Here is a 70,969-nt window from a genome sequence, read left to right as displayed (position 1 = left end):
TGGAAGAAATAACCTCAGGACCAGTCACTGAACACAGCAGAAGAAGGGTCTGATGGGGGTGTACAGAGTTGGAGCCCAGGGATGAGGGCGGTTAGGCCTCTTCGGAAGAGGGAGGAAGGCTTCCCAGATGAGGCAGCCTTCTGAGCACAGCCTGGGGAGTACCTGGAAAGCCTCACCCCTGTCCCCACATGTCAATCCAGGTGGCTGATCCAACTCTTCCACAAAAGAATCGAGTCTTCGCTCCAAAAGTCCATGACCAGCAAGGTAGGAGGGGCTTAGAGTTTCAGCCCGCCCCCGTCAGAGTGGGTGGGGCCCGCGGTGTCCACAAAAGGCACGCATCGCTGGACACTTCCGCTCTCACCTAGACCTCTTCAGCAGTTCCCTGCAGCCCTTAGGGAGCACGAGTCCAGCTCTACAATGTGTCATGTCAATTTTCCTGGGAATCTAGCAAGAGACTAAGGTTCATGTCACGCACCCTCAGCAAACTCCCCCACGCTTGAGCCACCTCTGCCCTCCCCCACGTCGTCCCTCCCTGCAGAGAAACTACTGTTCTTTCCTGCTGAGCCCTCATATCCCTCCGGCCTCCTTCCTCATCCACCACCCCCAGAACCCCCTTGGTGGTGGTGCTGCTGCTGCTAAGTCGCTTCAGTCGTGTTCAACTCTGTGCGACCCCATAGACGGCAGCCCACCAGGCTCCTCCATCCATGGGATTCTCCGGGCAAGAGTACTGGAGTGGGTTGCCATTGCCTTCTCCAATGCATGAAAGTGAAAGTGAAGTCGCTCAGTCGTGTCCCACTCTTAGCGACCCCATAGACTGCAGCCTACCAGGCTCCTCTGTCCATGGGATTTTCCAGGCAAGAGTACTGGAGTGGGTTGCCATTGCCTTCTCCACCTTGGTGGTGAGCCCCACCCAGAAAACATCCAGCTGATGAAGCTGCTAGACTAGAGTGTAGCCAAGCTATGTCCTGAGGCTGGAACTGGTATGAAGGACAGACACAGATCAGTGTGTCCCCCCAACCCTGCTTTCACTCTAACCCCCATCCCCTACAAGCCAACTTCTTCAGCTGAGAAAAGGGGTGGTTTCCTGGGCTTGCTTCCCATTAATAAACCATCAGCTTCCAGGAAACCCCAGAGCCTGTCTTCCAAGCCAAGTGAGCTTGGGTTTTCTCCAGAGGGCAGTGGGAGCCATTGAAGGTTTTAGGCAAGGAGATGACCTAGCCAGATCTATGCTTTAGAACAATTAGTCTGGCTGTCGTGAGAATGGCTGGAGGGGCCAAGAGCAGGGGCAGGAGTCTTGGGGAAACCAAGGAGGCTTGTGCAGTCTTCCAGATGGGAGACCTTGGTCTTCCAGTCAAAGACACTGACAAATGTGGGTAAGGAGGTATTAACCATCTATCTGAAAGCACTCTGGCAAACATTAAAAGAAAAAAATACCCATGCATGGTGGTCAAAATGCACAGCGGAGTAGATTATAAAATGGGTTTTAGAGTCTGAGTAGGAAGTAAAATGCAGATTGCATCTCATACAGTCATATGTGTGCTCAGTTGTTCAGGCATGTCCGACTCTTTGTGACCCCATGGACTGTGACCCACCAGGCTCCTCTGTCCATGAGGTTTTCCAGGCAAGATAACTGGAGTGGGTTGCTATTTCCTTCTCCAGGGGATCTTCCCGACCCAGGGATAGAACCCGCGTCTCTTGCACCTCCTGCTTTGGTAGGCAGGTTCTTTGTCACTAGCACCACCTGGGAAGCCCCCATACAGTCATATACAACTACTATTTCCAAGCTATATGTTGGACTCTGAGCTTCCTGGTGGCCAAAGAGAAAAGGGGAGGTTGAGTAGCTACATGATTTTCAAGGAAACATTCAAGACAAGCAAAACCTGTCCAGATAATTATTCCCAAAGGACATTGTCCACTATAGGAAGCCTTCGCTGATCTTTTCTTTTATTCTCCCAAGATCTGCGAGGTGGTGACTAGTACTGTGTCCTCCAAGCTGCAGCCTTATTTCCAGACACTGCCAGGTAAGAAATGGGCAGGGCTAAGAAGGCTGAGGTGGAAGGGAGAGGGGGAAGTTGGGGTAGAAGGGGGAGGGGAAAGTTGGGATAGAAGGGAGACAGGGAGAGTGTGATGGAGCCAGCAAGTTTCCTAGGCAGGCCTGGGCTTGGGTGAGAATAAGTAGAGCAGGTTATTTTCAAATGGTAATTAGCATCAGATCCCTTGGGGCCAGGTCCTTGTAGCCGGTCCAGGAGTTAAATGGAAGAGAAACCCTACAAGGTTTCCCTACAAACAACAAGTACCCACAGCTCCCTGAAGCCAGAGATACATAGCTGATCTGAGATCTGAGGCTGGTCACTTCCCCTCTCAAGGACTCAGTTTCCATATCTTTGAAATGGACACAATCTTCTCTCTCCCCACGTGCGTGGTAAACTGTGAAGGGTTGCAGAAGGTGCAGGAAGACCCATCTGGCCAACTGTGTCATGTACCCATGACGTATGTCACGTACCCAGCAGTAATGTTTCCTGTTGGCCTTCCAATGCCGCACTGAGATCACTGTTTTCTGCCAAATTTACACCAGGAAACAGGAGCCATGACTTGCCCAAATTCACAAGGCCAGTAAGAAGCAGAAATATGATCCAAATTCAGGTTTTCCTACTCCAGAGCCTGTGCCCCAAACTTCTACCAGGGCTGCCTCCCCACAGAGCCTAGTGTGGCCTGCACTTGGTACTTGTCCATTTCAGATACATTTCCTTCTTCCGGGCACTGCCCCAGCCCCTCCAGGTGCAGAGCTCATCCTGGGTGTATTCAAAGCAGTTGCAGGGTCCTGGGTTTAGCCTCAGCGGGCAGGAAGAAGATTTTGGTTTGAGTCCCAGCCTTGTCACTCACGAGCTTTGCCATCCAGGACTAATTATGTATTCTGAGACTCAGTTTATTCCCTCTAACATGGGAAAGCAGGGCTAAAGGAAAAACCAATATTCATTTAATCCTCATTGATTAATGCTGGAAACAGAGAAACCAATCAGACTTGAAGCCAGTTTGGGCTCAGCCTGGGATGTTATCACTGCAATAATGACCCCTTCTGGCTTTTGAACCTCTACCACGGACAGGGCATCTGCAAAGTCATTCGTAGTACCCCATCCTACAAATGAAAACAAGTGGCTCAGAGGAAGTGAAAGGACTTGTCCAAGGTTGCACAGAGTTCAATTTAAGCCCAAGTCATTCTGTTCCTTGACTCTCCTTTAGCCATGGGAGGGAGTTGATGTTTCTGTGAGTGTGGGGTGTGGGCTCGTTTTCCTCTGAAGGGCGCTCAGGGAGGAGGGCTCCTTGGAGGCAGTGGGAATGGAATTAGCACTGCCCGTCTGTATTTAACTTTAGGAGATGCGGACTGCATCCCAGGCTCCAAAGATGCTGCCATGGGGAGCCAGCTCACGGTCCATCTTCTTTCCCCCTAGTGACAACCAAACTAGACAAAGTGGCTGGGGTCGATTACTCGCTAGTGGCACCTCCAAGAGTCACAGCCGTTAACCTGGATGGGCTGCTGAAGGTGAGACTCATATCGAGAATCATACACCCTCATGCGTTTGCCTCAGGACCCCCACACCTGGGGGCTTCCCATCATCCTTGGAAACAAATCTTACAATGACCCCACCCCCTTCCTATCCATCCTCACCACTCTCCCCAGTCCACCTGCCATGCCTTCTCCTGGCTCCAATCACACTGACCTTCCTGCAGTTCCTGAAATGCACTATGACTGATCCCTCCCCAGGACTTTTGCACTTGTCGCTCCTTCTAGCCATGAGGCTCTCACCCAGATATTGACAGCAGCTCTCTCTTCCCTCCTTCAAGTCTTTGCTCAAGTATCCTCTCCCTAGAGAAGCCCTCCCAGACCACCATTGCTAAAACAGTACCCTCCTCTTCCCCTATATCCTGCTTTATTTTTCTCAGCAGCACTTATTACTCATGTATACAGACCACAGTCACAAGCCTGTCTCACTCAATATGATGAAAGAGAAGGGGCTGTGATTGCTTTGTTCTTTACCATACACAGCACCTAGAACTATGCTTGGCATGTAATGTGTCCTGTAAATGTGTGTTGGATGGATGGGTAGTTAGATGGTTGGATGGATGGATGGTTGATGAGTGGATGGTTGGATGAGTGGATGGATGGATGGATGGATGGAGTGAGTTAGTTTCATTTCATGCCACTTTCCCCCTCACTCTCTACCCTCCAACCAGGCTCACTGGCCTTGCACTTCCTCAACACTTCAGCTAATTTCCGCCTCAGGGCCTTCATCCTGTCCATTCCCTCTGCCTGGACTCCCCTCTCCTCCTTCCCCTCCTCTTCCTAGCCATCTTCTTCTTATCCTCCAGGATAAGGGTCTGGGCTGGGATGCCCCAAGCAGCCTTCCCCCATCTCAGCTAGAATATGTCCCACTTTCTGAATCCCCTCCAGATGTACCTCAGTCCCTCCACAACTGGTGTGTCTGTTTACTATTTGCTTGTTTTCTCTAAAACACATTTAATGTCCAAAAGAAAATGTAGAAACCACATAGGAGCAGAAGAAATAAATAGGAGGGAAAGAAGGGGGGAAGAAAAGAGAAATTACCCTAATAATATGACTGAGACCTGTATGTTGGCACACAAATTACACTTCTCCAACCCGCCAATCCTTTCCTCTGCTTAGACACAGAAAATTACACACACACATCCACACATGTAAAAGAGGCAGGAACAAAAATACACACATGTAGGCCTGGAAACAAATACACACAAAAACAACATATGTAAACATATATATATATACAAGTCATGTTTTACAACTTTTAAAGCCACAACGGTGCAAGGTATACGTCTATCATAAATGTCCTCCCCTAGTCCTTTAACTGGCTCTTGGGTCTTTCAGTGGACAGCTTGTGATAAGTTACGCAGACAGTGCCCCCTCCTGGGATGTCTGAGCTCTTTCCATTTTTTCCACAAGTGTAACCAGAGCTGCCATGAATATCCTTGTAAGCTGGGTCTCTGCCCATCTTTGATTATTTTCTGGAAGTGAAATGGCTGGACCAAATAGTATACTTGTAACAAAATTTAAGTGATAAGATGGAACAAAGGATTAAAACAATACCTGATTATCCCTAGCGAATGAGGATGTCCTGTTTACTGCCCCCCCACCCCCACTCGGGGCTCCTGCCCAGAGGTGATAGCTGTCAGCCATGGCGGGTATTAATCCGGTCCTGAGCATTCGTATCGGAAAAGGCAATGGCACCCCACTCCAGTACTCTTGCCTGGAAAATCCCATGGACGGAGGAGCCTGGAAGGTTGCAGTCCATGGGGTCACTAGGAGTCGGACACGACTGAGCGACTTCACTTTCACTTTTCACTTTCATGCACTGCAGAAGGAAATGGTGACCCATTCCAGTGTTCTTGCCTGGAGAATCCCAGGGACAGGGGAGCCTAGTGGGCTGCCATCTCTGGGGCTGCACAGAGTCGGACACGACTGAAGCGACTTAGCAGCAGCAGCAGCAGAGCGTTCATATACACTTACATGAAAGCCCATCTAGTTTTACTGAGAATCTGTTTGCATTGTTCTTCACTTGCTTTCTCACCTCAGTTCAGTTCAGTTGCTCAGCCGTGTCTTACTCTTTGTGACCCCATGAATCGCAGCACACCAGGCCTTCCTGTCCATCGCCAACTCCTGGAGCTCACTCAAACTCACGTCCATCGAGTCGGTGATGCCATCCAGCCATCTCATCCTCTGTCATCCCCTTCTCATCCTGCCCCCAATCCCTCCCAGCATCAGAGACTAGTGATATATATTAGAGATGGTTCCTGGTTGGTACAAAAGTCCACCCGTTATTTTTATTTTTTATCTTTTTTGCACCTATTTTTAAGAGTTGCTCATGATATTTACTCTATAAGATGGGTGTCATGATCATTAACCGCAAATAATGATCCAAAAGTACGGAGAATATTACACATTGTCACATACCCACTACCCAGGTTTTAGAAGTGTTACTATTTTGTCATATTTACCTTTAATATTTTTTGAGATGAAATATTGTAGAAGTAAATAGCTGAGGCCCCCTTGGGGACCCTCTACCCCTCAGGGTATCACGCCGATGACGTCCCTATGTGTCCTTCTCGCCTGAGATTTTATACTTTTGCTCTCTATCTCTGGTGTCAATAATTCTTATATAGTATGTTTTCTAGGCCTTTAATTTTACATAAATGGCTTCCCTCATAGCTAAGTTGGTAAAGAATCTGCGTGCAATGCAGGAGACCTGTGTTCAATCCCTGGGTCGGGAAGATTCCCTGGAGAAGGAAATGGCAACCTACTCCGGTATTCTTGCCTGGAAAATCCCATGGACAGAGAAGCCTGGGGTCGAAAAGAGCCTGGTTGCAAAGCCCACGACTTAGTAACTAAAGCACAATTTTACATAAATGGTATTCTAACATATGTATCCATCGACAATTTGCTATTTTATAACTCAACATTATTGTTTTTCAGCTAAGTGAATGATCTGTTTTTTGCAATGCGTAGCCAAATTGCTCTTCAGAAATGTAAACATATTCCCCCGGAGCCCATGAATACTCTCACCAAAAACTGGATAGTATCAGTTTAAAATACACACACATTTAAAACAATTTACCTCTCTCTTGAATATTTTGCTAATTTGATAAGTGAAAACAAACAAACAGAATTCTCCTTGTTCTGTTAGGAGAATTTCTGCACTTATTTGCAAGGTTGAGGCAGAGACCATGGCATGGTTAGGAATGTGCTTGCCGGAATCCAGATGTCTGGGTTCAATCACTGACTCTGGCACTCATCCTTTTAAGTGAGCTTGGGCAAGCCACTTCACCTCCCCAAGCCTCAGTGTGTGTTTGTGTGCTCAGACACTCGGTCGTGTCTGATTCTTTGTGACCCCGTGGACTGTAGCTCACCAGACTCCTCTGTGGAATTTTCTGGGCAAGAATACTGGAGTGGGTTGCCATTTCCTTCTGCAGGGGAATCGTCCCCACCCAGGGATCAAACCTGGGTGTCCTCCATTGGCAGGCAGATTCTTTACCACTGAGCCACCTGGGAAACTTCAGCATCCTCTCTTGTAAAATGCAGGCGATCTCATCTACCACACAGCCTTGGTGGGGAAACACTTAGAAATTAGCACAAGGAGGCATGCTATGCTATTGTTAGTTTCAGGCCATGGCTTTCTCCTCTGTGAACCTGGGATTCGTATCCTTAGCCCATTTTTTCCTGGAAGGGAGACATCGAATTGTAATTCTTGAAGGATGCTCAGGCTCACTCTGCTGCCTCTGCCCACAGGGTGAGTTTTTCAGTCTGGCCCACCGCAGCCCCCCGCCCTTTGCCCCGCCAGTACTGGCCTTTCCCTCTGACCACGACCGCATGGTGTACCTGGGCATCTCTGAGTATTTTTTCAACACGGCTGGGTTCGTGTATCAGGAGGCTGGAGCCCTGAATCTGACCGTCAGAGACGACATGGTAAGGCCAAATGGGAGTGAATTTGGGAAGAGGGTGCAGTAGATGGTCTGGATCTGAGTCTTGGTTCACAGCCAGGAACATCGAGGTCTGAACTCTGGAGTCAGCCAGACCTGAGTTCAAACCCCAGCTCCCCTCTTTTCCATCCTGGTGACCTTAGGTTGGTTATTCAGCCTCTAAGAACCTCATCTGTAAAACACCAATAATAGTATCTTCCTCCAAAGGGTGTAAGGAAGGTTGAATGAGATATGATTACTTGGGCAGCCCCAGCACAGGCTTATGAGTGTGGAGGAAGTCCCCTGAGTCCTAATGATAACAGCTGACATTGACTGAGTCCCTGCTGTGTGTCGGTCTGTAATCCAGTCTTAGCATCGTATCACCATTATGGTGCTCATCCTCCAGGTCTTTGTCTCCGTATCTGTGGCTGAGTCCTGCTCTGGGCCTCGGTTTGCCCATCTATAGAATGAGGAAATGACCATCTTCCCCAGAGTCTAGGGGCAACGGGACCCCCCACCAGCCACACGGGGTTCCTTCTCTGCTGCTCTCAGAAGAGATGCCAGATCCTTCCCCTCTGTAGAGGCATCAAAGGGATGCTGAGCCCTGACTTGTCCTCCTGTGGAGATAAACAAAGACTATCCCAATGAGAACTCTTGCCTTTGGCAGACTCAATGGCACACGGGGGGCGGGGGGTGGAGGGGGTGGTGGTGGTGGGAACGCTTCATGTTAAATAAAGGGAGGGCGCTGGGTAGGCTCTTACAGACGTTGTCGATATGGGCAAGCTGGAGGTGGGGCTAACAGAAGCCAGACATCTTATGTGATCGGTTTGAAAAGCATATCTGATTTTTCCGGTGCAAAAGTTAGGGAAGCTGGCAGTCACTGACCATTCTGGGTCAGCATTCTTCGGTCATACGTGATCCGGCCACGGTTTGTTTATGTATTCATTCTCTCACCCCTCATATAGAATTTGCCCCCCAATCTATAACATAATCTTCCAAGATCCTTTTCTCTTCCTCCCTCGCTACAGATTCCAAAGGAATCCATGTTCCGCCTGACAACCAAATTCTTTGGAACCCTGATACCCCAGGTGAGAAACGACTTGTCCCCCTTTAGTCATCTCACGAGGAGGCCTGGGGGGGAGCTGAGAACAGCTCTGCCGAGAGCTGCCCCCGTCCAGATCAAGAGGCAACCCAGCCTGAGCCTGTGGACATAGCTTTGTGCAGCTCATCCCCAGTGCAGAGAAAGGCCCCAAGCACTCATGTGACCAGGTGTGAGAGTAGATCCTGAGGGCTTATCCATTCAACAGAGTTTCTGAGTGCCCACTGCATTTCTGGGGCCCTGTGCAGGGCATCCGGCAAAACAGACCGTATCCCAGCCCTCCTGGAGCTCCCGTCCAGTGGAGAGAGAGAAAATTATTGTTCAGACACCCGAAACAATAGAGAAAAAAAACTCAGACTGTGGTAAGTGAAAAAGTGAAAGTGTTAGTCATTCAGTCACGTCCTATTCTTTACAACTCCATGGATTGTAGCCCGCCAGGCTCCTCCGTCCGTGAGATTTCCCAGGCAAGACTACTGGAGTGGGGTGCCATTTCCTCCTCCAGGGGATCTTCCCGACCCTGGGATCGAATCTGTGTCTTCTCTGTCTCCTGCATTGGCAGACAGATTCTTTACCATGGAGCCACCTGGAAAGCCCACACTGGGGGTCAGGGCTTAAGTATAAGAGTTTGCTGAGCAGGCTGGACACAAACATTCAGTCCATAATAGCCTCTTTAATGGTGACACTTCCAGAAATTTCTATATAGACCGTACTGGTGTGGAGGAGCTGCAACTCATAGGGGGGTCAGGAAGAGGGAAAGGGAAACTTCATTTGCATAGCAATTGCATTCTTTTCACTCAGACTCTGAGTTTACCTGGAGGAGGACTGGAGGCCAGCCAGATGGGGGTGTTGTCAAAGCTCTCCTTTGTTCCTCCTTGAACCCTCCACTGCGCTCTAGGCTTGAAGGAAGGGAAAGAGCCAAGCTAAGGAGGAACACAGGATAAACACTCAGGGAGAGAGAACAGAGTGCAAAGAGTTTTAGACAGAAAGAGAGCAGAGCGCAATTTTTTTTAGTTAATTTCAGGATACTTTTATTCCATCCAAAAAGATGTTTTGAATTATAAATCTCTTCCTGGGATCTATCTGGGTTTGAACTCTGGCCCTTACTTACTAGTTTTATGTTCCTGAGCATGTTCTGCCTGCATCTCAGTATTCTCACACTTAAAATGCAGTAATAACAACTTCACCTCATAAAGCTGTGATTGATTAATTGAGTTGACGTATGTTGGAGAAGACTCTTTGAGAGTCCCTTGGACTGCAAGGAGATCCAACCAGTCCATCCTAAAGGAGACCAGTCCTGGGTATTCTTTGGGAGGACTGATGCTAAAGCTGAAACTCCAATACTTTGGCCACCTCATGCGAAGAGTTGACTCATTGGAAAAGACCCTGATGCTGGGAGGGATTGGGGCAAGAGGAGAAGGGGACGACAGGGGATGAGATGGCTGGATGGCATCACCGACTCGATGGACATGAGTTTGGGTGAACTCCAAGAGTTGGTGATGGACAGGGAGGCCTGGCGTGCTGCGATTCATGGGGTCCCAAAGTTGGACACGACTGAGCGACTGAACTGAACTGAAATGAATACAAAGACAGCGAGTCAGATTTGAGGAAAAGAAGTCCCTTGTGGGTGGAGTTAGAGGGCAAGTGGTAGAAGCGGTGGAGGGGGTCGGCATGAGGTGAGGCTGGCAGGGTGCCAGGTGCTGAGTTATACAGTCTTTACAATTTATTCCGAAAGCAATGGGAAGGCTTCCTGGGTGGCTCAGTGGCAAAGAATCTGCCTGTCAATGCAAAAGACACAGGTTCAGTGATCCCTGATCTGGGAAGATCCTATATGCCATGGAGCAGCTAAGTCCGTGCGCCACAGCTATTGAGGCTTCCCTTCTCCTCCTGCCCCTAATCCCTCCCAGCATCAGAGTCTTTTCCAGTGAATCAACTCTTTGCATGAGGTGGCCAAAGTACTGGAGTTTCAGCTTTACCATCATTCCTTCCAAAGAACACTCAGCGCTGATCTCCTTTAGAATGGACTGGTTGGATCTCCTTGCAGTCCCAGGGACTCTCAAGAGTCTTCTCCAACACCACAGTTCAAAAGCATCAGTTCTTCAGCGCCCAGCATTTAGACCCTTTTTAATCAGTGGCCTCTCCTGTCGGTCACCCCCTGTGGGTTGCAGGTGGCCAAGATGTTCCCTGACACGCAGATGCAACTCTTCATCTGGGCCTCTTTGCCTCCAAAACTTACCGTGAAGCCCAGCGGCCTTAACCTCGTCTTTGTCCTGGACACCCAGGCCTTTGCCATCCTCCCAAACTCCTCCTTGGACCCCCTCTTCCTGCTTGAGATGGTAAGCTGATCCCGGGTCTGAGCAGACAGGCAGCCCTGGACAGGGCTCAGAGCACTGCCCCGAGAGCCAGGGGGACTGGTGTAAAGCCTACCCAGACTCAAACCTGCATTGTGTGTCCAGAGCCACTGTCTTCTGACTTCTTCATTCCATTATTCATTCTGTGGTTGGCTTGAAATAGGTGTACTATTTCCAATCTGTTCATGCATATCGTTGGCCATTCAATTATGCACTTGTGGGTTTGTTCATTCATTTATTTAGTCATTCAATTATTCATTCAACTGCTAACTTGAAACCTACTGTATCTTTGCTGGTTCATACATGCATTTATTCCATTATTCATTTATTATATCTTTGTTCAATGGATCATTCCTTTGTGTATTTGTTCTTTCATTCATTAATCACTTATTCATCCATGCCTATCTTTATTTATTCCTTCCTTTGTGCATTTAATCCTTCACTTATTTAAGTTTTCATCCCATGGTTGACTTGTACATTCATTCATTTGATCACTCTGTCACTCCACAAACATTTGGTGGCACCTACTCTGGCCACTGGAGATGAAGGCCAAACTGTCCCCAAAAGCAGGTACTCAGGTCTGTCCAACCTCAAGTTGAGACCCATTTTCCTCACTTTGCAGATTCAGTGGGTTCTGAGGGGGTCACCCAAGGTCACACAGACAGTGGACAGGAAAGCTGAGGTTGGGAACCTTGGTTTTCTGAGTAAACATTTGTTGAATGACTAAATGAATGAATGTGAAATAGAGCTGGCCTGGACTCCTACCTCACAGCCTGTCTCCTACAGCCCATGGGAGTGGCCTGGGAATCTGAACTGGTCCCAGAAGCAGGGGGAGAAAAATAATAATTGTTTGACAGTCCAGGACTCATAACAAGCACAAAGTTGGCGAAAGGAAGACTCCTCCCTTCCGTGGGTTCTATGGGTCTGACCAGCAATGTGGGCCCTTCTGCTGGGTCTTCGTGAAGCAGACCTTCTGGTCTTGGAGGCTTTGCGGAGCCCCAGGATTCTGGGTCAGTGGACTTCACTCCCTGCCTTGTTGCTTTGCAGAACTTGAACCTTTCGGTGGTTGTTGGTGCCAAGTCCGACAGACTTACTGGAGAGCTCAGATTGGACAAGTAAGTGGGCCGGTGGGCATGGGAGGAGGGGACTGCCCATCCATTCTTTTTTTGGCTTTGTTGCTGCGAGTGTGTTTTCTCTAATCGCGGCAAGCATGGGCCACTCTCTAGTTGTGGTGTTCGGGCTTCTCTTGTCGGGGAGCACAGACTCTAGGGCATGTGAATCAGTAGCTGTGGCTCGAGCACAGGCTCAGTAATTGTCTCATGGCATGTGGAATCTCCCTGGACCAGGGATCGAACTCATGTCCCCTGCATTGGCAGGCAGATTCTTATCCACTGGACCACTGGGGAAGTCCTGCCCATCCAATCTTGGTGCCTGTGAGTTCACTATGACCTTACAAAGTTCCAAGCTTTTGTGTTCATTCATCCCATTTAAACCTCAAATAGGGCACAGTAAGTACAATATCCCCATTTTGCAGATAGTGAAACTGGTGCTCAGAGATGAAGTGACCCACCCAAGACCACACGTCATAGGGTGATCAACCATCTCGGCTTGTCTGCAGTGACCCAGCTTTAGCACTGAAACCCCTGCATCCCAGGTCACTCCTCTATCCTAGTCCATTCATGACTGGGCAGTGCCAGTTGACAAATCTGCTCCAGCCTCCAGCCACCCCACGTCCCTGGCCTTCCTTGACACTTGGAAACCCACTTCAACTTCTTCACACCCCATCCTTGGGGCTTCATCAGCCACTTCCTGCCAGGAGACTCTGGAATCCGTGCCTGGGTTTGAATCCCAGCAGAGGAGGTGGGGGTTAGGAACATGGGCTCGGAGGCTGAGGCGGCTGCCTTTTAAGTGCAGCTCACCTTTGGCAAGCATAGAACTCTTCAGACTTCAGCCGTTTTCCCTGGCTGATAAAATAAGTCCAATTACTATTCTTTGCCAGCCACATCATTGTATTAATATGTGTTGTGATGTTTAGAACGCTTTGAAGGATATAATAAGTGCTCAACAAGCAAGAGGAAGAAAGACAGAGGGGCACACAGAAGAAGAGCAATACAGAAATGGGGGAAGAGACAGAAAGAGATAGGGAAACACAGAGAGACACAGTAAGGGAGGGAGAGACTGAGAAAGAACGTAGAGCAAGACAGACAGATGGATGCAGAGACACAGTAACAGGGAGACTGTCAGAGAGACAAAAAGACACCAAAGGAAGCAAGAGGGAGAGAGAGACGCACACACAGAGATCAAGAGTGAGGGAGATGAGCAGAGCAGACGTGATGACCCCCGAATTCTGACCTGGCATCTATCGCTTCTTCACTTTCGCTCTGCTTAAATTGAGTCTTGACCCACGTTCCTGCCTGTTTCTGCCTTCTCTCTGGCACAGAGCTGTCCTTCTTAACCTTGAGGTTGGCTCCTGAGGTTTGCATGCTGCTTTTTTCTCCTGGCATCATTTTGACAAGTGTTACTGCTTTGGAAACGTGGATTTCATTTTCCTGGAAACACCTGTGGGCCTCTCAAGTAGAGGAGCTGGAGAAAATACAGCTGGGTGATGGCTGAGCACAGACTTTCTAAAATATGCAGGAATGGGGGGTGGTGAGACTCCACAGGGCAAGAGTTTCCAAGCTTTGTAGGGTACCGGAGACAACAGAAGCTTTGGCATCAGGGAGACCTGGCTGAAATTCTACTTGGTTGATTGTTAACTGCGTGCCCTTGGGCAGATTGCTTGTCTTCTCTGATTGTCAAGGACATCATCTGTAAAATGGGAGTGTGATGGCCCTTGCCTCTTGGGTGTTACAGGAATTCAGTGGGATATAGCATCCAACATAGTGAATAAAAGGGATTCATTGAATAGCCATTTATTTACCTTCCTCCTGGATCATTGTTAAGATGTCATAAAGTTCATAAATAGGGGATTGTTCCTGGGCTCAAATTATTCAAAAGTCTGGGGGTTTCAGACACAGGTAGATCCAGGTGCTCAAATGATATCCTTAGGACTCTCTCTTCTTGGCTCTGCTGTCCCCCATACTGGCTTCATTTCCCAGCAGGCTGTCACCGAGTGGTGGCAAAAATGGTCACCAGCTAATTTTGCTGGAGAAAAGAGAATACCTCACTCCCAATATTTCCAGCAGAAGTCCTTGGACCAGCATGGGTTAGTGGTCAGTTCTCAAAGCAATCACTGTGCAGTGGAGGTAGACTCTGCCCTTTGGCCAGCCCACCCCAGAACCCAGTATTAACATTGCAGGGAACAGATGACTGTCCCAAAGAAAAAAATCAGGGAGCTGTCACCAGAGGAAGGAGGACTGGATACAGGATGGGAAGAGCAGACAACACCCACTAGAGAGTGTCCCTTCTCAGTGCTGTGCCAAGTTGTTTCAGCTGTGTCTGACTCTGTCAACCCAGGGTCCTCTGTCAGGAGATTCTCCAGGCAAGAATCCTGGAGTGGGTTGCCATGCCCTCCTCCAGGGGATCTTCCCAACCCAGGGATCAAACCCGTCTCTTATGTCTCCTGCACTGGCACACACGTTCTTTACCACTAGCGCCATCTGGGAAGCCCTTCTCCCCAGTAACTGAATTCTAATATGGGTCAGGCAAATGGTGGTCTCAACTTTCCCCTCCCCTTCTCACAGGCTGCTCTTGGAACTGAAGCACTCAGACATCGGCCCCTTCTCGGTGAGTCTGAGGCCCTTGGTGGCTCCTTCCTTCCTCTGATCTTGAGATAACTGTCCTGAGGGCCACCTGGGCTCATAGCATCATTTCAACAGACCACTGGTTAGTTTGCATATAATTTGCATGTGAAATAATGAGGGGAGGAGCATTGTGGGTTTTGTGTACAACTGCCTTCCATGTCTCTACGACCAAGTAGAGACAAGTACATTTGGAGACATAGCATCATAAAAGATATATACTGTCATATTACCTTTGAGCAAAGTGGGATAGTGTAGGTTTTTGTCACAATGAATTGTGTAATGAAATCTTTATTTCCTCTTGAACAGCTTAACTGAATACAGTAGTCCCCCTTATTCACAGCAGATATATTCCAAGACCTTGGGGTTGCTTGAAACCACAGATAGAAGGGAACTCTACATATACTATGCTTTTTCCTATACTAAGGAAACATAGGAGATAGGGTGCTGACCTCTGGGTCGGGAAGATCCCCTGGAAGAGGAAATGGCAACCCATTCCAGTATTCTTGCCTGGGAAATTCCATGGACAGAGGAGCAGGTGGGTTACAGTCCATAGGGTCACAAAGAATCGGACATGACTGAGCGTGTGTGCACGTGCACACACACACACACACACACACACACAATTGCTGGCACAGAGACCTGAGCTGGTATTGCAGCTCCAAACCTACTAACTATGGGCCCTGAGCAAGTCACTTCCACTCAACAAATTTCATACCTTCCCTACAAATCAAGGATAATAATTTCTGCCTGAGTTAGTGCAGTGAGTTTTAAATGGGATTAATTGTACACAATCAGGTACAGAGAATCTGCTCAACAGATGTGTGTTGAATAAACAAGTGAATTACCTTCCTGAGTACCTACTATGTGGCAGGCCCTGTTCCACAGATGGGGATGTGCTAATGAGTTAGACAAGAAAACAACTCCTTTTAGAACTTCCATTGTAGGGGAGAAACAGACAATGAGAAAGGAAGATCATTTCAGTCATGATCAATGCTTTGAAAAACTAAGTGGAGGTGGGGTAGAAAGTGATGAGGGAGGTTAAGGGTTAGAGCCTGTGATCAGGAAAAGCCTCTCTGGGGAGGTGATATTTGGGCTGAAGCAGTCCACAAGGTGAAGATGTTGCAGGCAGAGGGAAGAGCAGGAGCAAAGGCCCTGTGGTGAAACAGCTTGGCTTGTTCGGTCAATGGGGGCAAGCAGTGTGGCTGGAGAAACAAGATGAGAAGTAGAGGGCAGAGAGAGGCAGGCAGGCAGGCAGGGGTGGGCCCACCCTGAGCCTTCTAGGCTAGAGTAGCTTGTGTTCAGAGGGCAGTGAGAAGCCAGTGAACTGTTGCATGCAGGGAGGGACATGATCCCATTTCCAGTTTATAAAAGATGCCCCTGCAGAAATGAGGGGAATGAACTATGGGGGATGAGTCAGAGCATAAGGACCCTTGCCTTGGGGAGGCTGGTGCGTCTGTCCACGTGAGAGATGATGGAGGCTGGGACAAGGCCAGGAAGGAAGAGAAAGATGGCAGATGGGAAACATACTTTGGAAGCAGAATAAGAACTTGGTGAGAGATTTTCTGTGCATGGTAGGGGGGGAAGGCAATGAAGAATGATTCCCAGATTTTTGACTTGAGCAGATGAGTGAATGAATGATAGAGTCACTTACAAATAGAATAGGGCAGATGGGAGGGAGACGACAAGTATCTCACCAGCCCACAGAGATGATTCCACTACCTGGAATCACTGTCATCAAATAGACTCACCACTGGGAGTTCCCTGGTGATCCAGTGGTTACAACTTCACCTTCCAATACAGGGGATGCGGGTTCAGTTCCTGGTGGGGGAGCTAAGATCTCAGGTGCCTCACAGCTAAAACAAAACAGAGCAAAATGTAAGGCAGAAGCAATATTGTAACGAATCCTTAAAAATGGTCCACATCCCCTCAAAATCTATTTTTAAAAACAGGAGGTTCACTGCTCCCTCTCTTATCATACCCTCTGGCCCTGATGGGGAGCTGCCCCTGTAAACAGCAGGTCAGATGCTCTTCAACAGCCGACCTGAATGAGCCTTGCTCCTGTGACTTCCATTGTTGTTGTTATTTAGTTGCTAAGTCTTGTCCTCTGAGTCCTGTCTGACTCTAAGCGACCCCACCAGGCTGCTCTGTCTATGGGATTTTTCCAGGCAACAATACTGGAGTGGTTGTTTCCTTCTCTATTAAAAGATGCTAATTCTTCCCACCATGTCTTACTGCTCACGGCCCGAATCTGCCAGAGAGCCTCTTGCCAAACCTCTGGAGAATATTTCCTTAGATCTCTGAAATGCACCCCCATCACCAACCTTGAAGTCAGTCCCAACATCCCCTCTAAATCTGATGGAAATCCAGCCAGCCGTTCCCATCTGATAAGATTACAACAAACAGAAAGACCCAAAGCAACCTCATTGTATTTTCATGGATTGACTGATGCCAGGGCTCTCCTGGCAGAGCTGGACTCAGTCAATAACTAACTTCTGCTTCTGCAGAAAATAAAAATTTAAAGTTCCCAGATTCATGGGAAGAAGGGTACCACATTTGATTAGCCCCAGGAATTACAGCCGGGGGAAGGAAACTCAATTGTTCCAGAAACAAAAATTGTAAATGTCACCACTACAGGCCATCATCTCGAAGGTGTTACATCATTTTTGAATTTTTTTTATTATTGCAAAAAGCAAAACATGTACATTATAGAACAGTCAGAACCTACAGATTTGCAGAACAAAACATAAAAATCACTCCTGTTTTCACCACTTAATAATTTGGTGTATATCCTTCTTGACTTTTTTCAATGCATATTTAATAACAGGATGGAATTACGTGGTTTCTGTAGCCTGATTTTTCTGTTTTTTAATTTTCATTGGAGTGCAGTTGATTTACAGTGTTGTGTTAGTTTCTGCTGTAGAGCAAAGTGAATTAGTTATACATTAGCCTGCTTTTTTAAAACTCAAAAATAGGTCACAAAAAAATCTATGTTGATAATTCTCAGGTGGGCCAAAAAATTTGTTCAGGCTTTACTGTAAGATGTTATGGAAAAACCCAAATGAATTTTTTGGTTGACCCAATATATTTCTTTTGCTGTTGTGGGTTCAGTCACTAAGTCATATCCAATGCTTTTCTACCCCGTGGACTGTAGAACCGCCCCAGACCCCATGGACTGTAGGCTCCTCTGTCCTCCACTGTCTCTCAGAGTTTGCCCAAAATCATGTCCACTGAGTCAGTGATGGTACATTTCTTCCAGATCATTTTTAATAATTACATATGAAAAGTGAAAGTTTTAGTTGCTCAGTCATGTCTGACTCTTTGTAACCCCATGGACCAGGCTCCTCTGTCCCTGGAACTGTCTAGGCAAGAGTACTAGCGTGGGTAGCCATTCCCTTTTCCAAGGGATCTTCCTGACGCAGAGATCTAACCTGGACCTTCTGCATCGCAGGCCGATTCTTTACCATCTAAGCCACCAGGGAAGCCCTAAATAGTTACATAGTATCTCTTGTTATCCAAGTGCTACCTCACATACCCAGCCCCACTCCCCACCCCTCCTCCCCCGCCACAGATGATTCCGCAATTGTTGGACCTGTAGGTTGCTTTTATTGTTTTGGTTCTATTTATTGCACTACCTCATTTCTTTAGGATAAATGCCTTGGAGGCATGTTTGCTGGCCCACCTGGCACACATTGTTAAGGTTTCTGATGAGCATTGCCAAATAGCCCTCTGAAAGGTTGACTTAACTTGCCCCCCCAGCCTGCAATGTCTGAGAGAGTGCATTTTCTTACACAAAAGTTTTCACGTCTAGAATGTGATTTGCATCTGGAACCTTTAAACCAAAAGAGATCGCTTTGGTGACCGTGAGCTGCAGTGTCTCCAGGTCACCCCAGGTCTGTCTCTCAGCAGTTCTTCCTGAGGTTGTTCTGGCTGGAAGGGCGGGTGACAGAGGGCAGCTGATGCCCCCAGTGCCCTGACGTGGGTCCTGTCCTCCCAATCCCCAGGTCGAGTTGCTGCAGTCTGTCATGAACTACGCTGTGCCCACCATTGTGCTTCCGGTGATTAACAGTAAGGAATTTTGGAGACAGGATTGATTTTCAGTCCCGGTGAGGCGGGTGGATCTTAGAGCCATGGGTGATCCGGCCCCCGGTGTGGAGGCTGGAGGTGTGGTCTCCTCAAATGAACCTCAAGTGACATCTGGGCCAGAAAAGGGAGGGGAAAGGGGTTGAGTTCCTCCTTCGTGAGCTATGAGACTGTCTGTTGAGATGGAGAGTAATACCTCCAGTTTTCATGGGAGAAAATGGGAGATCAGAGAAATGAGTGGTTCCCAGGTCACAGAGGAGGTAAGAGACAAAGCTGGAATTCGATCCCAGCTCTGAAGCCAGAACCTTTGGTCTTTTTCCAAGAGAGAAGGGCTAAGGAAGAACGGCTAACCTGGGCTAACAACATTTCAACTCAGCTCACTCACTAGTGAAACCCCTGACCTTTGCAGAGCTGGGTGCAAGGGTGCAAATAGAGGCCCACCCACCCTATGATGAGAACATTTAGGCCGGCGGCCCCCACCCTTTTTGGCACCAGGGACTGGTTTCATGGAAGACAGTTTTTCCATGGATGGGGTGGGAGGGACACATTACCTTTATTGTGCACTTTATTTCTATTATTATTACATCAGCTCCACCTCACATCACCGGAGGTTGGGGACCCCTGATTTAGGCCACTTAGAAATTATAAATGAAGACAGCGGATTGTCACTGTCGACTCTGGCTTTTCCTCCTGCCTTCACACGTGCAGCTTCATAATGACCTGAGGAACTAGGCTGGAGCTTAGAATTCTCCAGAGTTCCATGCCAGAGTGTGGTGGGGTGGGGGAGCTGGCTCCTGGCTACCACCCATTTCTGGTTTCATCCGAAACATTCAGGGGCTTCATGTGCACATCCGTCAGGGCTCTCCAGGCCTCCAGGCCTCCACACCCCAGCAAGCAGCTGCCCCGGCTGTCCTCGGGCCAGGGGTGCCCCAGCAGTGCTGGCACCCTCGGGCGGGCGGTCTTGGGGCCGAGGGGGCGGGAATTCCTGTGTCCGCAGTGTCCGGAGGTCAGTGGAGGAGAGAGGAGGAGACTCTGGGCAGACTCTCCCTGCCTAGGTTTCTTCCCAGAGCCCGGAGCGCTGGTCCAGGGAGGCTGCGGACTGGCTGCCTGAGTCCCGGCCCCGCCCTCTCCCTCCCCGGCCCCGCCCTCTCCCTCCCCCGGCCCCGCCCTCTCCCTCCCCCGGCCCCGCCCATCAGAGGTGGTACCTTCACCTTAACCTCTGCCTTAACCTCCAATGCAGAGAAGCTACAGAGAGGCTTCCCTCTCCCGCTGCCCGCCTACATCAAGCTCTTCAACCTGATCCTTCAGCCTTACCAGGTGAGTCTCCAGGGGTCTCCTTTGCCAGATCTCCTACTTCGATAGCCACCTTCCTCCAGCTCTGGATCAAGCGCTGTCGACCCTTCCAACACTCCCGCAGGGAGCTAAACAGAAGAGAGGCTAAGACTCAGGGACGCCACACCGCCATTAAATGAAGTCCAAAGTCAAAGCCAGGTCCCGGTTTTTAACCCCTGACTTGTACCACTCCCACACGATACTCGGTAAAAGTGGAACTCACTTGGTGGCCCCAAGCCTCCTTTATAAGGTGGATGCATCTAAATATCTGACCGATATGTGACGCATGCCTTCCTTTGCATCCAGCGTCCTTCCAGGCCCTTGGTCAGTGTCTGGCAGATTAAGACACCGGAATGGACAGCCTCCTCTTCCCTTTTCCCTGGTCTGACCCCAACAGCATCTGGCACTATTTTCCCCATCCTTGGAACACTTTCTTCTCTTAGCTTTGAAGATTCTCTCTCCAGGTTTTCCAGCCACCTCTCACTGTGTTATTTGGTCTCCTTTACTGGTTCCTTCTTCCCCTCCCAGAGAGAGTTCTCCAGGGTTCCTCTGCCTTCCCCCCAGAATTTCTTTCCCTGGTCACTGTCTTCTTCTTTTTCTTAATATTTATTTATTTGGCTGCACTGGGTCTTAGTTGCGGTATGCAGGATCTTTAGTTGCTGCGTGTGAACTCTTTAGTTATGACATGTGGGATCTATTTCCCTGACCAGCATGGAGTTTCAGCCACTGGGCCACCAAAGAAGTTCCTCCCTGATCACTTTAATCAGCATAAGCACAACAATCACCTCTGTGTGACCCGGCCGAGGTTCCAGTCTCTTCAGTGTGCCCCAAGTATACATGCTGGCTTCTTCAGTGTCTCCATTCTAAAGCTCCTTAGACCACTATGTCCCAAAGAGCTGATAACTCTACAAGGAAGCCATCACCCACTCTTGCATTCCTTACCTCAGTCCAGGGCTTTCTGATGACCCTCATGGGAAACCCCCACCCAGATTCCTCACTCTCCCTCACCCCCAACATCCAGTCCATCAGTCCCCAATTCTTTCAACCTAATGAGAGAACTCCCAGGGCTAAGAGGCAATAGAGAAGTTAACTGAGTGAGCAGAGGAAACACATGCCCCAGGTCCCCCACATCTAACCCAGTTCATCCTTAAAATAAAAAATGACCCCCTGGGCACCACTGAATTCCGTCCTTTCTGAACATTCTTGAGTGAAGGGCAGGAAGGAGCAAAAGAGAAGTGGTTTTGCAGCCTTGATGGCAAGGAGGGCTCCCTGGAGCTGCCAAGAGGCAGGGATGACAAATGAAGGCCTTCACGGCAGCCCGGGGGTCTCCACGTCTGAGCAGAAAACAGCTGCCAGGGAAACTGCTGACAGATTCCTGGGCGTGGGCAGCCGCTAATGTGCAGACCAGGGGCGGAATGCCAGTCCCCCGCCCCACACTCACTCTTGCCTCTCTGTCAGCAGAAAGGCTCTCTTTCCCAGCAGGCAAGCTCCCAAAGTTTTCTTGTAAAAACCCCAGCATTCCCACCCTCACAAACGAGGGATACTCTTCCGGCAGCTGATGGCGTTCTCATCTCTCCCCCAGGACTTCCTGCTGTTCGGTGCAGATGTCCACTACAGCTGAAGACCCCATGGGTGCCAGGGGCTGTCAGTCAGGAGGTGCAGGGTTGTCAGCATCCGTTCCTGACACGCCCCTGGGGCACAGGCTGCCCCCTCTCTAGGCTTCCGTCTCTAGCTCGGTACTCAGAGACTCTTGCAAACTTCTCTGAACTCAGATTCAGAAATGATCTAAACATGAAACTTGGTCCTTTGGAAAACTGAGTGGTGTGTATTTTAGGAATTGTTTCTTCCAAGGCTGCAGGGACATTTCCTCCAGGAATTGCGTTTCAATGGTAATCACTATATTTCTCTTTATGCTTCATACTACATTAAAAAACGAAAAAACTTTTTTTTTCTTTCGAATTCTGGTGATCATGTTGTTTCTTTTTGTTTTATGTCCATTCATTCATTTATTGCCTGTACCTGGTGTAGCCAAGATACAGTCACCTCTTTTTAGTTCTCTAATAAACCTTTTGAGCTCCCACATGCCTTCCTAAGCAGAAAGTCCCACTGTCCCTTTTTGAGGACACCCCTCATTCCACACTGCCTAAGAGTAATTGGGATTTACTTAGTCCAAAAGGAGTGCGTCTTGCTTCCTAATGTCGGGCGGCGGTCCGTAGAGTGGATCTGTTCATTGGGGTGTTGTTCCTGCCACTGCAAGATGGTGTCGCTGTTGAGCAGTGATTCCTCACAGTCCACCGTCTTCCTGTGTATTTACTGCGACTGCGGCTCTTCTCACCACCACATGGTGACACTGTTGAGCAGCTAGCCCACACAGCCTGTTCTCTCTGCCCCATACTTAGGCTCCTCGTTGATGGCTCCCTTGGTCCATGCTTTCTGCCCAGCCATTCTGCCTAAAGCAGAACACTAGGCTAGGAGACAGAAGCCATTGGAGTTTTCTGTCCGTCACATCCTCAGCTAAAATTAACATTTCCCCATGACTCTCCAGATGGGGATTCCTAGGTGGTGCTAGTGGTAAAGAACCCGCCTGCCAATGCGGGAGAATTCCTGGGTGGGGAAGGTCCCCTGGAGGAGGGCATGGCAGCCCACTTCAGTATTATTGCCCAGAGAATCCCATGGACTGAAGAAGAGCCTGGCGGGCTACAGTCCACGGGGTCGCAAAGAGTCAGACACGACTGAAGCGACTTAGCAGGCACGCATGACTCTCCAGGCTGGTGTGAAAGCAAGATCACCAGCCCGGACCGTCCTTGGACTCTTGGTGAATTTCTTGGAGACCATGGGCCATTTTCTGCCATGGGACACCAGGTGTGACTGTCTCAGGCCATTAGATGGATTCTAACAGCACTGTACTTGAAAGCGATAAAGCAGTCCTCCTTAGCTGCTGACATTTGGTCTGAGACCAGAAGGACGAGGAAGAGTTTGAAACAGGCAGCAGGGTTTAGTGTGACATGACCAGATTTAGTTATAACGTTGTGACTCCTGAAAGCACTGGAAAGGCAAGAGTGGAAGGGGGCGGGGCAAATTAGGAGTCTGTTGTCAGGCAGACTTCTTCCAGGCTGAGGGTAGTAAAAACAGAGAGCAGCATTTGTATTGAAAAAAAAAAAGCAGATAAAAGTTGTGGCTTTTTTTTTTTAATTTAAAAAGAAAAATGTACATGCTTCTGCTAACAGCATTGATTCTCCGTTAATAGAGGTAGACACTGTGGGGCCACACGGCAGAAGGGAGGGCTATTGATCAAGCACAGCACACTAATGATTTCATTTAATTCTCACAGCACTTTCCATCCCCCAGAGTGGGACCCGTTCAGTCCTTTTCGATTGAGTCACGTCCCGGATTACACATCTGGCAAGTGGCAGAGCTGGGATTCCTGCCCTTTCTGCCATCAGAGCCCAGCCTCTTTCCACTTCTCCCAGATGTCCAAATCTTGTCTGTTTGGGGCATGGCATATTAAAGGCAGGACTACTGGGCTCAGTGGCCTAGGTCGTGCACTGTGAAAAGACACCAGGCTGAAGGAACAAAATCCTTTCTCTCATTCCTCCCCCAAGAAGGTGCACCTTTTTCTATTTACATTGAATGGAAGCACTGAATAGGAACAGAAAAGAGCAGTGCGTTAGGCTGGAAGAAGAGGACAAGTGGGAGCACAGCATGGGATGAGGCCGGGAGGCTCTTAAGACTGTTAAGGGCTCAATAAAGGACAGGAATGGTGTGGACCTAACAGAAGCAAAAGGTATTAAGAAGAGGTGGCAAGAATACACAGAACTGTACAAAAAAGATCTTCAGGACCCAGATAATCATGATGGTGTGATCACTCATCTAGAGCCAGACATCCTGGAATGTGAAGTCAAGTGGGCCTTAGGAAGCATCACTATGAACAAAGCTAGTGGAGGTGATGGAATTCCAGTTGAGCTCTTTCAAATCCTGAAAGACAATGCTGTGAAAGAGCTGCACTCAATATGCCAGCAAATTTGGAAAAGTCAGCAGTGGCCACAGCACTGGAAAAGGCCAGTTTTCATTCCAATCCCAAAGAAAAGCAATGCCAAAGAATGCTCAAACTACCGCACAACTGCACTCATCTCACACGCTAGTAATGCTTAGAATTATCCAAGCCAGGCTTCAGCAATACGTGAACCATGACCTTCCAGATGTTCAAGCTGGTTCTAGAAAAGGCAGAGGAACCAGAGATCAAATTGCCAACATCCGCTGGATCATAAAAAAAAGTAAGAGAGTTCTAGAAAAACATCTATTTCTGATTTATTGACTATGCCAAAGCCTTTGACTGTGTGGATCAAAATAAACTGTGGAAAATTCTGAAAGAGATGGGAATACCAGACCACCTGACCTGCCTCTTGAGAAACCTGTATGCAGGTCAGGAAGCAACAGTTAGAACTGGACATGGAACAACAGACTGGTTCCAAATAGGAAAAGGAGTACGTCGAGGCTGTATATTGTCACCCTGCTTATTTAATTTATATGCAGAGTACATCATGAGAAACGCTGGGCTGGAGGAAGCACAAGCTGGAATCAAGATTGCCGGGAGAAATATCAATAACCTCAGATATTCAGATGACACCACTCTTATGGAAGAAAGTGAAGAAGAACTAAAGAGCCTCTTGATGAAAGTGAAAGAGGAGAGTGGAAAAGTTGGCTTAAAGCTCAACATTCAGAAAACTAAGATCACGACATCCAGTCCCATCACTTCATGGGAAATAGATGGGGGAACAGTGGAAACAGTGTCAGACTTTATTTTTCTGGGCTCCAAAATCACTGGAGATAGTGACTGCAGCCATGAAATTAAAAGACGCTTACTCCTTGGAAGGAAAGTTATGACCAACCTAGACAGCATATTAAAAAACAGAGACATTACTTTGCCAACAAAGGTCTGTCTAGTCAAGGCTATGGTTTTTCCAGTGGTCATGTATGGATGTGAGAGTTAGACTATAAAGAAAGCTTAGCGCTGAAGAATTGATGCTTTTGAACTGTGGTGTTGGAGAAGACTCTTGAGAGTCCCTTGGACTGCAAGGAGATCCAACCAGTTCATCCTAAAAGAGATCAGTCCTAGGTGTTCATTGGAAGGACCGATGTTGAAGCTGAAACTCCAATACTTTGACCACCTGATGTGAAGAGCTGACTCATTGGAACAGACCTTGATGCTGGGAAAGATTGAAGGCAGGAGGAAAAGGGAACGACAGAGGATGAGATGGTTGAATGGCATCACTGACTCGATGGACAAGGGTTTGGGTGGACTCCGGGAGTTGGTGATGGACAGGGAGGCCTGGCGCGTTGTGATTCATGGGGTTGCAAAGAGTCGGACACGACTGAGTGACTGAACTGAACTGAAGGGCTCTGAATTTTGTTCCAAAAAGTAAGGGAAACCATTGGAGAGTTTTGAGCAAGAGAAGGACACACTCCAAATCACATTTTTTAAAGACCCCTCTGCCTGGGGTGGGAGCACAGCTGCTAAGTAGGGAACATAACCCAGCCTCCCCTTACCCCCCACCAAAACCACCACTTCTTCTCCCATTACTCTCTTTGGAGATGGTCAGCCCGCTTCCATTCCTACCCTCTGCTTTCCAAGACATTCAGGCAGCCCCTGTCTCCACTATCTATAGAAATAAGTGCAATTATCTCTTGTATCTAAAGACTGGTGAGTGGAACTCAGTGTGCCCTGGGGAGCTCTCTCTAATGGCTGAGAAATAGGCAGTTGTTTGGAGGTCTGGTATGAAGAGCATCCCCCAAGGACACTCCCAGTTATCTGCCACGCTGCCTGCAAAACCACTACTGGAGCGGCTTCTCCCTTCAGGCTGAGCACTGCTCGCTCCAAGTGGTGGCTAATGGGTATGGGGTTTCTTTGGGGGATGCTCAAAATCTTCTAAAATTAGATTGTGGTGATGCTTGCACAACCCTGTGAATATGCTAAAAACCACTCAACTTACCCTTGAAATGGGTGAATGTTACGGTGTGTGAGATGCATGTCAACAAAGGTGTTGGAAGGGGAAAAAAGAAAACGAATTGCTCGCTTTGGACTGCCTGAAAGCTCATCATCAGAGCAGCCTCACTTCTGGTTAAGCGTTGCCCTCTTGGGGTTCCTTCCAGCAATTCTGACTTGAATATGAAGCAGGGGTACCCAAGAGGAGGGGAGGTGTCAACCCAAGCCGTCCTGAGCTGCAGAGCTTTCCAAATGGTACTTAATCTCTCTGATCCTCTATTTCGTCCTCTGAAAAGTAGAGATAAAACCTTGCCCTCCTCTTTGGCATGAGGTTGTTGGGAAGAATGAATGGTACCAGTGATAAGCTGGTGACGTGGTGATTAAGAGCAGGGGCCGTGGTCCCAGACACTGTGGGTTCAAGTTCCTGCTCCGCTATTTATCTGCTGTGTGACTTGGGGCAATTAAATCCCTGTCCTTCAGTCTTCTCATCTGTAAAATGAGGATCATAGTAATAATGGGAGATGGTGATGGATGGGGAAACCTGGCATGCTGCAGTCCACAGGGTCACAAAGAGTCAGATGTGACGGAGCGAATGAACAGCAACAAATAATGATAACCACCTCATAGAGCTGTTATGAGAATCAGATCTGTGTGAAATCTGCATTATGGGATCTGACAAACAGTAACCAAAGTCAGCATTAAACATTAACAAACCACTAATTTTCACTATACCGTAAGGACTATATCTGACTTGCCACAGTTATATTCTCAATGCCTGCCATACGGTTGACACTCAATAAGCATTTATTTTTAAAATGTCCAGATTTGAATCCACCTCTGCATGGCTCAAAGCCAGTTTGTGATGGTTTTCAAAGTATGAGCCAAGGCTGGTTTCCTGACCTCAAGAATCAGAACCGCTGCCTGGTTGGAAATCTGGGTTCAGTGATGGATTCACTGTGTGGCCGGTCTTCCCTCTCTTGTCTCAGCCTCCCCATCTGTAAAAGCAAGGGCCCTCTGGACTTCTAGGAGAAGAATCCAATAAAGTGAGCTCCAGCAAATATTACAGAATTTTTTCTTGCTGAGACATTTTCATTTTAACAGAAGCTCCTTAGGGTCCCCAAAGCTATTAAGACCTGGCAAAATGAGGCTAGATTGGATTTTAGATGCTGCCAATTGCAGAGGCAGAGAAGGGGTGGAGGGAGACACAGGAGGGTCTTTGAGTTCCTTATCGTTTCCTGGTGGGGGGGTGGTTATGTGTCCTCCTGGCTAGTCCTGCTCCAGAGGTGTCCTGGCATCCTAAGCAGGGGACACAGTCTTGAACCAAACTGGACGTCACTGACTACTATTTCTTTTCTTTTTTTTTTGGTAAATCTACATGCCTCGGGGCTCATGTGTATGTGTGTAAGTGTGTGTGTGTGTTTCCATGCACACACAGATTTGCAAGTAACCAGGTTGGGGGAGGAGGCTGCCATAAATATTAACATCAAACTCCGCAGTGCGCCCCAGAGATCCAGAATGGCAGGTCTTCACAACATCTTCTCTTCAGCTAGAGTCAATGTGCTCAGGAATGCAAGCACCATCATAGAAAACTGCTCAGAAAATAAAGAACGAACAGAGATGTAGAATCCCTGAGCTTGGAGGGACCTTGGATCCCAGTTAGTCTCTTGTTTGCAAAGTACGGTTCAAGATCGGTGCCACCTGGGAGCTTGTTAGAAATACAGAGTCTCAGCTCCCAGAGGAAACTAATGAATCAGAATTTGCATTTAACAAGATCCCTGGTGTATAGATACATTCCACAGCTTCCTTATCTGTTCAACCGTTGACAGGCTCTTGGGTTGTTTCCATGTCCTGGCTATTGTGAATAATGGGGTAATAAACATGAGGGTACAGATATCTCTTCAACATTCTGTTTTCATTTCCTTTGTGTGTATATCCAGAAGTGGAATTGCTGGATCATATGGTAGGTCTATTTTTTTTTTTTGGTAGGTCTCTTTTTAATTTTTTTGAGAGATATCCATATTCTTTCCCTAGTGGCTATACCAATTTACATTCCCACCAACAGTCTATAAAGCATTCCCTTATCTCTACATGCAGAAGTTTACATATATACACAATGATATATTATTCAGCCGTAAGAAAGGAGGCGATCCTGCTACTTCAACAACATGGACCCTGAGAAAATTATGCGAAGCAAAATATAAGTAAATAAAAAACTGTATGATGCCATTTATATGTGGAATCTAAAAAGGTTAAGCTCGTAAAAGCAGAGTTGAATGGTGATTACCAGGAGCTGGCGGTGGGGGTAAATTAGGGAGACAGTGTTTGAGGCTCCAAACTTGGAACTCGTAGAAAAATAAGTCCTGTAGGTCTAACGCACAGCCAACAATGCTCTATCGTAAACTTCAAAGTTGCTAAGGGACTAGATCTTAATTGTTGCCACTACAAAAAAGAAGTGATAATTGCATGGTTGGGTAGAAGTGTCAGCGGCGATCCTATTACAGTATATAAATATGTCAGGTCAACACATTGTACACCTCAAATTTGTCAATTACATCTCAATGAAAATAAATTTTAAAATAAGATAGATCAATAAACAAGATGCCCAGAATCTGAGAAATGCTGTCCTAGTCTAACACCTTTCTCTGCCTTCAGAGGCCAAGTGAGGATCAGAAAAGGCCGTGGTTTTCCCCCGTGTCACACAGACCATCAGCAGTAGACAGGGATCCAGGCTTCCTCGCTGCCAGCCCATCACAGGTTTCGACTCTGTGTTTCTTTTGCATCCCTCTCCTGCACAGCTCTTGGCTCTCTCCTCTGCGAAACCACATGTGACCTTCAAGACCCAAGAGGATGTCAGCTCTCTGCAGAATGTGGCCCCCAGAGACATCCTTGGTGGCAGAGCAAAGTTGCTGTGTCCTCTTAGTTCTGTCTTTCACAGGCTACTGTCCCCACATGAGACCTGTGCTGACCTCGGGGAAGAATCCCCAGCTCTCCACGAGAGGAGGGCATTTGCTTCAAAAGATCAATAACACAGAAGAAATACTCAGTGTCCCAACTGTGTCGATCAGGGTCCAGGCAGGAAACAGAATCCAGCTCAGACGGTTCTTAGGATTCGAATGAAGGGGCTATTTATAGAGCTGGGGGACAGGCTGAAAGAAACCCATGAAGGATGGGAAGCCCCCAGGAACTAGCCTCCCTAGGCTTGAAGCAGCAAAGAAACGAGTTGAGGTGTCCCAGCGTGAGGGGGGATGCTGGAGTCGAGGGGGAGGGGATGTCAGGAATGATGTAGCCACAGCCAGACTGAGATCCAAAGCAAAGAAAGAGCAGGAAGAGTGCCCTGACCTGCTCTCTTCCTGACCTCTGACCTCTTGCCCTGCTGTCCCATGGCTAAGCCCAACTACAGATAAGGAAACTGAGTCATCAGGCCCAAGGTCACTTAGTGGGTGAGCCACAATTCAAACCCAGGCCACCTGGTCCCAGAGTTCGTGCTCTTAACCCTTCACTTTTCCTCTTTATGTTTACTCACTCAATTATCTACTATGTGCAGCTCAGTATTCCAGGTACTGTGGTTTCCAAATTCCGGGTTTCCTGATTTCCTTCTGAGATTTCAGTCATCAGAACATAGTAAACAGCATTGTGTTAAAAGGGAGAGGGTTTTCTCTGCTGAAGGACTTGATGGTAGGGGGAGTGACAAGTGGGTTTGGCTTTTGTGGAGGAGGAGGTCAGCCTGGTATAGGAAAAGTCCAAGGGTTCTGACCAGTGTGGAGCTCAGCCTCTGCTGGTCCTGGGTCACCGGCAGGGACCTTGAGCTGGGAATCGGCACTGTGAAATGGGGTATTTCCTGCCATATTGTTACCTAGTCCAGGCTCACTCTGCTCGCCACATGACAGGCCAATGAATCTGAGAGACGAAGTGTTGAGGCAAGGAAGAGACTTTATTCGGGACGCCACTGACCCAGAAGATGTCAGGCTAGTGCCTTAAAATAATCAACTTATTGGCATCTAAGTGCCAGGTTATTTTATAGATCAGAGAGAAAGAAGCAATGAGGAACTAAAGTCAAAAGGCAGAATAGAAAGAGAGAGGCAGTGGTGAAGCAAAATGAAAGGGTCTTCAGTCTTGTAAAACATCTCCAAGGGAATGGTCAGCCTTTGGAAGGGGTGTGCTAATCTTTTGTATTCACAGGTGGGCAGGGACAAGTTCAGTTCAGTTCAGTTGCTCAGTCATTTCCAACTCTTTGCGACCTCATGGACTGCAGCTTGCCAGGCTTCCCTGTTCATCACCAACTCCCGGAGCCTGCTCAAACTCCAGTTCATCGAGTCGGTGATGCCATCCAACTATCTCATCCTCTGTCATCCTCTTCTCCTCCTGCTTTCAATCTTTCCCAGCATCAGGGTCTTTTCCAATGAGTCAGCTCTTCACATCAGGTAGCCAAAGTATTTGAGCTTCAGCTTCATCAGTCTTTTCAATGAATATTCAGAGCTGATTTCCTTTAGGATGGACTGGTTGGATCTCCTTGCAGCCCAAGGGACTCTCAAGAGTCTTCTCCAACACTGTAGTTCAAAAGCATCAGTTCTTTGGCGCTCAGCTTTCTTTTAGTCCAATTCTCATATCCATACAGGGCTAATGGAAAAACCATAGCTTTGACTAGGTGGACTTTGGTGGCAAAATAATGTCTCTGCTTCTTAATATGCTGCCTAGGTTGGTCATAGCTTTTCTTCCAAGGAACAAGCATGTTTTAATTTCATGGCTGCAGTCACCATCTGCAGTGATTCTGAAGCCCAGAAAAATAAAGTCCGACACTGTTTCCACTGTTCCCCCATCTATTTCCCATGAAGTGATGGGACCAGATGCCATGATCTTAGTTTTCTGAATGTTGAGCTTTAAGCCAGCTTTTCCACTCTCCTCTTTCACTTTCATTAAGATGCTTCTCAGTTCCTCTTTGCTTTCTGGCATGAGAGTGGCATCATCTGCATATCTGAGGTTATGGATATTTCTCCCAGCAATCTTGATTCCAGCTTGTGCTTCCTCCAGCCCAGCGTTTCTCATGATGTACTCTGCATGTAAGTTAAATAAGCAGGGTGACAATATGCAGCCTTGGTGTACTCCTTTTCCTATTTGGAACCAGTCTGTTGTTCCATGTCCAGTTCTAACTGTTGCTTCCTGACCTGCATACAGGTTTCTCAAGAGGCAGGTCAGGTGGTCTGATATTCCCTTCTCTTGAAGAATCTTCCACATAGTCAAAGGCTTTGGCATAGTCAATAAAGCAGAAGTAGATATTTTTCTGGAACTCTCTTGCTTTTTCCATGATCCAACAGATGTTGGCAATTTGATCTCTGGTTCCTCTGCCTTTTCTAAAACCAGCTTGAACATCTGGAAGTTCACAGTGGACTGTTGAAGCCTGGCTTGGAGAATTTTGAGCATTACTTTGCCAGCGTGTGAGATGAGTGCAATTGTGCAGTAGTTTGAACATTCTTTGGCATTGCTTTTCTTTGGTATTGGAATGAAAACTGGCCTTTTCCAGTCCTGTGGCCCCTGCTGAGTTTTCCAAATTTGCTGGCATGTTGAGTGCAGCACTTTAACAGCAGCGTCTTTTAGGAGTTGAAACAGCTCTGCTGGAATTCCATCACCTCCACTAGCTTTGTTCGTAGTGATGCTTCCTAAGGCCCACTTGACTTTGGACTCCAGGATATCTGGCTCTAGATGAGTAGTCACACCATCGTGGTTATCTGGGTCATGAAGATCTTTTTTGTGTAGTTCTACAAAGGCACCTTAATTTACATTCAAGCAGAGGAGCAGGGTCCTCCAGGCAAGCTGGTAAGTATGATTAGAATAACAAGAGCAATGAAAAGCAAGTCAAGGAAACAGTGTCCAACATGGAGTCAGAATTGGCTTCCTCCCTGCAACAATATGAATAAACAAAGAATACCTGTCATCTAGCAGTCATCAGACTACAGTCACTCCCGAAGGTGAGCCCTGAGGAAACTCAGGATGTGAAAACACAGGATACTGGCCCCAGAAAGCTGAGGTGCATGTCAAATAAATGATTTCAGTGAGTCCAGATTCTTGTATCTTCCCATACATAGAAAAGAGCTAAATTCCTTAACTTGGGGTATCTGGTTTTCTTTAACAATAATCTTTTGATGTTCAGACTACCTGCCTTTTATTGCACAACTTCTGTATAACCTGGCTCCCCACCTCACCTGCTTGGAGCAGTTTTCTCAGGGTTACTAGAGATGCTATCTTCCAGGCTTGAAGTCCTAAAAATTCACACCAAATAAAACATAACTCTCAACTTTCAGGCTGTGAATATTTTTGAAGTCCACAGCATCTGTGGGGGTAGAGGCCAGGCCTGGGGCCCAGGAGCAGACTGTCTGGGTGGGGGAAAGTCTAAGGTCCAAAGCTCACTACTACGGGAACTCCCGCCCCTGCAAACAGCCCCCAATCTGGATATTCTCAGACTGATCCCAAAGGAAGGGTGACTTCTGTGTCCCCATGAGGTCCTCACTCTCCAGACTATCTCCCCTCCCCACCATCTCCAAGCTGAAAAAGCCCCTGGGAGTCACCTGCTCTATCCCCTTCATTTTATAAGGGAAACAGATGCACTCGAGGAAACAAGGTTTGCTGAGGGACCCGCGGCCAGGCAGGGGCAAGGTGGGAACCCTGGTTTACGGGTTCCAAGCCCAGAGCCCCCCACTCCGCCCTGACAGGCTGAGTCCAAGGAGCAGAGGCCCCCAGGCACACTGCTGCCGGGCCTTTGTCCTTGCTTTTTGCTGGCCTGGTATGGCTTTTCCTAAAGGCCACTCCTCCTCATCCTTAGGGTCCCTGCTCAGCACGTCACCTCAGAGAAGGCTTCTCTGGCCATAGTTCTCCAATGACTCCCCCATAGCCGGGTTCACATCCCTGATGGGTGATGATGGCTTTATCACTTCAGCCCTCTGAGCCTGTTTCTTCAGCTCAAAAGGAGATTAAAATCCCGTAAAGGGCTGCTGCAGGCTGAGAGGTGGCAATGTAGCAGAAGAAGCATGGTGCCCCCCACATAGTAGGTGCTCAATAAATGCTGGTTTCCTGCCCGTTCTCACGCAATGCTGGAAGAAACGTAGGACTCAAAAGGTTCAGCACTGCCCCCAGGAGCACCTAGGTTACTTTCAGGGGTTGGGGTGGGGACAGCGGAGTCCTAAATACAGGACTCAGCCCGATGGATACAAACAACAGGGCGCAGAGAAGCCCAGTATGCACTTCCCTGCACTTAATGTGGAAGTTCAGATCCCAAGCTCAATTCCAGTGTCTTATGACCCTGCCACAGTCAGGGTGTTGAGGCATTCCAAAGACCCATCCAATTTCAAGGGGAGGGCACAATTTCAATTTCAAGGAGACCTCAGCTTTTGATGAAAGAATATCAAAGAATTTGTGGACATATTTTTGTGCTAAGTTGCTTTGGTAGTGTCCAGCTGTTTGTGACCCCCATGGACTGCAACCCATCAAGCTCCTCTGTCCACGGGATTTTCCAGGCAAGAATACTGGAGTGGGTTGCCATTTCCCCTTCCAGCGGGACTTATTTTTAAAAGACCACAATTACAGAAAAGCAGAGAGTGGCTAGTGTTTCCCAGATGGCACTAGTGGTAAAGAACCCACCTGCCAATCCCAGAGACAGGAGATTCTCGTTCGATTCCTGCGGTGGGATGATCCCCTGGAGGAGGGCAGGGAGGAGTTCAAGGATTGGCCAAGTTGCCTTCCAACAACTTTTACCACCAGCAGGGTTTAAGAAAACCTGTTTCCCAACTGGAGGCAGGGAGGGTGGGATGGGGCGGGGAAATTTTTTTGCAGAAACAAAACTGAGTATAACTCAACTGGCTTTGCTTCCCAGATCTGCCACCTGCCAGGGTGTGTGAGCTTGAGCGGTGACATGGTCTCTCAGAGCCTCAGCTTCCTTGTCTGTAAAACCCAGGCCTTCCTGGAAATGAACGTGGGGCCTTTTTGTAGGAAGGGTGGACAGAGTGTCACCTGGACCCAGGCCAACCCACCCTCTCTCCCAGGTGGTGCCAACGGGGCTTTTAAATGACCCGTGACCCCAACAGTGTTGCAAACAGATTCCAGTCACCCGGCCTCCCCTTCCTGGTCCCAGGAACCCGCCCCACTCAGGAGCCGCCCCAGCCCTCAGGCCTTGACTATTTAAGGGAGCTGGGCCCAGCCCGAGGCCGCAACAGATCCGGCCCAGCCCCCTGGGAATCCAGGATGGTGACTTCGAAGGGCACCCTGCCCTCCCTCCTGCTGGGAACCCTACTCACATTCACCTCTGGGGCCCTGGGGGCCAATCCCGGCCTGGTCGTCAGGATCACTGACCAGGGCTTGGAGTACGGTAGGCAGCCGCAGCTGTCGGCTGGATTGGCCGACCTGCTTGGCCCCAGGCTGCTCTGGGGACAGCTGGGGACACAGAGGGGACTCTTTCCCTGCCCGGTCAGGCAGCCGTGGCTCGGGGTCTGGCCTTGTCACCCAGCCGTCGGGCCACGTGGGCACTTTGCTTGTCTTAGCCAGGTTCCCACTAGCCAAACAGAGATAAAGATTTGGGGGTGAATGTTTGGTTTGGGAGATGATTCCAGGAAACGCTATACAGGATTGTCAAGTGAGATCGGGACAAAAGACAGCCAGGAGAGAGGCATGTCAGTGAGCCAGCTACTGCCCCTGTGATGGGAACAGTTTTGCTGGAAAATTCTTGCTCAAGTTCGAAAACACACGCCTTAGAACTAGAGGTTAGAATGGTGGTGACCACCCAGAAGGGGCACAGAGAGCCTGAAGGGTACTGAGAATGCCCTGTGTTTTGCTCAGGGTGTTGGCTACGTGGGTGCATAAACATGTAAGAATTACCTTGCAGTAGGTTCCCTGGTGACTCAGATGGTAAAGACTCTGCCTGCAATGCAGGAGACCCAGGTTTGATCCCTGGGTTGGGAAGATTCCCTGGAGAAGAGCATGGCAACCCACTCTAGTATTCTTGCCTGGAGAATTCCATGGACAGAGGAGGCTGGTGGGCTACAGTCCATGGGGTCACAAGAGTCTGACAGGACTGAGTGACTAACACTTTTAATAAGACAAGTGCCCTTTAGGTTGTACTTCTACAGATGTTATACTTCAATTTTAAAGAATGAGCAAAAGTAGAACTGTTTTTATTTTTTATTGATGTATAGTTGATTTACAGTAATATGTTAGTTTCAGGTATATAGCAAAATGATTCAGTTCTTTGCAGATTATATTCCGTTATTGGTTATTACAAGATATTAAGTATAATTCCCTGTGCTATACAGTAAATCCTTGTTGCTTATTTATTTTACATATAGTAGTTCATATCTGTTAATCACATACTCCTAATTTGTCCCATCATCCACATTCCATAATCATGTCTGTTTTCGATGTCTGTGAGCTTGTTTCTGTTTTGTATAATAATTCACTTGTAATTTTCATTTAAGATGCTAAAACAAAGCCTCAGAAATCATCTGTCCAAGGGGCAAGGGATTGGGGGTATTTATATACCACTCCCCACAATACTTGATGGCCAGCTGTTCCTCACATATATGGAGCCTCAATTGCCTTATCTGTTCAAATGGGGTAATAACATTCCCTCAGGAAGAGTTGTTGGGAGCCCAGATTGGCTGCAGCCAGACAGAAGGCAATCAAGGAAGCCTTCTTGGAGGAGGTGAGGGAGAAATGATACTTGAGAGTTAGCCAGGGACAAGGGATAGCATTCTGGGAGAGTACCAGCTCCTGTGTGTGCAAGAAGGAGGGCTGCAAAGTGGTAAGAGGCAGAGTAGGGGAGCTCAGTGGTCATCTGTGTACACACACCCATTCCAAGGGCAGAATCCTGGGTCTCTCATACTTCTGAATAAACAGAAAGTCCTAGTGTGAATACTGTTTATATTGAAACTCTGCTGCTGCTACTGCTGTTAAGTCGCTTCAGTCGTGTCCGACTCTATGAGACCCTATAGACGGCAGCTCACCAGGCTCCCTGTCCCTGGGATTCTCCAGGCAAGAACACTGGAGTGGGTTGCCATTTCCCTCTCCAATGCATGAAAGTGAAAAGTGAAGTCGCTCAGTCGTGTCTGACTCTTAGTGACCCCATGGACTGCAGTCTACCAGGCTCCTCCGTCCGTGGGATTTTCCAGGCAAGAGTACTGGAATGGGTTGCCATCAGGCAAAATTTGCCTCTTGTTCCTCCTTTCCACTGTGTAAGTGTAACCAGTACTCTAGAGCTGGACATTTTGGTTTATTTCCATATTTTTAAACAAGATCCACCCTGCTTTGATCTCCTGGGTGTTTACTGAGTGCTTCGTTTGTGCCAGGCACCATGCAAGAGTGCTTTTTATCCTGTCAGACTCCTTTTGGCTTTGCAAAGATCTCTCTCTCTTTTTAAACATTTTTCTTTTCTTAGTGTTTTTTTTTTTTTGGTTTAACAATTTTATTTATTAATTTATTTATTTAGGCTTTGCTGAGTCTTCATTGTTGTGCGGGGTTTCTCAAGTTCTGGCAAGCGGGGACTATCTCTAGTTGTGGCAGATGGGCTTCTCACTGTGGTGGCTTCTCTTGTTGTGGACCATAGGCTCTAAAGTGCACGGGCTCAGTAGTTGTTGCACATGGGACCCTCGGCAGGTGGAATCTTCCCAGACTAGGGATTGAACCCGTGTCCCCTGCACTGGCAGGAGGACTCTTAACCACTGGACCACCACGGAAGTCCTGCAGTGATCTCTTTTAATCCTCATGCCGCCCCAGTGAGGAAAGCACTGCTGTCATTGCTTTTGGACAGACAGAGAATGCCAAGGTTGAGGACTTGCTCAAGGTCACCCAGCTAGAAAGACGCCAGTGCCAGGATCCTAACCCTAAAATCCTTGCAGTCTCTTCTACACAGGCTAGACACTGTGAAGGACAGGAAAGAGGCCCAGCCACCAAGCACACGGCACTCCTCTCTCATGGAGCTGCTGACAAAGACAGACCCTCTGTTTCCTCATCCATAAAATGGGCATGAACATAACCGCCCCACCTGGAGTGCAGTGATGCTCCTGAATTTCTCTCCTGCCACTTGCTGCTCTTGGGCGTGCGTGCGTGCTCATTTGCAACCCCATGGACTGCAGCCCACCAGGCTCCTCCATCCATGGGGATTCTCCAGGCAAGAATCCTGGAGTGGGTTGCCATGTCCTCCTCCAGGGGATCTTCCCAACCCAGGGATCAAACTGTGTCTCCTGCCACTCTTGCACTGCAGACAGAGTGTTTACCCACGGAGTTCCCCTGTAGTCCCCCTGCTCTAGACGGGCTCAATAACCTGCAACCATAATAATGCTAAACAGAAAGTTGACCTCTTTCCCCAGGGCAGGTAGGAGCCACTGAAGGGTTTAGAGGGAGGGAGGCAGGCCGATCAGGCTGACTCCCAGCTTTTTTTTGTCCTCAGTGGCCCAAGAGGAGCTGTTGGCTCTGCAGAGTAAGCTGCACAAAGTCACACTGCCCAACTTCGACGGGGACGTCAGGATCAAACATTTCGGCAGTGTGGACTATGGATTCCACAGGTGGGGCTCCAAGGTGGCTGGGCAGGGGCCGTGGGTGGTGTCCAGAGAGGAAGGGAGAGAGAGCCCCAGGATGGCCTAAGACCTCTCTGGGGCAGGCAGTGGTGGGACGGTTCCTCGAAGAAGTTCAGAGGGAAGTTCTGGAAGGAGCTTGGGCCCTTCATTCATTCATACAAAAATATTAATGAAGAGCCACTAGTTATGTGACCTGAGCCTTTGTTTCCTTATCTGTAAAATGGGGATAACTTTCTGCCTCTTTGGAGTGATAATCCAGGCTCTGGCCTGACACTGGATGTAGTCTGGAAGGGAAGATAGACCTTAAATTTTTTTAAAAAATAAACCTTTAACTTTAGATATAGTAACCCAACTCTTGGAGCTGAGGTTGGCACATCTGGAGGAGTCAAGGAAGGCTTCCTGGAGGGGGTGGCATTTCACCTGAGTCTTCAAAGGATATTTAGACCAGAGTAGCTGATGCTTTAAAAAGAAAGGCATCAGGCTTCCCAGGTGGCTCAGTGGTAAAGAATCCACCTGCAATGTAAGAGACACAGGCTCAATCTCTGATCCTGGAAGATCTCACATGCCTCAGAGCAACAAAACCTGTGCATCATAACTGTTGAGCCTGTGCTCTAGAGCCTGGGAGCCGTAACTACTGAGCTCATACGCTACAACTACTGAAGTCCAAGAGCGCTAGAGCCTGTGCTCTGCAACAAGAGAAGCCGCTGCAATGAGAAGCCCTCGCACCACAACTAGAGAGTAACTCACCCTCACCGCAACCAGAGAAAAATTGTATGCAGCAGTGAAGACCCAACCCAGCCAGAAATAAATAAATAAATATTTTTTTAAAAGACATCAATCACTTTTTGAAGGCTTGACAACTGAGCCCATGACTCATCACACCCCTCTCTGCTCACCACTGATGGCATCTTTCAGTCCTTCTTTTATTCAGTCCATCACTAAACATCTATCAAGCACCTACTGTGCACTGGGCAAAGAAAAGGGAACTTGACCATTCCTTTCCCACTGACGGCCCCGGGATACGCATGGTCTGGGTTTGCTTCTCCCAGGCTTTTCGTGTCTCTTCTTGAGGCTGCCCTCAGCCTTCTCTGAATGAGTTCCCCACCTGGATGTGGAGAGGAAAACGATGATGGGGTGCATCTCTGCACCTTACTTGGGGTCCCAGCCAGGGCTGTAAGATCTGTGGGCTCTGATCCTGATGGTGTGACTCTGGGCAAATGCATCCCTTCCAAGAAGTTCTCGTTCCCTCTGTGTGAAAAGGGAACCTGAACAGTGCTGACCCCCTCTGTGAGACCAACTGACGCAGTGCGTGCAAAGTACTTGGCAAGGCTGCATGGTTAGCTCAGGGCACACAGCAGGTAAGTAGGAGCTGGGTACCAGGTCCCAGGGTGAGAGCAAGACCCCTGCAGAGACTAGACCTGCCTCTGCCTCCGCGCTGATGCCTCTTCTGTGGGTCTCTCTCCCCAGCCTGAACATTCAAAGCTGTAAGCTGCTCGGCTCTGCTCTGAAGGTCCTCCCCAACCAGGGCCTGCTTTTCTCTGTCTCCGACTCCTTCATCCAGGTCACGGGCGACTGGAAGGTGCGCAAGAGGTTTCTGTAAGTTGGCTATACTCCCAGGCCCTTGGAACCTTGACCTTGGCTTTCATTCCATCTTTCTTGGGTCCAAGGTGTTCCTAGCTTTCCCCACAGCAGACCCCCAAGGCAAGAATTCAAGTGAGTGACATAGGGAAACATCCAAGGATTGTGCAGAAGTGAGGTAGGGAAGAAAGGAGTCAGCTTGGCAGCTATTGGAGCTCAGCCCTCCTGGGGACAACCCTCTTGGGGACATTGGGGGCAGAGCACACCTCTGAATTACCCCAGTCTCCTGTTTGCCATTGGTCAAGGGTGGGCTGACCTCTCCAGCATTTTGAACTGTTCTCTGACTTCTGAGGTCCTTGGATGGAAGGTGGGTTAGTCTCCTCAGGCTGCCATAATGGAATGTCACAGACTGGGCCATGGCGGGGCGGGGCGGGGCGGGGCCGGGGGGGTGGTCAAACAACGGGAATTTTTTTTTCTCACACTTCTGGAGGCTAGGAGTTCAAGATCAAGATGTGGGCAAATCTAGTTTGCTCTGAGGCTTCTCTCCTGGGCTTGCAGATGGCTTCTCTGTAGCCGCGTCTTCTATCTGTGAGCCATCCCTCTGTGAGACCACCCCTGGTGGTCCTCTGTGTGTCCAGATCTCCTCTTCTTGGGAGGACAGACTGGACTCTAGGCCACCCTAATGGCCTCATTTTAACTGGATCACTTCTTTAAAGGCTCTGTCTCAAATACAGTCAAATTCTGGGAACTAAGTGGCCTTTAACGTACAAATTCAGGGGACACAGTTCAACCTGTAACAGGAGGGCAAATATGGGTGACCTGGCCATACTGCCACTGTAGACCTGCTCTGTCCAATATAGCAGCCTTTGGCCCCACGTCCTTACTGAGTACATGAAAAGTGGCCAGAACAGGTGGAGATCTGTTGTAAGCATAAAACACTAGATTTGAAGGCTTAGTACAAAAAAGAACATAAGAAATCACATTAATAATGTTTATGTTGATCACATTTTGAAATGATAATCATATACTATTCAAATGATTCTCTCTCCTTTAATTGTGCTTTTTTAAAATGTGGCTACTAGAACATTTTATATTTACCCATGTAGTTCACATTATATTTCTGCTGGACAACACTGCTTTAGAAAGATGCTCAGTGTGCAGATCAGTATATTGGGCTTCCTGGGTTGCTCAAATGGTAGTGAATCTGCTGCAGTGTGGGAGATCTGGGTTTGATGCCTCAGTCAGGAAGATCCCCTGGAGAAGGAAATGGCAATCCACTCCAGTGTTCTTGCCTGGAGAATCCCATTGGCAGAAGAGCCTGATGGGCTACAGTTCATGGGGTCATGAAAAGTCGGACACGACTGAGCAACTGACACTTTCATATAGGTCATCAGTTGTTGTCCGTCCAACTCTTTGTGACCCATGGACTGCAGCGTGCCAGGCTCCTCTGTCCTCCACTATCTCCTGGAGTTTGCTCAGACTCGTGCCCATTGAGTCGGTCATACTATCTAACCACTTCTTTCTCTATCAACTCTTTCTCCTTTCGCCTTAAATTTTTGCCAGTGTCAAGGTCTTTTCCAGTGAGTCGGCTCTTCACATCAGGTGGCCAAAGTATTGGAGCTTCAGCTCCAGCAACAGTCCTTCCAATGAATATTCAGGGTTGATTTCCTTTAGGATGGACTGGTTGGATCTCCTTGCAGTCCGGGGAACTCTCAAGAGTCTTCTCCAACACCACAGTTCAAAAGCATCAGTTCTTTGGTGCTCAGCCTTCTTCATGATCCAACTCACATCCGAACCTGACTACTGAAAAGCCATAGCTTTGACTACATGAACCTTTGTTGGCAGTCATTAATATTTGCATTTTAATTCAATTTCCATGACAGGAATCAGGCCATACTCTTCAAGATCTCTTCATATGACCATATGAATATCTAGCTCATTCTTTTCTTAAACTTCTTTTAATGTAAAATTTTTACTTAGGTGAAATTCACATAACATGAAATTAACCATTTTAAAGTACTCAATTCAGCGGCATCTAGTACATTTATAGTGCTGTGCAACCGCCACTTCTACCTAATCCCACAATATTTCCATCACCCCAAAAAATGCTCCATACCCATTAAGTACTCACTCCCCATTTGCCCCTCCCCCAACCCTGGGCCACCGCCAGTCAGCCTCTGTCTCTACAGATTTGCCGATCTGGGACCTTTCATATACATGACAGCATACAGCACACATATTTTTCTGGCTTTTGTCATGCAGCATAATATTTTTAAAAAATATTAGTTAATTAATTTGGCTGCACCAGCTCTTAGTTACAGTTCACAGTATCTTCAGCCATGCCATGTAGCAAACTCTACTCCCTGACCAGGGATTGAACCACACCCCCTACATTAGGAGTGCAGAGTCTGAGCCACTGAACCACCAGGGAAGTCCCTTATGGAGCATAATATTTTTGAGGTTCATCCACACTACAGCGTGTATCGATGCTTTATTCCTTTGTATGAATGAGTAATATTTCACTGTATAACTGGACCACATTGATCTCATTCTTTGTAAAGGCTTCTTCACATAGATGCCCACAACTTATTGAACCTGTCCTGACTAGTTGACATTTAAGCTTAATTCCTCATTTCTTGCTATTCCCCATGATGCTTCAGTGAACTTCCCCACACAAATATCTTGACAGGATAAGCCACAGACTAAAGGCTTAGAAGTAAAATTACTGAACCAAAGCTATGTAGTTACAATCAGGTCAGCTCATTTCAGTCGCTCAGTCATGTCTGACTCTTTGCGACCCCGTGGACTGAAGCACACCGGGCTTCCCTGTCCATCACCAACTCCTGGAAACTACTCAAACTCATGTCCATCGAGTCGGTGATGCCATCCAACTATCTCATCCTCTGTTGTCCCCTTCTTCTCCTGCCTTCAATCTTTCCCAGCATCAGGGTCTTTTCCAATGAGTCAGTTCTTCCCATTAAGTGGCCAAAGTATTGACATTTCAGCTTCAGCATCAGTCCTTCCAATGAATGTTCAGGGCTGATTTCCTTTAGGATTGACAGGTTTGATCTCCTTGCAGTCCAAGGGACTCTCAAGAGTCTTCTCCAACACCATAGTTCAAAAGTATCAATTCTTTGGCGCTCAGCTTTCTTTTAGTCCAACTCTCACATCCATACAGGGTTACTAGAAAAACCAAAGCTTTGACTAGATGGACCTCTGTTAGCAAAATAATGTCTCTGCTTTTTAATATGCTGTCTAGGTTGGTCATAGCTTTTCTTTCAAGCAGAAAGTGTCTTTTAATTTCATGGCTGCAGTCACCATCTACAGTGATTTTGGGGCCCCCCAAAATAAAGTCTCTCACTATTTCCACTGTTTCCCCATCTATTTGCCAGAAAGTGATGGGACCAAATGCCATGGTCTTAGCTTTCTGAATGTTGAGTTTTAAGCCAACATTTTACTCTCCTCTTTCACTTTCATCAAAAGCTCTTTAGTTCCTCTTCACTTTCTGCCATAAGGGTGGTGTCTGCATTCAGTTCAGTTCAGTTCAGTCACTCAGTCGTGTCTGACTCTTTGCGACCCCATGAATCGCAGCACGCCAGGCCTCCCTGTTCATCACCATCTCCCGGAGTTCACTCAGACTCGCGTCCATCGAGTCCATGATGCCATCCAATGAGTCAACTCTTCTCATGAGGTGGCCAAAGTACTGGAGTTTCAGCTTTAGCATCAGTCCTTCCAAAGAAATCCCAGGGTTGATCTCCTTCAGAATGGACTGGTTGGATCTCCTTGCAGTCCAAGGGACTCTCAAGAGTCTTCTCCAACACCACAGTTCAAAAGCATCAATTCTTCGGCACTCAGCCTTCTTCACAGTCCAACTCTCACATCCATACATGACCACAGGAAAAACCATAGCCTTGATTAGATGGACCTTAGTCAGCAAAGCAATGTCTCTGCTTTTGAATATACTATCTAGGTTGGTCATAACTTTTCTTCCAAGGAGTAAGCGTCTTTTAATTTCATGGCTGCAATCACCATCTGCAGTGATTTTGGAGCCCCCCAAAATAAAGTCTGACCCTGTTTCCACTGTTTCCCCATCTATTTCCCATGAAGTGATGGGACCAGATGCCATGATCTTCATTTTCTGAATGTTGAGCTTTAAGCCAACTTTTTCTCTCTCCTCTTTCACTTTCATCAAGAGGCTCTTTAGTTCTTCTTCACTTTCTGCCATAAGGATGGTGTCATCTGCATATCTGAGGTTATTGATATTTCTCCCAGCAATCTTGATTCCAGCTTGTGCTTCTTCCAGTCCAGCGTTTCTCATGATGTACTCTGCATAGAAGTTAAATAAGCAGGGTGACAATATACAGCCTCAACGTACACCTTTTCCTATTTGAAACCAGTCTGTTGTTCCATGTCCAGTTCTAACTGTTGCTTCCTGACCTGCATACAGATTTCTGAAGAGGCAGGTTATGTGGTCTGGTATTCCCATTTCTTTCAGAATTTCCCACAGTTGATTGTGATCCACACAGTCAAAGGCTTTGGCATAGTCAATAAAGCAGAAATAGGTGTTTTTCTGGAACTCTCTTGCTTTTTCAGTGTCTGCATATCTGAGGTTATTGATATTTCTCCCAGCAATCTTGATTCCAGCTTGTGCTTCCTCCAGCCCAGTGTTTCTCATGAGGTACTCTGAATATAAGTTAAATAAGCAGGGTACAGTATACAGCCTTGGTGTGCTCCTTTCCCAGCTTGGAACCAGTCTGTCGTTCCATGTCCAGTTCTAACTGATGCTTCTCGACCAGCATACAGTTTTATCAGGAGGCAGGTCAGGTGGTCTGGTATTCCCATCTCTTGAAGAACTTTCCAGTTTGTCCTGATCCACACAGTCAAAGACTTTGGCACTGTCAATAAAGCAGAATAGACATTTTTCTGGAACTCTCTTGCTTTTTTGACGATCCAGTGGATGTTGGCAATTTGATCTCTGGTTCCTCTGCCTTTTCTAAATCCAGATTGAACATCTGGAAGTTCTCGGTACTGTTGAAGAATTTTGCTTGGAGAATTTTGAGCATTACTTTGCTAGCGTGTGAAATGAGTACAATTGTGTGGTAGTTTGAACATTCTTTGGTATTGCCTTTCTTTGGGATTGGAATGAAAACTGACCTTTTCCAGTCCTGTGGCCCCTGCTGAGTTTTCCAAATTTGCTGGCATATTGAATGTAGCATTTTTCACAGCATCATCTTTTAGGATTTGAAATAGCTCAACTGGAATTCCATCACCTCCACTAGCTTTGTTCATAGTGATACTTCCTAAGGCCCACTTGACTTCACATTCCAGGATGTCTGGCTCTAGGTGAGTGATCACACCATTGTGGTTATCTGGGTCCTGAAGATCTTTTTTGTATAGTTCTTCTGTGTATTCTTGCCACCTCTCCTTAATATCTTCTGCTTCTGTTAGGTCCATACCATTTCTGTCCTTTATTGTGCCCAATTTTGCATGAAATGTTCCCTTAGACATCTCTAGTCTTTCCCATTCTATTGTTTTCCTCTACTTCTTTGCATCGATCACTGAGGAAGCCTTTTGTATCTCTCCTTGCTATTCTTTGGGACTCTGCATTTGAATGGGTATATCTTTCCTTTTTTCCTTTGCCTTTAGCTTCTCTTCTTTTCTCAGCTATTTATAAGGCCTCCTCAGACAACCATTTTGCCTTTTTGAATTTCTTTTCTTGGGGATGGTCTTGATCACTGCCTCCTGTACAATGTCATGAACCTCCGTCCATAGTTCTTCAGGCAATTTGTCTATCAGATCTAATCCCTTGAGTCTATTTCTCACTTCCACTGTGTAATCATAAGGGATTTGATTTAGGTCCTACCTGAATGGTTTAGTGGTTTTCCCTACTTTCTTCAATTTAAGTCTGAATTTTGCAATAAGGAGTTGATGATCTGAGCCACAATCAGCTCCTGGTCTTGTTTTTGCTGACTGTATAGAGCTTCTCCATCTTTGGCTGCAAAGAATATAATCAATCTGATTTTGGTGTTGACCATCTGGTGATGTCCATGTGTAGAGTACATGTTTTTGGAAGAGGGTGTTTGCTATGCCCTGTGTGTTCTCTTGGCAGAACTCTATTAGATTTGCCTTGTTTCATTCTGTACTCGAAGGTCAAATTTGCCTGTTACTCCAGGTATCTCTTGACTTCCTACTTTTGCATTCTTGTCCCCTATAATGAAAAGGACATCTTTCTTGGGTGTTAGGTAGATCTTCTAGAACCATTCAGCTTCAGCTTCTTCAGCATTACTGGTTGGGGCACAGACTTGGATTACTGTGATACTGAATGATTTGCCTTGGAAATGAACAGAGATCATTCTGTCGTTTTTGAAATTGCATCCAAGTACTGCATTTCAGACTCTTGTTGACTATGAGGGCTACTCCATTTCTTCTAAGGATAGAGCCCACCAATCTGTGTTCCTGATGTGTTCTCTCAACCAGTGTTTGGTTTCCCCATATCTTCACAAGCACTTGGTATGAAAATCTTCTAAACTTTTTATCTCTCTGATAGATGAAATGTTATTTTCATTTTTAATCACGTCTCATGTGCTTATTTGCAACTGAACTTTCTGTTAACATCTTGAACCTCTCTTTTTTCCCTCTTTTGTCCTTTCCTTATTACTCTGTATAAGCTTGTTCTTTGTGTATTAAGGAAATTAACTCATATATTAGCTCATGTGTTAAGCAAATTAGGTCTTTGGCTAGCTCACGATGCAATTTTTTAAAATTTGCATATGCCATTGTTGTTCTCTAAAGTTTTAATTTTCAGTGCCAGCAAGCTCATAACTATATCCTTTATGGCTTCTGAGACTTGGATTTGACCTAGAAAGGCTTTTGCCCATCCCTGACCATAAATAAATGGACCCAAGCTTTCTTCTTGATCTTTTATGGCCTTGTTTATAACAAATCTTTATCTTGTAATAACTATATTTGTAATAATTTCTGTAGTTAACTTCTTACTCTGGTTTCATTTAGTTGGGAATTGAGATTTATATTTCCCCTCAAATGGTGGCTGACCATAGTCTACGAATCACTTACTACTTCTCCTTTCTTCTCTAGGAGACTAGACGGCTCCTTTGACGTGAAGGTCAAGGGCATCACCATTTCAGTCAATCTTCTCTTGGACAGTGAGCCCTCCGGGAGACCCAAAGTGGCTGTCTCCAGCTGCAGTAGCCACATCCATGATGTGGAGGTGCACATATCAGGAGATTTGGGGTAGGTCACCACAGGGACACTGACCAGCTTGACCCCTGCAGGAGCCAGAGGCCTAGCCAACCCAAGGCCCAAGGCCTCTGATAAGCACAACGGCGCAGGGTACCGCATAGGCACATCATGTGCGCTTGGAGGTAATTCTTTGGGGGACCTGCTGGGATGAACAGAAGCAGATTTAAGCCCAGAGTATTGGTGGGTGTGCCGGGCTTCCCGGGTGGCTCAGTGGTAAAGAGTATGCCCGCCGGTGTGGGAGCTGCAGGAGACGCAGCTTTAATCCCTGGGTCCGGAAGAACCCCTGGAGGAAAGAGATGGCCACATATTCGAGTATTCTTGCCTGATAATCCCATGGGCATGGGGGGCTACAGAGGAAGGGACTGCAAAGAGTCAGACATGACTGAGCAGGCCTTGGTGTGCCATTTCCACCAAAAAATAAAGAGCTTCACCACCATCAGACAAGTGTAGTTTGGCTACGGAGAGAACACAAAGGCTTTTGGTCAAATGAGAGCTTGTGAAAAATACACAAACCTTTGAGCCAATCTCTTCAAGTCTCAGTTTCCTTGATTAGAAAAACATGAATTTGGGACTTCCCTGGTGGTCCAGTGCTTCAGACTCTGCACTTCCACTGCAGGAGGGGCTGTGAGGCAGAGCCAAAAATTTTAAAAATAAGAACAAATAAAGATATATTCCTCAAAAAAGGGAAAAGAAAAACATGGATTCTCCAGGTGGTGGTGGTGGTGGTGGTGTGTGTTCTCAGTCATGTCCAACTCTTTGCAACCCCATGGACTGTAGCCCACCAGGTTCCTCTGCCCATGGAATTTTCCAGGTGATAATACTGGAATGGGTTGCCATTACCTACTCCAGGGGATCTTCCTCATTCAGGGATCAAAACTGTGTCTCCCTGTCTCTCACATTAGCAGGCAGATTCTTACCACTGAGCCACCTGGGAAGTCACATGAAGAATCCAACCCCTCCTCTAAATCTATTGAATTTGGGGCTGGGCTGTCAGATACACTGAATCAGGGGATGTGCTGGGAAATGGGAGTCTGCATGCTCATTCCATTCAGGATTCTGGAACACAGCAGGGGCCAGGATGGGGCGGGGAGCCCTCTCTTGGGAACTGGCCTGACTCTCCCTGCTGTCCTGCTTTCTCTGTATTCAGTGCCACCAAGCTGACCATCCACCGTGCTTCCCTCCCCAGGTGGCTGCTGAATCTCTTCCATAACCAGATCGAGTCCAGGTTCCGAAGGGTCTTGAAAAGCAAGGTAAGCTTATCTAAGCAGCTGGCATTGCTGAGCCTCTCAAGGGTTGGGTGCAAGTCCTCAGTGACCTCTGGGCTTGAACATCCCTAGGGGCTGGCCCAGGCATATTTGGGCTCAAGGCCCAGAGAGGACAAACCAAGGTCATGGAGCTGGTGTGCAGCAAAGCTGAGAGCAAGATGTAGGTGTCTGGATGCCAAGTCTGTTCAGTTAGATAGAAAATGGTCAGATGCTTGGCCAAGGGTCAAACCACAGGGAATAAAGTCATCTTGGCCTTGCTCACTGCCTGTCCCAGCTCTGCAGTCCACAAAAGCCAAAAAGGAAATCAACACTTAGGTGCCTTGGAGACCAATCAGGAAGCTTTGGGAGTGTGTGGACCATGTAGGAGCTCTGGCTCCTACCTGGGTGAACGCATGAATACCTGCTTTGTATTGCTTTGTATAGAGAGCAACAGTGTCAGTTTTCCCCATTTAAAAAAATCCTGTGAAATATCCAAATTTTGGAAATAAAGAGGTTTATGCTAACTTTCAGTTCTCTCATTCACCTATTTCACCCTAAAATCCTGTCTCTGGTGTATCATCTACCTGGAGCTGCATTTGTAGCAATGACTGCTTGGGAAGAGAGAAAGTAAAGAAGAGGAAAGGGGAAACACAGGCACACACCTCTCTTGATCCAAGTCTGGTTTGGCTTTGAGCGCCTCCTGGTGGTTGAAATGAAAATAGCATGCAAACCCCAAGGATTGGACATGGCAAGCAGTTCCGTTCCTTTTCTTGTTCTGGGGCCCCAGGGTCTAGGCGAGCTTGGGGAACATGCCAGTTCTCTTCTCGTGCACCCTGTTGCCATGTTTCCATGCCTTTCTAGTGGGACGTAGTATTCTTCAGTGGTATGGATTTATGCTCCCCTGCTGATGTGGAGACAAGAATGATTAATAACAATATTATACAATAGTGCTGTGAACCCAGGTCTCCTGCATGGCAGGCAGATTCTTTACCATCTGAGCTACGGCTTGCCCTGAAAATGTCACCTCCTCATAGGAGCCATCAGTGACCCTCTTACTAGGCCAGGACCATGTGCATGCTCTAGGACACCTCCCCCCCATAAGTCCCTCTCCTCCACTGTATCTGTGGAGGATAGGTGATAGCTAGTTAATTTTAAAAAAAGCTGTTTAAAGTGAGGACTCGGACTTCCCTGTAGTCCAGTGGTTAAGAGTTGGCCGGCCGATGCAGGGTACATGGATTCAATCCCTGGTCTGGGACAATACCACGTGCTGCAGAGCAGCTAAGCCCATGGGCCACTACTATTGAGCCTGTGCTCTAGACCCTGGGAGCCACAACTACTGAGCGCATGTACCCTAGAGCCTGTGCTCCACAACAGGAGACGCCAACACCATGAGAAGCCTGTGCACCGCAACAAAGAGTAACCCTGGCTCTCTGCAACTAGAGAAAGCCGTGTGCAGCAATGAAGACCCAGCACAGCCAAAAGTAAAATAAATAAATAAATGGGAAAAAAAATAAGGTGAGGACTCACTCACACAGCCTTGAACAAAGAAAATATTTACCTATGAATCCAAATATTTTAAGATACAGTAAACGTACATTCCTTTGACCTAAGACGCAGGACCATTCTTTGTAAACAGTCTCTTGACTGGCCTAGCACTGTCTTTCTAACATTTAACATCCATCTGCTACAGGTTCCAGCTCAGATTTCTTTAACCACACTGAGAATCTAGAGATGTTTGCAAAGTGATCTCCATGCAGAATCCTTCCATATTTTTATAATTGTTTTCCTGGTAAGCTTTTCTGGTCCGCAGCAGTTTACTGGCATTTTCTTTAAGCAACTCACCTTTCCAAAGCACTTACCATTGGCTTTTCTGACAAATAACTCTTTTCTCAGCCATTATTTCATGGGTTTACATAAAAAATAATTTTTAATATTTATTTATTTATTTGGCTACATCAGGCCTTGGTTTCAGCAGGCAGGATCTTTCGTAGTGGTGCACAGATTCTCTAGTTGTGGCACATGGGCCCAGTAGTTGTGGTGAGCAGACTTAGTTGCTCCACAGCATCTCAGTTCCCCAACCAGGGATCGAACCCACATCCCCCGCATTGCAAGATGGACTCTTAATCACTGGATTACCAGGGAAGTCCCTACATAAGAGGTAATTTGAGTGATTGCAATAGCAAGGAAAGCAAACAGGTTTGAGAACACGCATTTCCATTTCTTGAGAAACACACAATTTACCTGGGGCAACAAATTCTGAGTGTTTACTATGCCTGGTAGCCTATTGGATGGGAGGATTGAGTCTCCTGCAAGCAGCTGAGGAAACAAGTGTTGCAGGGAAAAGCTAATTCTGACTCTATGTTGGAACTGTTTCTTTGACTTGCTTTTCCTTGCTTTTGTTATTGTACGTAATGGCCTGCCTCAGAGAATCCTGCCCCTCTGCCTGACTGTTAAATTAAAGTGCCTTTGTTCAGAACCCTGGTCCACTTGTAGATGGCATGAAGGAAGAAATTAACACATCCCCTTTCCGAGGCTTGCCATTCTAGGAGATAGTTGTAAGATCAATGGCCTTTTACTTTGTTTCCTCATCTCCCCCATCTCTGATCTATAAAAGAACCCCACATCCAGACCCTGAGAAAATGGTTATTTTGAAGCATTAGTCTACCATCTTCTTGGTCAGCTGGCTCTCCAAATAACATTTCCTTGTCTTACTACCTGTCTCCAGTCCACTGGCCTGTCGTTCAGCGTTCAGCAAGCAGAACGAGCTTGGACTCGATAACACAAGGACTATTGATCCATCCAGCTAATCTGTTAAGAAGTATCTGCATCTACTTATTTGTGTGGCTATTGCTACTTACTATCTAATTCTGCTGTCCAATTCCAGACCCTGAGAGACTAGGGCTTCCCAAAGGAATAGGTCTTTCATGACGGAGTTTCAGGTGGTGCCTCCAGCCATGTTGCCCCATCCGGCTGCATAGGCAAGTACCTAGCTCCGATTTCCAGTCCTGTGATGGACTTTAACAGGCCCAATTGGACCCTATTGGGGGCCACACGGGGGCAGACATGTTTTTGATCATTTCTATTTTCTCGGTACCTGGCCTATCATAAGCACTTATAAATTTTTGTAGAATCAATGACCAACTAGCAAAGATGTGAAATGGGACTGAAGCAGTTAGCACAGGGCCAGACAAAAGCCAGCAAACTCACTCAGGCTTTCTTTTCCCATATTTTGCAGATTTGTGAAATTATTCAGGACTCGGTGACCTCTGAGCTACAGCCTTATCTTCAAACTCTGCCAGGTAGGGCACTCCACCCGTCCTTGATTCTCATTCATTTTTATAAGTGCATACATTAATATGTACCTTATTAAATCTTACATGGAGCAGCAGTGTTAAAAGTAAAAATTAAAAGTCCCCTTTTCTCCCCAAATTTTCTTCTAAGAGGTAAACTGTTTTGAGTGTGTACTCTCAGATATTTCCTTTGCATGTACAAATATAAATATACACATACGTAACCATATGAATATACATTCACATGGGCTTCCCTGCTGGCTCATCAGTAAAAGAATCCACCTGCAATGCAGGAGTTCAATCCCTGGTCTAGGAGGACCCCCTGGAGAAATAAACGGCAGCTCCAGTATTCTTGCCTGGGAAATTCCCTGGACAGAGGTGCTTGGTGGGCTACAGTCCATGGGGTCACACAGAGTCAGACACAACTTAGCAGCTAAACCACCACCACCACCATACATTCACATATGTATTACTTTTGTTCATGAATATATGTGAATATGCATAATTATGAATACATACATTAGTCTGTAATAGTAGAGACATTGTTTTTTGTAACCTGTATACCTTGAAGATCTTTTTTCATCAGCACACATAAACTTATCTTGTTTTTAAAAATGTTTTTGTGGAAGTCAAAACAGAGAGAAAAGTGCTGAAACTGTAAGTGGAGTTTTTAAAATTTTTTCACAAACTGAGCACACACACTTATCAGCTTCCAGATCAATATACAGAACATGACTGGCCTTTCAGAGTCCACTCATGTCTCCTTCTGGCACCACCCACCCCTCCATGGTGACCATCCTCCCTACTTCTTCCAGCAAAGATCAGCTTTGCACTTTGTACATGAATGGACCTATTCAGTAATCACAGTCTTTTATCAAAAGCAGAAGGTTTTCTCTGTTCAACTTTAAAATATGAGGTCACTCTATGGACCTCCCTGGTGGTCCAGTGATTAAGACTTCACCTTCCAGTGCTGGGGGTGTGAGTTCAATCCCTGGTTGGGGAGTTAAGATCCCACATGACTTGCAGCCAAAAAACCAAAACATAAAACCAAAGTAATATTGTAACAAATTCAATAAAGACTTTCAAAATGGTTCATATAAAGAAAATCTTTAAAAAAAAATAAAATATGAGGTCAATCCATATTGTTCCATATTGTGAGGTCATTCACTCTCCTGCTGTGTCATCCATTGTGTCCATGTCTTTCCTTTTTTTTTTTTAATTTGGAGGATAATTGCTTTACAATGTTGTGTTGGTTTCTGCTGTATAACAAGAATCAGCCATAACGTCTCTCCATTTACTTATCTATAGACTTGTTGAAGGCCATTTGGGTAGTTTCAGTTCTAAATCATTGTGGGTAGTGCTGCTTTGAATATTCTAACTTACATGGACATGCATCTTGGGATATACACGCAGGAGAGAAATTACAGGTTCCTGTGATGTGCCTAGGTTCAGCCCTACCAGATCCTGCCAAACAGTTTTCCAAAATGGTTATATAGACCTCATTTTTTTTTTCTGGCCATGCCACTCAGCTTGCAGGATCTTAGTTCCCCAATCAGTGACCAAACTTGTGCCCCCTGCAGTGGAATCGTGGAATAACCACTAACCACTGGACTTCCAAGGGAGTCCCTAGACTTCATTTTAATAACTGCACAGTATTCTATCTTACGGATGTGTCTCCATTTATTTAATGAGCCCCCAGCTGCTGGACAGGTAGGTTTGCTGTCATCCTTTCCTATTGCCAACAACGGGGCAGAGAGCATCTCATACTACCTCTTTGCCTGCACATAAGTGTACCTGTAGAACAGTTCTCTACCAACAGAGGCCCCAGAGCTAGGCCCCAGGTAAAGTTGGCAGGGACACGCCCTGGACAATTGGAGGTGTTCCCTGATGCCTTGGCCCCCAGGCCTCCACACTCACTGCTAACCTTCCCTTCAGCAGAGACCCACATGTGCACAGAGGCCCCAGTGCGTGGGACAGAGAGCTCCTGCCCCAACCAAGGCCTTGGAGGGGAGTCTCTGGGTCCTCTGAATATGGCCCCGCCTTCCTGGTTATTTGGTTGATATTGGTAGGTGGCTGGTTTCCTTGAAGATCAAGGTCTTGGTTATAAAGTTGAAGAGCAATATCTTTGGTTGTAGAATTTTCCCTATCGTGTGTCTTCCTTGGTGTGAAGTTCTGGGTATGGAGGGGTTGCCAGACCTGAGCTCCTCCTGTGCTCAGGCTGTGTGTGTGCATGTGTGTGTGTGTGTGTGTGTGTGTAAGATTCTGGAAACTGCTCAGGCTCTGGGATAAGCACACCAGTCCCCTTTTGACTAAATCATCAGTGGAACAGAAGCAACCACGTCATCTCTTTCTTGGTGAAGGAGCCCTTTGCCCCAGCACTGGGCTGGGTGGAGGGTCTTAAGGTGGAGGGGCAGGGGGCTCTGGAGACCTCTCCAGAGGGAGTGTGGGTCAGCCAGAGTCCTCATCCCTTCTGCATCACCCGCCTCCTAATTCTGTCCCTCCTCCGGTTCACAGTCACAACAAAGATTGATCATCTCGCTGGCCTTGATTACAGCTTAATGGGGGCCCCTCAAGCAACAGCCCAAATGCTGGATGTGATGTTCAAGGTAAGGGTCCTGGGTCAGGGGCTTGAGTGGGTCCAGACCTGGCGTGGCATTCCCTCAGCTCAGCCCTTTCTTGGGGCCTCCTGTTCCCTAGTTTCAGATCTGTCCCTATGTCCCCATGGTTCCCACGTATCAAGGGCAGGGCAATATGGAGTTGTGGGGAGTAGTTCCCAGAGACAAGATCCTCCCATGGTGTCTTACATCACTTAATCCTTAAAACTTCCTTCCTCCCCGGCCCCACGCTCCACTCCTTCACCTATCCCACCATGCAGGTGACATTAACCAGAGCTGGCCCTCGATGGCATTGAAGAGCTGGCCAAGAGGTCCTATAGGTTAAAACATCAAAGCTTCTGGTGAGCGTTTCATTAGGGGATCCTGGACATACACTTTGACCCAAAGGAAAACATCTTTTTTAAAAAAAATGTTTTTATTGGCGTATAGTTGATTTGAGCATCCCAGGTAACTCTAGTGATAAAGAATCCACCTGCCAGTGCAGGAGACAGGGGTTCAATCCCTGAGTCGGGAAGAGCCCCTGGAGGAGGAAAATGGTAATGCACTCCAGTGTTCTTGCCTGAAAAATTCCATGGACAAGAGGAGCCTGACAGGCCCCGGTCCATGCTATCACAAACAGTCAGACACGACCGAGTGACTGAGCACACACACATAGACGATTTACAATGCTGTGTTAGTTTCAGGTCTCAGCAAGGCGGATCAGTTATAGATACACATACATCCTCTGTTTCTTTAAAGATTCTATTCCCATATAGATCATTACAGAGTACTGCGTAGCGTTCCCTGTGCTATATGGCAGGTTCCCATTCATTATCTGTTTATTTTATATATATATATATACACACATATAGTGTATATGTATCAGTCCCAGTTTCCCAACTTTTCCCTTCCCTACCTTATCCCCTGCTGCTGCTGCTGCTGCTAAGTTGCTTCAGTCGTGTCCGACTCTGCGACCCCATGGACTGCAGCCCACCAGACTCCTCCGTCCATGGGATTTTCCAGGCAAGAGTACTGGAGTGGGGTGCCATTGCCTTCTCCGACCTTATCCCCTAGTAACCATAAGTGTGTTTCCTACATCTGTGACTCTACTTCCATTTTGCAAACAAGCTCATTTGCATCTTTTTTTTTAGATTCCAAGGAAAACATCTTTAATGGTGGAATTTCGGGCAGCATCTCTAGCCCATATTCCCTCATCAGACTCTATAGGCTCCTAGCTCAGGTGTCTGGCCCTGGGATAGACTTAGAAAAGTTCAAATGGACTCTCTCTCTCTCTCTCTAGGGAGAAATTTTTAGCCGAGATGACCGTTCTCCAGTTGCTTTCCTTGCTCCTGTCATGAACCTTCCTGAGGAACACAGCCGAATGGTCTACTTTGCCATCTCAGATTATGCCTTCAACACCGCCAGCCTAGTTTATCATAAAGCGGGATTCCTGAACTTTACTATCACGGATGACATGGTGAGAATCACAGCAGAATAGCTCTCACAAATGACTTCATCACTTGGCCTTCCTTCCTCTTCCCTTCCCACCCATGTACATCAGTGAAACAGTAAACTATAACTAAGAAAAAGGATCAAGAGCAGGAAAAATATGTTAGCACAATTTCACTTCTCACTTTGGCGGCCAGGAAGCTCAAAGTTCTTTCTCCATTGTAATAATTGTGGAAGATTTTCTGGCTTGCTTGTCCGTGCTTTACTTTTCCCTCCTGTCTAGATCCATTATCTGTGTGTGTGTGTGTGTGTGTGTGTGTGCTGGGTCTTCCTTGAGGCACACAAGAGCTTCTCTAGTTGCAGAACATGGGCTCTGGATCACATGGGCTCAGTATTTGCAGCATTCAGGCTTAGTTTTCCCATGGCATGTGGGATCTTAGTTCCCTGACCAGGAACTGAACCTGTGTCCCCTGCATTGGAAAGCAGGTTTTTAGCCACTGGACCACCAGAGAAGTCCCTAGATCTATTGTCCTCATGCATATTTTCTTTCATCCTGATGGTTTGTAGAGGTTTAAAGATTCTAGTGAATGAGGCAGGATAATAGATAAATTCATGAACTGATAAACTCATAAAGTTTCATAGAATAGAAAATAAAGACCACATTAAAAGTAAGGCACAATTATGAAGACACAGGACCCATAAACTGATTTTTTTTTTAAAAATCACAGATCTATGTGGGTGCTTCCCGTAGTCAAAATGGAAAGAGTACAGAATTTAGGGATTCACAGTGAAAAGAAGAGAAAATGTCACCCTAGCATTTACCTCTAGAACAACTGTCTCCAATGTGGCTTTGTATAAAGGTTACTACATTTTATAGTGGATCACATCATGAAAATTTCTTTCAGTTTCTTTCATATTTCTGGGTTTTAGGTAGCTGTTTCCTGTAGCTCTTTGTAAAAGCTGAAGCCTTGTGTACCATGTCAGGATGGTGGAGGAAACACAATGCAATCCAAATTGGATGGTCCAGCCAATCCTGGTGATAAATTGGAGACCAGAAGTGACGCATGGAGGGATATTTGTCCTTTGAATGATTTCTCATCCACGCCAGGGTCATTTACTTCTGTTGTCTTATTTGAGTCACCCTTCCCACCTGTGGTACAGACCTTTCCTCCGGTGGGAGGGATTGTAGTAGCTGTGTTTTACTGAACGCCCACTAAGTGCTAGACCTTGGACTAGATGCCTTATACTCACCATTTCATTGAGCCCTCACAATAACCCAGTAAGTGGGAACTATAATTATCTCTGGGCCCTCGAGGTGGCACTAGTGGTAAAGAACCCAGCTGCCAATGCAGGAGACATAAGAGACACAGGTTCAATCCCTGGGTCAGGAAGATCCCCTGGAGGAGGGCCCAGCAACCCACTCCAGTATTCTTGCCTGGAGAATCCCATGGACAGAGGAGCCTGGTGGGCTACAGTCCATGGGGTTGCAAAAAGTTGGACACAAATGAAGCAACTTAACACACACACACACACACACACACATATAATTATCTCCACTTTATAGGTTAGGAAGTTGAGGCTCAGAGAGGGAAAGGGACTCAGCTGGGATTACATAGTAACAAAGCCTAGAGTCAAACCTAGGTCTGTGAGACTGCAAATCTTAATCTTGTGTATCCTCTGATTGAGTCCTGCATGTCACCTACACCCCAAGGAGAGCAGCCAGGACCCCAGGGAGTCATGTGCTCACGGTGAATGCAGAACAAGTATCTCGTTGTTGCCATGGTAACCACAAGCAGTCAAGAAGCTACGTTATTAAATACCCTCCCACTTTCCCATCTATCTGCAGACCTTCAGCTCTGGCCAGAGCACCTAAAACCTCTTTGTGTCCCTTCATTGCAGATTCCGCCTGATTCTAACATTCGACTGAACACCAAGTCCTTCCGCGCCTTCGTTCCCAGGGTAAGGCTTCCCTTAGCCCTCAGGGTGCAGGTTGAGCCCCCAAAGCCTTCAGGGGTATTCTTTAAAACCTCCACCCTCCTCTCAGCTTGATCAAGAGCCAGAAGGCCCACAGCGGGGTCCCCAGTGAAGGCTGGGATGCTACAGGTTTCCCTTCAGAGTCAAAATGACAGAGGCCCAAACCCTGTGTCTCCTGGGTCCACAGGCCACCCAGTCTGTTACTGATGATCTCTGACAATCCCAAGGAATACTGACAAGCCCCACAAAATGTACCCCAGTTAAGGACACCAAGCAATTACAGAGGATGTAGTAGGGGTCAGGCCCTGTTCTTGATGCATTACAAAAATTATCTTTTGAATGGATAATTTTTCATGGTTCAAGATTCAAAAGACCTAAAAGATTATAGAGTGAAAATTCCCATCCACTCCTGTCCCCTAAACATCCAGTTCACACTCCAAGTCCATCAATATTATCAAATTGCACACATCCTTCTGGGGAGATTCTGTGTATATACAGATAAATGTTATTTGTCTTTCCTCTGTTTTTTACGCAAATGGAGGTATATTTTACACACCAGTTTTTACCATACTTTTCCCCCTACTGTACCAGGAGATGATTCTGTATAGGTAAATAAAAAGCTTCCTCACTCTTATTTTCCTGGGAATCCAGTCTGCCATTGTATTATGGACTGACCATAGTTTGAGTATCCCGTCTCCCGTGGAAGGGCATGTACTTTTTTTTTTTGCTACATGAGTGACACAGTGAATAACCCTGTAGCTCTGTCCTTGCTGGACTAAGCTCTTTACGTGCAACGTCTCATTTAATCCCATAGAAATCTACCTGTTTTCTCCACCTTCCGAGTCCCATCAAGACGCAGCTCAGATAGGCAGTAGTGTTTAAAGTTCCTTTCCGAAGGCTTGATGATGGCTGAGAGGAATTATAATGGTGGGGAAATTGTGAAACTTCAAATATTGCAGTACCTGGGTCACCTCCTTCCATAAGGCACCCCCTCAGCAGGCCCTTTCTCTCCCTAGAACCCCACAGCAGCCCAACCTACCGCCATATTGTTGGCACTAGCTTTGGAGGGACCTTGGCCACATCCTGGCTCCAACAGCCCTTTTTCCCCAGAAAGAGGAGGAAACCCCCCGTCCCCCTTCCTGCTCACATCATAATCAACCTGATACAGAAGCAGCTCAGCTATCCTTCTGAAGTAAAGTGATTCACCTCCTCAACCTTCTAAACATCTCCCTTTTACAATAGAATGTGGATTTTATATTTGCATAGCTAAAAGGCTCATGGGACTGTTCCTCCACCAACTTCCCCCCAACATGAAACAGTCTTAACCCCAAATTAAATTTTAATTAAACAGAAAATTGCCAGAACTTTTAAAATGCTAGAATCTAGGTGTGTCATCAAAAACATTGGCGTATGCAGTTATCAGAGTGGGGGGAGGGGAGCCGGGCGCACAGGTGCTAGAGAAGCAATAGCTCTCACCGATTGCCCAGGGAAGGGTGTGGAGTGAGAAAACTCAGTCCAATCTTTCTGGAGGAGTTTGGCAATACCTGGAAGAAGCTTTAAAAAATATTCTTGCCCTTGGACTCCGCAGGGAGTGTATCCCCCAAAATAATAGCCAAGGGCACACAGGGGAGTAGTCATTAAAAGGCAACACTTTGGAGAACACTTGATGCCCAATAAGATTAGATCAGTTGCAGTACCCACACACAGTGGAATAGAACACAGTTCAGCCAGGAGATAAACGAGGCAGGCACTATATGTCTGACATGGAAGGCTGTCCAGTGATACCTTTAAGAAAACAAGGCACAAAGCATTTTGTGGAAATTAAACCAACAGGTGGTCTCAGCTTGCTCTAGCTCCCTCTAGGTTGTCCCAGCAAACCTGCGTATTTTCTTCTCTTGACAAATCTCTTCATTCCACCCTCAGATAGCCAGACTGTACCCCAACACGAACTTGGAGCTCCAGGGAGCAGTGATCTCTGCCCCGTGCCTGAACTTCAGCCCTGGAAATCTGTCCACAGCTGCCCAGATGGAGATCGAGGCCTTTGTGCTCCTGCCCAACTCTGTCAAGGAGCCTGTCTTCCGGCTCGGTGTGGTAAGGTTCAAAGCCTTTGCAAATGTGGTTTCCTTTTCCTGCTGGTTCTTCCTCACACTGACCACCTGGTTAATTCCTTAAGATCAATCTCAACTTTAGTTCAGTTCAGTTCAGTTCAGTCGCTCAGTCGTGTCCGACTCTTTGCAACCCCATGAATCGCAGCACGCCAGGCCTCCCTGTCCATCACCAACTCCTGGAGTTCACTCAAATTCATGTCCATTGAGTCAGTGATGCCATCCAGCCATCTCATCCTCTGTCGTCCCCTTCTCCTCCTGCCCACAATCCCTCCCAGCATCAGAGTCTTTTCCAATGAGTCAACTCTTCGCATGAAGTGGCCAAAGTACTGGAGTTTCAGCTTTAGCATCATTCCTTCCAAAGAAATCCCAGGGCTGATCTCCTTCAGAATGGACTGGTTGGATCTCCTTGCAGTCCAAGGGACTCTCAAGAGTCTTCTCCAACACCAAGGATCCTCAGATAGGCCTTTCTCTTCTTTTTTTTCTAAGCTTATTTATTTATTTATTTTTGGTTGCTATGGGTCTTTATTGCTACACACAGGCTTTCTCTAGTTGCAGCGACTGGGGCTACTCTCTAGTTGCGGTGTACAAGCTTCTCATTGTGCTGGCTTTTCTTGTCATAGAGCACAGGTTACAGGGCATACAGCCTTCAGCCATTGTGATGCACAGGCCTAGTTGCCCCACAGCACGTGGGGTCTTAGTTCCCAGACCAGGGATCAAACCCATGTCTCCTGCATTGGCAGGCAGTTCTTAACCACTGGACCATCAGGGAAGTCCCAAGATTGGCCTTTCTTGATTGCCCTTATCCCTGATCTATCTTATGACCCTTGTCACTTTTTTCTTATGGCATCCTATTATTTTTCTTCATAGGACTTATGTAAAGATACTTATGTAGCTCTTTGCAGTTTTACTTACTTAATGTATGTTTGTTCCACTAAGTGAGTCCATAAGGAGAAGTCCAGGTTTAGCGGCTAAACAGTAACAATTGCTCCCAGATGTTGTATGTGCAATTTAATGGTTGTGATTGTTATCAAAATTGTCATCAATATATTTTAAATTAAACCATAATTTCTATTATTACTGTTATTATTTCTTAGAGCTGAATCTTGGCCCTGAGATAGCTAGAAAGGATCCCTTTAGAGATCGCCAGAGATAAGCCTCTGTACCTTGGTGGCTCAGACAGTAAAGAATCCACCTGCAATGCAGTAGACTTGGGTTCGATCCCTGGGTCAGGAAGATCCCCTGGAGGAGGGCATGGCAACCTACTCCAGTATTCTTGCCTGGAGAATCCCCATGGACAGAGGAGCCTGGTGGGCTGCAGTCCACGGGGTCGCAAAGTGTCGGACATGATGAAGCAACAAAGCACCGCACATCTTCTCTTGGTAGTCTGTTCAAAGTCTAATTGCTATCGTAGTCAGCCATGCCATGCTTAAGTCACTTCAGTCATGTCCAGCTCTTTGTGACCCTGTGGACTGTACAGCCAGTTCTCATAGTTATGCATTCTGTACATGACGACCTCCTTCATTTAGACCTGTTTCTTTTTACTGGAATTTCCAGGCCACTAATGTGTCTGCCATGTTGACCTTCAACACCAGCAAGATCACTGGACTCTTGGAGCCACAAAAGTAAGTCAGCCTGCTGACTACGTGGGGGTGCTCAACTGGGCTCACTCAATCTGACTGCAGCTGATTCAGTGCAGCTGGAGGTGGGATGTAATTGGATCCCCCTTCAACGTTTAGGGCCCACCACTGGGTGGGGAAGCAAACTTAAATTTTAGCCCAGCTGGCCCAATTCTTTCCCTGCACTGGTCCTGTCTCCTTAAACTTCCTTTCCACCATTACTTCCAAACTTCTAAAGAATTTACTGTTTTTCCTTTATCTATGAATTTTAGATATCAGCAATATTGACTTCCTGAAATTATAGAGATTCAGTTCCTTTACACTACGCACTTCCCCTCTGTAAGTCTTCCCAGTAAGGTCGTATCATTGTTTTTGGTTCCTCAATAATCTTTTTCACTCTCACTCTACCACACCCTTGGCCCTATGCCTTCTCCAGTTGGTGTGTCCTTCTTCTGGGGGATCCCCACATTAGGTTTCCCTTGAACATAATGCCCACATCTCTGAATCTTCTCTGATTTGTTATAGGATACAAGTGGAACTAAAAGAATCTAAAGTTGGACTATTCAGTGTAAGTTATTCTTGTTTTTATTTAAGAAATGATTAGGGAAATAATTTAGAGTATTTACTAAGCAATGTTTTGGCAGCTGTAATAGAGAAGGAGAAGAGTTACTCTCGGCCCTAGAAATCATAGAAGTCCATGAGGACATGAAATATAGGGCAGAAGAACAGTTACCTCCCAACGTTAGACAGTGTACAATTAAATCACTTGGTGGACAGAATTCTTTTAATTGCAAGGGGGAAAAAAAGGCTAATTAAAAGTGTCTTAAGCAAAGAGGAGGAATGAATAGGATCATATACTAAAAAACAAAAATAAAAAAGCTAAGGCTAGAGGTTTCAGGCATAGCTGGATCCAGGTGTTCAGATTAGTGCATCAATTTGAGAAGGCAAAGGAAGTTATTATAGGACTATATAAAATCATATGTGTGAAACTTCTGAAAACTGTAGTGCACTATAGAATTTAAAGAATCTTTCATGGTTTTTTTAAAAAGAAAAAAAGAACATATATATATATATATAAACAGAAGAATCTCTGTCTCTCCATTCTGCTTTCATCTGTTTGCTTCATTCTCAGGCAGGTTCTTCCCATTGGTGGAAAATTCCCAAATTTCCTGTAGTTTTATTAAAAAAAAAAAAACCTACCAAAAAAAAAAAAAAAAGGATCGTGTGCTAGTCCTCATTGGATTATTCTTAATCAAGTACCCATCTTTAGCCAAACATCTTGGCTGGAAATTGGACAAAGCCAATCAACCAGCATGGGTTTCATGTCCCCAGAACCAAGATTTGCAGTCCCAAACCACGTGGACTGAGATAGGAAAGGAGCATTCCCCTGGAGAAAATAGGAATTCTGTTATTTAAACAAAAGGAACTGATGGCTGGGCAGACGAAACCAAGAGACGATTTCCACAAAGAGGAAAACGTGGCCGTGGTGAAACGGCCCCATATGAAAGGAGAAAAAAGAATGGGAAGATTTGCATGGGCTGAAACACTCAAGGAGAGATTTCTGAAGAGGGAAAGTGGGGTGATATTCCTCCTCACAGGTCAAGGAGGAGATGGAAAGATTTTAACCTACAGTAGTTGGCTAACTTTTTACCATCCTATGGATACTTGTCCTCTCAGACCCCCCTCTACCTGCCCTCCACTGACCAGACTTTCCCTCAGGTACAAGAGGACATAAACAAATAAGTGTGAGGAGAGACACTGCTCACAGAGACCCCGAAGGATGACTCCCTTCAGAGAATGAAGGATGAAGTGAATAATGGCACACTAATACTGTGTCTGTGCGTGGCATGTAAAAATGTGCTGTGAAGTAAATTATTCATATGTAAAGAGTCACAAAAAGTCATCCTGGGACTTCCCTGGTGGAATAGTGCATAAGAATCCACCTGCCAATGCAGGGGATATGGGTTCGATCCCTGATCCAGGAAGATTCCACATGCCATGGAGCAACCAAGCCCGGGCGCTGCAAGGACTGAAGCCCCTGTGCCTGGAGCCCGTGCTCTGCAACAAAAGAAGCCACCACAATGAGAAGCCCGTGCAACACAACTAGAGAGGAGCCCCCACTCACCACAACTAGAGAAAGCCCACACGTAGCAACGAAGACCTAGCACAACCAAAAAAAGATACTTTAGACTAAATAAATATTTGTTTAAAGTCATCCTATCAGGTTTTCCCAACATCGACTGTAAAAAACAAGACCTGTATACTCATATAAATCTGGATTCAATTTCTAGAAAGTCACTTTCATTCCGTGGGCCTTAGTTTTCTTATCTGTGAAATGGGGGCATTAATACTAACTTTTAAGACTTATAGTGAATCCAATATATATATATCTCATGCTCTGAGTCCTACACCTGGCACACAGTGAGTGTTAAAAGTTAGGTTTCATAATTTTTGTTTCAACTTTAAAATCATTTATTGTTATATAAGTGATTTTGGAAAACATTTTCACTGATTAAGAAAAATTAAATACTAAAGCTAAGGCTAAGCCAAACCTTGATGTTCTTCCTAGAGAAAAGATTGTGTAGGCATGGTGGTTGTATAGTCTTCCAAAATTTTCTATCGCTTTGTACACATATGAATGTACATCTCAAAATAGTTTTATCTTATAAAGCAATAACATGATGTTGGTATCTACCTGAAATTTGCTCTTTTTTCTTTTTTTCCGAGGCTTTTGCCATGTCAGCATTTACAGAACCACCCCACCCCCAAGGTTGGCTCACTGTAGGTTTGTTGGTGGGCAAGATAGTACACGTGGTTATGGTGTACCTCTCCTATTCTCCACTAGGTGGAGCTGTTGGAGGCACTGCTTAATTATTACCTTCTCAACAACTTTTACCCCAAGATCAATGGTAAGAATCACTATGGACTTTTCTAAGTCAAGAGTGGACACTGCTCTTCGCGGGAAAGAGAGTTGGAACCAGGGCTCTCCTGCAGGCTGCGTGATCTGGGCGAGTCACGTATCCTCTCAGTTTCAGTTGCCTGTCTGTGAGATGGCAGTGTTGAAGTCTGCCTCATCTTCTTCCACGGCTCTAAGGAGGGTTGGGGACACGGGCAGTTTTGGGAGCACAGGAAACCTCCTCCTAAGAGAGAAAGAAAGGCTCACAGAAGTGCCCACACACACCCTGAAGCGACAGGTGAAAGACTGAAGACCAAGTTAACAGGCAGAGCACAAGGCAAGGTGCACGGGTGCTCAGTGGTGTCCGACTCTTGGCGACCCCATGGGTTGTAGCCCGCCAGGCTCCTCTGCCCATGGGAATTCCCAGGCAAGAATTCTGGAGTGGGTTGCCCTTTCCTTCTCCAGGGGATCTTCCCAACTGAAGGATCAAACATGTCTCCTGTGGCTCCTGCACGGGCAGGATTCTTTACCACTTGAGCTACCTGTCCACCTCTAAATTTACATTTCCCAGTTAGTTGCCAACTCCTTAGTCAAAAACTATAGGATAAAGACCCAAACCCTCTTTCCATGAGGCCCTGCTTCATTTGGCTGCAGTAGAAAGCAGGATACAGGTAGGGGGCCGAGAGCAAGCACCCACTAGCTTCTTATCATGAGGAGATGCTTGCCCCATCCTTTCCTCTACCTCCACAGAGCACCATGGCTGAGAGTTCAGGCTCCTGTGTCAGCCTGCCTGGCATCAAGCCTCGGTTCTTCCACTTTCTAGCTGTGTGACCTAGCACAAGTTACTTGGCCATTCTGTGCTTCAGTTTCCTTATCTGTAACTTGAGAATAGTAATCCCAATCTTTGGTTATAATTAAATGGGAATATACTATGTATGGAGTTTCTAGAGAGGAACTTTTTTTTGGTAATATTTTCTCCATAATTATTTACTAACCAATCTCTCAACGTTCTGCCTCTACCCTCCAGATAAGTTGGCAGAAGGCTTCCCCCTCCCTCTGCTAAAGAAAATTCAGCTCTACGACCCCATTCTCCAGATCCACAAGGTCGGTGGGTTCAGCAGGGCTCTGAGGATTTGGGGAGGGGTTTGGTGAGCTTTCCTGGTTGGCAGGCTATAACTCAGTGGGTGGGACCCAGGCCAACCCTGCACCTGGGAAAGCCTGGATGGGACGTGGAACAATTTGGGGTCAGCTGGGATGTCATGAAGACATCCACATGTCCTTTATAAGTGTCACCTAATAAAGTATCCTTTATTAGGGCAGGAAGGATTTGACACAATCTGTGTCACAACTTTTCCACCCCACCCCCCGACAATGGGTGACCAAGGGGAACCTCAGGATGAGCTCATTTTGAAAACACAGCAGTCCTAAACACACCAAGAGTTCAGGTTCTGAAAGGCATTTGTACGTTTTTGAAATTTCTCATTTCTTGGGATTTCCCTAGTGGTCCAGTGGTTAGGACTCTGCACTTCCACTGCTGAGGGCGCATGTTCAATCCCTGGTTAGGGTACTAAGATTCCACAACCCTCACTGCATGGCCAAAACATAGACTGGAATAGAATGGAGTGGAATGGAATGGAAAAGAATAGAATAAAGTTGAATAGAATAGAATTTCTTCTAATTACTTAAGTGGAAGAGGTTTGTCATGGACTCATGTTTGGTGTGCTGACCCTCGTAAACCCATTGCCCCACCACACCCACAGCCTGACTTCCTTCCTTTCAGCCTGTTGTTTTCTCTAAGCACTTTTTGAAATTGTTTGTTTTGGATAGTTGCCTTGCTAGCTCTCAGACTTGTTTTTCTTTCTTCTCTTTTTTTTCTTTTTGTTGCAATTGAGTCTCCTCTCCGCCTATGTTGAATATTGTCCCAACCATACCATAGTTCATAGTTCATAGTTCAGTCACTCAGTCGTGTCTGACCCTTTGCGACCCCATGAATCGCAGCACGCCAGGCCTCTCTGTCCATCGCCATCTCCCGGAGTTCACTCAGACTCACGTCCATCGAGTCAGTGATGCCATCCAGCCATCTCATCCTCGGTCATCCCCTTCTCCTGCCCCCAATCCCTCCCAGCATCAGAGTCTTTTCCAGTGAGTCAACTCTTCACATGAGGTGGCCAAAGTACTGGAGTTTCAGCTTTAGCATCATTCCTTCCAAAGAAATCCCAGGGCTGATCTCCTTCAGAATGGACTGATTGGATCTCCTTGCAGTCCAAGGGACTCTCAAGAGTCTTCTCTAACACCACAGTTCAAAAGCATCAGTTCTTCAGCGCTCAGCCTTCTTCACAGTCCACCTCTCACATCCATACATGACCACAGGAAAAACCATAGCCTTGACTAGACGGACCTTAGTCGGCAAAGTAATGTCTCTGCTTTTGAATATGCTATCTAGGTTGGTCATAACTTTTCTTCCAAGGAGTAAGCGTCTTTTAATTTCATGGCTGCAATCACCATCTGCAGTGATTTTGGAGCCCCCCAAAATAAAGTCTGACACTTTCCACTGTTTCCGCTGTTTCCCCATCTATTTCCCATGAAATGATGGGACCGGATGCCATGATCTTCGTTTTCTGAATGTTGAGCTTTAAGCCAACTTTTTCGCTCTCCTCTTTCACTTTCATCAAGAGGCTTTTTAGCTCCTCTTCACTTTCTGCCATAAGGGTGGTGTCATCTGCATATCTGAGGTTATTGCTATTTCTCCCAGCAATCTTGATTCCAGCTTGTGTTTTTTCCAGTCCAGCGTTTCTCATGATGTACTCTGCATAGAAGTTAAATAAGCAGGGTGACAATATACAGCCTTGACGTACTCCTTTTCCTATTTGGAACCATGAACCATCATTTATAACTATTTGAATATCGAGGACTATGTCTTATTCTTCATTAGACTCTCCACTATTCTAGCCGGGCATTTTATGCACCATCTGTGCCCCGTGGTTCAGGTTATCTTTCTAGAACAGCATCTGTGAGGTGGGATGACTGGGTTGGCAGCCTTGTGAGCATTTAAGGACATACTGCTTTGTGCCTGATACATAGTCAACATCCAGCAAATAACAGCTACTGAAGAGAGTGACAGGCAGCAGAGTGATCAGAAACATTGAAACAGACATCACCTGTCACATTTGAAAAACAAATGTCTGGAGCCCTTTTGGACCCAGAGATAGTCAACATCCAACTCTTACTGAGAGTTTCTAAGGAGTGAGACAGATCGTTATTGAAAGCAAGGACTGAGTGACAGTTCACTTAGCTGGCCTCAGTTTTCTCTTCTGTAAAATGAGATGTAGCCCAAACCTCACTGGGCTTTTGTGAAGATTAGAGCTTTTAGCTATTTGGCGTAATGGAAGTCATTAGAAGATTCATTAGATTGACCCTTAAGCGACGGGTTTGAAAGTCCCCAGATTTGCTTATATGCAGATTTTTTTCAATGAAAAGTGAAAGTGAAAGTCATTCAGTTGTATCCAACTGTTTGCAACCCCATGGACTATACAGTTCATGGAATTCTCTAGGCCAGAATATTGGAGTGGGTAGCCTTTCCCTTCTCCAGGGGATCTTCCCAACCCAGGGATCAAACCCAGGTTTCCTGCATTGCTGGCGGATTCTTTACCAGCTGAGCCACAAGGGAAGCCCAAGAATAACAGGAGTGGGTACCCTATTCTTTCTCCAGCAGATCTTCCTGACCCAGGAATTGAACTGGAGTTTCCTGCATTACAGGTGGATTCTTTACCAACTGAGCTATCAGGGAAGCCGTTTTTTTCCCATAGTAAATACTAAGTTATTACACCATCTGCACAGCTGGTTGAATCTGGGCATGCTGAACCACAGATGTGAGGAATCATGGATACAGAGAGCTCTACATGGATTTTCCACCCATGGAGCATCAGCGCCCTTAATCCTCATTTAACAACTGGTCAACCGTATATATAATCACATGCATTAGAATTTTGAGGTCAACTCTGCCAATGTTTTTTCACCCCAAAAATCAGGGAAAGAATTGGATTTTGCTCTGAGTTCAGAATTCCCGTGCCTTAGGTGATGGAAACTTACGAGGGGGTAGGAGAGTAAACCCCAGCAGCTCACAGTTTTGTGTTATTTGCCAAGGAGAGAGAATTTAGGTGACATGAAGGACATTTATGAGGTCTGCCAGAAAGCAGCAGCTTGGGAAATGACAGATAAATTGCCACCTTAGAGAAGGTAGCCGGCAAAAGCTGTGCTTTATGGAGACCTTGGGGACAGAGACACAGGCTCGATTTATGTGCTGACCTGGTTTCCGACAGAGCGTGTGCTTCCCCAGATGTGGGCCTCCCTTTAAATCAGAGATGCGTCTTTTTGGAGTAGAGAATGCTTTCACCATCCCATCCTGTCTTGTCTCTCCTAGGACTTCCTGTTTTTGGGGACCAACGTTCGGTACCTGAGAGCAAGGTGAAAGACAGGGCTTGGAGGCCACACCTGGATCGCCAAGTTGCATTTCCAGATGTGCAGCACTTTCCTGGAGATTCTGGGAAGATGAAGACATCTCTATTATCAGCTGTGGGGACTTGGCCTCTGCCCCTACCCTTTTAGCACGTGCACCCACGCCCTCTCTGACTCCAGACTTTACTTTCCCACCAGAATAGACCATCCTCATCCACTAACCTGTCCTGTCTTTAAGGACAGGGACTGTCTTTTTTATTCACCATCGAATCTGTGCCTAGCAGAGTGCTGGCACTTAGTAGGTCCTCAATAAATATTTATTGAATGGCTCAATGAAAGAACCATCTGCTACACCAGCTGAACTGCCTTATCACCCACCCTCTGCTACCTAAGGGGTCTTTGGATGGTCAGCTCCTTCTGTGGTCTCCAAGGATGAGCCCTGACTGCATTCTCATTTCTCAGCACCACTGTTGTGGAAACCTCCGTGAGGGAACATGGGATTTTGCTCCCTGCTCAGCCCTGGAGCTGGTGCTGATGCTGGCTCTCTCAGGCACTTTTCTATCTCAGTTCATGGACAGTTCATGGGCTCCTTTCAATATGCCCCCCTCCTTCCCTCCCTCTCTGCCTGCTACAGACAGAGGAACCAGGGGATCTCCCAGAGCAAAAAACTCAGCCTCCCACTGTTTTCCTCCCATTGAAACTGGTGTATATTAGGAGGAAATGGATCCATCTAGGTTATGGGCCAACCCCAATATAAAGCTCATTCAACTGCTGTTTATGAGTCTCAAGCCTGGAGGAAAAAGCCATGATTTCTGATTATTGAACAACCTACCTTTGATCAGACTTTACCAAAGAGTCATTTCCAAGTTGTGTAGTTGGGCCCCCAGGGACTGGGAATCAGAAAGCTTGTTGGATATTTTTTAAACTGTGTTATTGAGCAGATGGATGGAGCTGCTGGCTAGCAGATAATTCACAGGGAATAGACCCATTCGCCCTGTGTGTGACAGAGATGAATTCCAAGTTGGGATGAGGCGCTGTCACCCAGCCAGTGGTGGGGTAAGCCATGGCCTCACCTCATCCCTTTTGTGCACTTGTTCACCACCATCATCCACCCCAGTGATGGACTGTGAAGGGCTTGACTTCATCCAGCATTGGCCATGTGGCCTTGGGCAGGTCCCTTTCCCCTTTCCCCCACTTTATCCTATAAAATAAAGATGTTAATAATAGTATCCATGACCCAGGACTATTGTAATGAGAATATTAGTTGATCCATGTGAAAGGATTTATTTAGCCCTACTGGGGATTCAGTGATTATTGCCTGGACATCCTTACTAAGCATCTCCTGTTTGTAGGCCCTGAGCTGATCGGCACAGGGAAAGGAGAAGCAGCACAGACCAGCTCCAATGCCTGCTTTTCCGAACTTTGCCTTTTGGTGGAAAGAGTCAGTCTTGATCCCAATACACTTGCTTTGGGCCCCAGGGCAAGGGCTCTCTAAAGTCCTCACGTGTCAGATTTGCTGGGAACCCCTCCTTGCATGGTGACTAGGAACACAATGGGTTCACATCCAGCTTCCAGGGGTGGGGGAAGAATAGGGCGTAACCAGGTCCTGGTAAACAGCTGATGCATTTATCACCTGCCTTCCTCTGGGCTCCCTGGAAGCAGACTCTGAGACAAGCAGGTGGGGACAAGTAGTTTACTGGGAAGAGGATCCCGAGAAGTAACCAGTGGAGGAGAGGAAGTGAGTGGAGAAGGAAAGGCAAGCTTTAAACTCTAAAGTTCAAAAGATTCATGATCAAACCAGTTTCCACCTTAATCCCATTGGGGGACCCTGGGATCCAGTGTTAGACCCTCCCAGAGGATCCACCCAAGGGCCAAGATTGCCAGGACGCTGTACATCATCTCCCACCTGTCACTGGTTGAGGGGACCTCCTGGAGGACATTAGTTCTCCGGTTCTTCTAGTGTAGGCAGAGTGGGCTCTGGCACTAGTAGAAACCTCTCGGGCAAAGAAACATAAGTGCCAGCAAGTAGAACTCAGGTTGGCATGACTGACCAGTAAGATAGATGGGGCCTGCATATGGGCCCAGACTTCTGGATGTGATATGAGACTGTTTGCCACATTGCTTATAAAAGCCATGGGTTGGCCTCCTCTGCATATTTTAGTTTTTTTAATATTCATTTGTTTGGCTGCACTGGGTCTTAATTGTGGCGTGTGAACTCTTAGTTGCAGTAGGTGGAATCTAGCTCTCCCAGCAAGGATCGAACCTAGGCCCCCTGCACTAAGGAGGGAGGGATCTTAGTCACTGGACCACCAGGTATCCCTCTTCTGCATATTTTAAAGAAACTTAGCTTACTTTGCAAGCAAGTCCTCATTTCATAGCATTCTAGGTCATTCCAGGGCATTCCAAGGAATGGCTCCAAGAAAGGACTTGGGGAAGCCCAGTACTTGATGAATATGGGAAAACCAGGTTTGCTATGAGACAGGGGGCAAAAGCACTTATTTATGACAGTACAAAGTATTTCTCATTCACAAAGCAAGGAAAGGCCATTTCTGCCCAGTGAGACTAAACACGTTCCCTCAGTAGCAGAGCCCCAAGTTAGATGGTCATCGTGTCTTGCTGGGGTGGCTCCAGGACCACCATTGCCAGTCCTGGGGTCCTCTAGCAGGTTCTGACACTCTGAAGTCTGACTACAGATGTCCAAGTATCCTTAGCAGCTCAGCCTTGGGACAGCATATTCTAATATTAACAGTCAGAACTCTGGGCTATCAAAGAACCATCAAGAGACTATAGCAGAACCATTGATAGCCATTGTGACATAGACTTCACCCCACACAAACTAAGATGCCACCCTGGAGATGCTCTTCCTAACTACGAAGAGCCTCT

General features: G+C 46.8%; 2 protein-coding genes across 2 annotated transcripts in view; both read left to right on the top strand.

Moving 5' to 3' along the window:
- LOC120868797 (bactericidal permeability-increasing protein) overlaps window positions 1–22,021 on the top strand; it is a 30,115-nt gene extending 8,094 nt beyond the window's left edge. The window contains exons 5-15 of the mRNA XM_040247660.1: window positions 201–264; window positions 1,958–2,021; window positions 3,450–3,541; window positions 7,316–7,492; window positions 8,514–8,573; window positions 10,750–10,917; window positions 11,980–12,047; window positions 14,616–14,658; window positions 18,677–18,740; window positions 19,996–20,072; window positions 21,670–22,021. Coding sequence (XP_040103594.1) covers window positions 201–264; window positions 1,958–2,021; window positions 3,450–3,541; window positions 7,316–7,492; window positions 8,514–8,573; window positions 10,750–10,917; window positions 11,980–12,047; window positions 14,616–14,658; window positions 18,677–18,740; window positions 19,996–20,072; window positions 21,670–21,708 — 916 coding nt within the window. The 3' untranslated portion in view covers window positions 21,709–22,021. The remainder of the gene's footprint in view (window positions 1–200; window positions 265–1,957; window positions 2,022–3,449; window positions 3,542–7,315; window positions 7,493–8,513; window positions 8,574–10,749; window positions 10,918–11,979; window positions 12,048–14,615; window positions 14,659–18,676; window positions 18,741–19,995; window positions 20,073–21,669) is intronic.
- A 12,175-nt stretch (window positions 22,022–34,196) lies between these two features.
- LOC120869220 (lipopolysaccharide binding protein) lies at window positions 34,197–69,315 on the top strand. The gene is made up of 15 exons (XM_040248345.1): window positions 34,197–34,423; window positions 37,496–37,610; window positions 39,090–39,218; window positions 46,296–46,451; window positions 47,647–47,710; window positions 50,940–51,003; window positions 53,509–53,600; window positions 54,889–55,065; window positions 56,937–56,996; window positions 58,935–59,102; window positions 60,674–60,741; window positions 61,261–61,303; window positions 63,581–63,644; window positions 64,659–64,735; window positions 68,052–69,315. The coding sequence occupies exons 1-15, from the start codon at window positions 34,300–34,302 to the stop codon at window positions 68,097–68,099; spliced, it is 1,449 nt and encodes a 482-aa protein (XP_040104279.1). The 5' UTR covers window positions 34,197–34,299; the 3' UTR covers window positions 68,100–69,315.
- Window positions 69,316–70,969: the final 1,654 nt, after the last annotated feature.

The sequence above is a fragment of the Oryx dammah genome, unplaced genomic scaffold (genome assembly GCF_014754425.2).
Source record: "Oryx dammah isolate SB20612 unplaced genomic scaffold, SCBI_Odam_1.1 HiC_scaffold_10, whole genome shotgun sequence".
Lineage (NCBI taxonomy): Eukaryota > Metazoa > Chordata > Mammalia > Artiodactyla > Bovidae > Oryx > Oryx dammah.
Note: the sequence above shows the minus strand (reverse complement) of the source record. Positions and strands in the feature narration are given on the sequence as shown.

What these genes read in the sequence shown, in the direction of transcription:
- LOC120869220 (XM_040248345.1), top strand. Translation starts at nt 34,300, where the DNA reads ATGGTGACTTCGAAGGGCACCCTGCCCTCCCTCCTGCTGGGAACCCTA. An exon ending in TCCGCGCCTTCGTTCCCAGG is followed by an intron (nt 56,997 to 58,934) that starts GTAAGGCTTCCC and finishes TTCCACCCTCAG; the next exon opens with ATAGCCAGACTGTACCCCAA. An exon ending in CTTTTACCCCAAGATCAATG is followed by an intron (nt 63,645 to 64,658) that starts GTAAGAATCACT and finishes TCTACCCTCCAG; the next exon opens with ATAAGTTGGCAGAAGGCTTC.